Here is a 71,661-nt window from a genome sequence, read left to right as displayed (position 1 = left end):
ATGAGTGAGCACGCCCCTTGGAGAGAGAGCAGGGAAGCTCCAAAGACGGGCTTCTCTTTGCAGGTGCGGGAGCTGGAAGGGGAGGTTGATGCTGAGCAGAAGCGCAGCGCTGAAGCCGTGAAGGGTGTGCGCAAGTACGAGAGGAGGATGAAGGAGCTGACCTACAAAGTAAGGCAGGAGGCCTCCTTGGGCTGACACACCCTCATCCCAGGAAACCAAAGCTTTTTCACATGAGCTCCAGCGGAAATATAATTTTGTGATGTGGGGAAAACCTTGCTTGAAAACCAGCAACCAGATTTTGTGCACACCATCCTCAAGAGGAATTGTTAACCTCACATGGTGGGAAGCCAATAATTCCCTCTCATTCCTGCTTACCAACCACTCTAATCTGAGGAAGACCGGAAGAATATTCTGAGGCTGCAGGATCTGGTGGGCAAGCTGCAAATGAAGGTGAAATCCTACAAGAGGCATTCTGAAGAGGCTGTAAGTATCACTCTGAGTGCTGGTAAAGACACTTTCAAAGGGAGAAACTTGGGCATTGAGGAAGTGATTTTGAGCATTTACGAATTGTTTTTTTTCTTTTTATCATGATATGTTTCATGTTTGATAATGTATCCTTGGGACTGATTAGGAGTTCACAGAATAGTAAGCAAATAATTGTATTTGAAAATATGAGGACTGTATCAGTTTATAAATTAACTTATTTTTGAAAGTAAATAATCCTCAATTCTTCTTCACAAGAACACAGCAATTAAGTAATTTTATACAAGCTATCTTATTAATATTATATTATGAAGTTGTTTAATTTATTTGGTTGATCATCTCAGCACTTCAGAGTTCTCAGTCAAAACAGAGCTCCTGAGGAAAAATGGATTTGTCTCACTGGAATGCACAGTTTTTCTTCCTGAGGACTGGGCTGAGACGTTCTGGTCCAGGTGATGAATTGCGAAGTGACGGAGCCGCAGGAGGAGGTGAGCAGGATATGTTGTTTCTGGAATGCCAAACAGGAGATCAACAGGTCCTCAGAGAGACCCTGGAGGTGCAAGAGCTCAAACCTTGCATTACATGGAAGGACAGATTGCCTGAGGCTACACTTGATGGAGACTTTCAAGAAGCTGGAAGCTTTGGACATCTGTCATCAGGAGAAGGCACGTTCACCACCTACAGATATACACTTACAGACTAGATACAGGGTCTGGTGACAAGTGAGATACGCTTCTTCAGAGGGGTCATCTGGGCCAGGTTAGCCTGACCCATGCTTTCACGAAGGGGTGGTGAAAGTGGTTGGACACTCCTTTCTACATAGGGTGGAGGAACTCATCTGCCAGTCAGATCCGCTTTCTCAGGAAGTTTGCTACTTGCGAAGGACTACAATCTAGGATGTTGTGGAGAGACTGACAAATCTTGGCTAGTCATCAGATTATTAACCATTTTTTGCCCTAGGCATGGGGGTCCTGCTTTGAGAAGGAAGCAGGACTAGGTAATCTGCTGAGATCCTTTTCATCATGAGTTAATCATTGTTTCTGATACTCAGTGATACTGCCCAGAGATTACAGAGCTCTGGGGACTGTAGTGAAGGGCATGGGAGCTCAAGTGTTGTCGTCCCTGATTCTGCTGATCAAGGGGACTGCTTAGGTACGAAAAGATGCATTCTTCAGGTCAACAGCTGGTTATGTGGCTGGTGTCACAGGCAGGGCTTTGGCTTTTATTCCTTTTTGTGAGGAACAAGAACTTCTGCAGAGTGGTGGATTTATCTGAACAGATAAGGTAAGAGCATATTTGCCAGCATGCTTGCTACTTCAATGAGGGCTTTAAACTAGGTTATTGGGGGATGGTAACAAAATTTCCCAAATAAAAAGACAAATGGGTGCAGGAAGGAAGTATCTGGGGGACAGCATGATGGGAAAGGTTCTCATACCTCCCCTGAGAAAGCAGCATGACAGGAAAACTATCTCATGTGTCTGTAGACAAACTCATACAGCATGGGGAACATGCAGGAAGAATTAGAAGCCTGTGTACAGCCACTGCAGAGCTAAGACCTCCCTGAGATCACAGACACATTGTACTAGGTCTTATGACTGGAGTGCTGTGTTTTTAAGGACCACCTCTACAGAGCACAGGAAAGTGGAGGAAGTCAAGCAGTTTTGGCAGAAGGCCATATATTGTTAATACAGAATTCCTGACTAAGCTCAAATACAAAAAGGAGATATATGGAAAGTGGAAGTAGGGATGAGTGTCTTGTGAGAAGTATAAGGACATTGCCTGAACATACAAGGATGGAGCTAGGAAAGCCAAACTGTAGAGGAAGATTGAGCTAGGAACCACTTCAGCAAACTGGACATACATGCGTCCAATAGACTAGATGGATGCATCTGACTGTGCTAGGGAAGCTGGCTGATGCCATTGCAATTTCTCTATTAACTTTGAAAGGTTATTTCAAGTGGTGGAAGTCTCTGATGCCTGGAAAAGCACTCATCTTAAAAAAGGGCAAGATAGAGGATTTAAGAAGCCACAGCAAGTCAGCCTTACTTCAGGCACTGGGAAGATCATGTTCCAGATCCTCCCAGAAGTAATGTCAAGGCACATGAAGGAGAAGAAGGTAATTGGAAAATACCAGCATGGATTTATCAAGGACAGTTTTTTTGGTGTCTTTAATGGTCAAATGTGGTGTTGTTGAAGAGGAGACAAACTTGTCTTGGAGGTGCACATTCAAAGCATGAGTGCCCAAAGGGCTCAAGTTGCATCAGCAAAATTCTGACTGACATTAAGATAAATATTTTCACCATGGAAGTGCTTAAGTGCTGAAACAGGACCCCAGAGAGGCTGTGGAATCTTCATTCTTGTGGATGCTCAAAACTCAACAAGTCCCTGAGCAACCAGATCTAACACTGGTGCTAGTCTTGTATGAGTGGGAGATTGAACCGGATGGTGGCCTAAGGCTCCTGCCAACATAGAAGTTCAAAGTCCCAGTCCTTGGATTGAATTACAGTTGTTCATCGTTGTCTGAGTATTTCGTTCAGAGGTAACATGTACCTGTTCTAGAAATACATGCCAATCAACAAGAGGTAGATGGTCATTGAAGGTAGGTGGAAAGAGGGAAAAGGGGGGTTTAATAACTGCTTGGATTAGGAAGTGAATGGTGTTTACTCTTGTCTCTTTTCTTTGAGACAGACACTTACTTTCTGTATGTATATATTCACAGCTAGATACTTATTTTTTGTGAATGCCTTGCCAGAATTCAACAGGCCTAGAGCATCAAACAGAATGCTACTTCTACAGGCCATCAAGTCTGGGTCATCAGAAACAGGATTCCAAATTCAACACAATTGTATTTGAAGATATTTAAGTGACCAGCAATGGGTTTTTTTTAGTTCAGTTCTGAAATCCAGATATACATGGATGTGCTGAATTCCTGATCTGACAAGTTCTTGTAAGATTCAACATAACATGTCCTCAGTCTCCTTACTGCTATATGCATTTGGTTAAAAAATACAGTTTTAGTATTATTGTGTACATAAAAAGGAGTTCCATCAAGCCTTTAGTGAATTTTCTAAATAAGAAACCAGAAAGACAGGGAAAATCTGTATTAAGAGCCCAGGTAAGAGCTGGAAAGTGGGAACAGAGGCTATCGAACTTCTCCTTCCTTCAGGAATTCCAAAGCTATAGGTAGAGGAAAATGGAAATGTCAGCCTTTCCTTTTTCACAGCTCTGTCTCCACCCACAGGAGGAGCTGTCCAATGTCAATGTCATCAATTTCCACAAGATCCGTCATGACCTGGAGGAAGCCGAGGAGCGGGCTGACATTGCAGAGTCACAGGTCAACAAGCTCCGAGTGAAGAGCCATGAGATTTATAGGAAAAATGAAGGAGAATGAGGATCTAGAAAGTTGTAAAGTGACTACAGAATGCACAGAATGTGAAGCTCCCTCACTTTTTTCTGAAATTGTAGTTTGTTCCTTTAGAAGTTTATAGAAAATAAAGATTGTAGAGATCTTGACATAGTAAGCGTTTCAAATGACTTTTCTTTTTTATTCTGCAATCTCATTTATCTTTTCTAAATCCTTAAGTATCTCTGTTGTCTGTTTTATACCTGCATTATGATGTATCCTTATATATAATAATGGAAAATTATTAAATATATAAGTACATATGCATATGTTTATATATATTTCATTATATATACATGTTTTTATATATGTATTCCATATGCTGCAATACATGACTGACAATGGAAAGTAGGGTTAATGAAGCATCAAGTGGGGAAATTACTGTTTGACACTGCGTGATTGTGAAAGTGCCTTATCCTAAGCAGGTTTTCTGTGGTGTGGTTTTCATGCTATCCTCAATTTCTCCATTCCTTTCAGGGCCATATCAAGTAATGTTATACTGAGATCTTTTTCTTTTAGGAGTTTTAAGATTCCAGGGGGACAACTGTTTGTGGGATGAAGATTTCAATTCTGTTGGAGATTTCCTCAGTGGGAGGAAGGTGGGGTTTTATTAGACTATTTTTATTTCATTATATTTATATCAAGCTAAGCAGTGCAGATTAAAGAAGTTTCCTGTTCTGGTACTTAGCATATTACACTCTGACGTATCAGGTGATCCTTTTCAGCCATTCTCAGTGGTCCTCCTCGTCTGTCACATCCTTTCTGAGATGAAATCACCAAACCTGCCTTTAGTAGTCATGATGTGAACATGCCATGGATATACATTGTGGGATACTAATGGCCTGTGCTATGTGACATGTGAAGACACGAGCAAGATGAACTCCTGCCAGCAGCCATGGCTTGGGGCACAACTACCTAAACCCTTTTCATAATGAGCCACCACAAAACTCCGAAAGACTTCTAAACTAAAAAGTCAGGCTTAGCAGCATATCACCTGGTTGCTCATATGTTATTAAACAGAAAAACAGACTAGAAAACACACAGAAACAAACAAAAGCTTAACAACTGGCCACTTGTACAGATAGTCCTTGCAGGCAGGTCCTTGCATCCAAATTGGCTTTCATTAATTCTTATATGTCTCTTCAGAACAGCAAGGTCCACCCAATCCCACCAGGGTCCAGGAGGTTGCTCTTTCCTGCACTCCTGCATCAGGCTCGCTGCTGTTCCTGGCTGTTGCAGTACCCAGTGAGCTGCAGGCTTCTGGCACCATGCTGTGCCTCCATTACCTTCTACATCCTGACCAGGCATGGTGCTGCTTGAGAACAGTGGCATCTCACTCCTCCAAGCCTGTTGCTGTGCTTAAAGAAACATAACATATATACTAAGTACAACTGAATTAAACATAATCTAACGAAGGATGTTTTATAGAGATAGTAACAGCCTTTTCTGATATCAGCTGACACATCTGGGAAATGTGAATAGCATATACTGAACAGGCTTGCTTCAGTCTTTCTTCAGGATCCTGAAGAAAGCTTTGTGTAATCTACATTGGAGCTCAGCTTTAAAACGAGTTTAATGCATGCAGATAGTGTAAGGAAAGTTCATCAGCTCAAATTAAGGGTAAAGACCTTTGTTTTAATGCATTGGGGATCTTCAGAGTAAAGGTTAGTGCACACCTGTTTGCTACGGAGAAAATCATTCTTTATCAGAAAGCAATTCACACACAGTTGGCATTCAGTTAAGGCAGGATAAGTTGGGAAAAGCATACTTGAAATATCTGAGACAAAGGAGTAGGCAGCTATATCAATTTTGGCAGAAAAACTTCTCCAACCTGGCAGCAATGGTATGTCTATCTTTATAGTAAGTGTTTTCCTACAGATGTGTGATATATTAATTAACTGTATTCTAGACCTACTGAGATTGGTTTACAATATGACTAGATATGGGATAATAATAATAAATGTGATTTACAACAGGCCATGGCTTTGATCAAAGCAAGCGGACACGTAAATTACACTGTGTGTGTTTATATGTGGTTAAAGGAGGTATGTTGTCTACAAGGTATAATTTATACAGTTATGATTTGGACTTCCATTGGGATGATCTGCTCACATATCTCTTTGAGTAGATAAGACGTATCAGGTGTACTTCTAAGTCAGGAGACAAAATTAATGTTGCTACCTTAGTTACTTACAGTTGTAGATTAAACGAGCTGAGAACTAGATCTTGTGGGACTCTGAGCAGGATCTGGTAGTAGATGTGTTGTTTGCCTTTTCTGCATTTCCCCTCTGGAACTCTGAAGATTGCTTTAGATCATGCCTGTGCCAGCCCCCTTAAGCAGAACAGCAGTGTCATGTTTGGCAACGCTGACACTGTGGAGGAGTATGCATCCAACTACTGGCAGCAGGGCACCATCCATCAGTGCCACTAAAGAGCTGTTTTCATTCCACCAGACAGACCGTGCTGGTTTTAGAACAATGATCTTGGTTCAAATAGCTTTTGGCTGGCCTTTTCTGCCTTCTCCAAGAGTCAGAAGTGGGAAGTTTGATACTAAATAGCCGTTGGCTAGAAGCAGTATTTCCTGTGTGGATCTGAAGTTGCCTCCTATGGAAATACTGGAGTATTCTCTCCTCATATGATTAGGTTTTTTTGTTAACTCCTAAGAAAAAAAGTAAAATATTGCTCAGAAGATGGGATGCCAGGGGTGGAGGACTTTAATTTTAAGATGTCAAATGAGACAGTCAAAGTAGAGCAAGGTAGAATAACAATTCAACAATCATTTCTTCTTAGATCCGTTACTTTATTAGATAATGCCTATTAGCCCTGGGAGGTGAAACTAAATATGAAATGTCAAACTCCGATGATGATATACTGTAAATATAATCTTTGAACCAATGTACTGGAATCTGAGCTTTCTCCCTCATTTCCCTTGTGAGTTGGTTTGAACAGTCCATGGAGAAAGCTCAACTGTAGAGAATAATTTCCACTAATACCTGATTTACTGGTGCTGTAATGACTGAGAAAACAATTCCCGTGAGGTGTCCTCTGTTCATGCCTGTTCTCTGAGAGCTATGACCCCCATTGTCACCCAGCAGCAGGTCCTTTGGCTTTTCTCCACACTCAGATTCCTTCCTGCTCTTTCACAGGAGAGTTTTACAGGACCACAGGGTTTGTCTCTCTGCTCAACTCTACATTCAGACTCTTCATGATCACCCTCAGTCCTTTTTGTTTTGTCTTCCCTCTAGTTTTCTTTGCATGCCCTTCATAAATCAGTGTCCATGCTAAGTAAGAATCTGGTGATGGCAGAGAATCATCTCTCCTCAATAATTATGTCATGTGGTGCCCAAAATCTTCTGGTGCCCAGTGGTGTCTTGACTGGATGTGTCCCTCTGTCTCAGAACACATTACATAGGTTTATGCCTCACTTCTGTGTTCAAGACTGAAATGAAATGTCAGGTTAGGGTGGCTTCGGTGCCTTGCCAGCTAATTTATCTGAGCTGGTTATGTTCATGATCCCACTCTGAAACTATTAGTATGCCTAATTGTTTAACTATAGAGGTAAAATTTGTTAAAAGAAACCTGTTAAAGGAGAATTAAGCTACCGGCCAATCTGAAAAATACTCAACTTTGTTTTGCTTGTTGTGAAATGAAATTGGACACTCCTGAATATTTGCCAAAGTCCAGAGACATTAGTGTTATGCACCTGTTCCTCTTTCACTGTCAAATATGGTGTTGAATTTCTTCAGTGAGTTACTAACATGTCATGTCAAATGGACTACTGCTGATCCAGCATGAACTCTTGCTATGGAGCATGAACTGTGCTAATAAGAACCAGTGTTTATAGGAAGTCCTTCTCCAGTGGACTCTTTTACACACACTTTAAATGTATCAGATTGTCTGACTCCTTCTCTCCAGTGTCTTATTTTGTTCTGGCATTTCTTAACTATTTGATCCAGATGGATCATTTTAACCTTTGTAATATCTTGTGATTATACAAAGAATTGAGAAAATGCTTAGGACCATATAGCTACATCGTTTAATACAGCTAACATCCCACCAGCATTGTGTGTGCAGGGGAAATGGCTGGGATGCTCAACTGTGGCAGAGAATCTCAGAGCCAGAGGAAGATTTCTGGACAGCGAAACATGGCAGGGACTTGATGTTTTCCTGTGGACTGTTGCTGAGAGTTACAGCAATTTCCATTGTCACAGAATAGACAAAGGTTTGTTCTGTGAATATACATTGATGTGGGACCTTGCACAGGGATAAGGACTGCTATGCCAGGAAATCAGCGGTGTTTACGGTGTATTAATCATTACAGAATTAGAACAGCATAATTTTTACAGCATAAATTTTCCATCAACAAAAAAAGAAATCCTGAAACAATATTTCTGTTACAGCATTCAAATGATCTGACTCCATGGAACTTTGAAGACCAGTATAAGTACTTAATCAAGCAGACAAAGAATGAAAGCCGGTGATTTATTTATTATATATAATTTATTTATTATATATTTATTTGTTTATTATATATTATTTATTAATTATATATATTTATCAATGATCTGGGTGAGGGGATGGAGTGCTCCCTCAGTAAGTTTGCAAACAACACCAAGTTGGGCGGGAGTGTTGATCTGCTGGAGGGTAGGAAGGCTCTGCAGAGAGATCTGGACAGGCTGGATCGATGGGCCCAGGCCAATTGTATGAGGTTCAATAAGGCCAAGTGCCGGGTCCTGCACTTGGGTCACAACAACCCCAGACAACACTACAGGCTTGGGGACGAGTGGCTGGAAAGCTGCCCAGCAGAAAAGGACCTGGGGTGTTAGTCGGCAACTGGCTGAATATGAGCCAGCAGTATGCCCAGGTGGCCAAGAAGGCCAAAGGCATCCTGGCCTGTATCAGAAATAGTGTAGCCAGCAGGAGCAGGGAGGTGATTGTGCCCCTGTACTCGGCTCTGGTGAGGCCGCACCTCAAATCCTGTGTTCAGTTTTGGGCCCCTCACTACCAGAAGGACACTGAGGTGCTGGAGTGTGTCCAGAGAAGGGCAACAAAGCTGGTGAGGGGTCTAGAGCAGAACAAGTCTTATGTGGAGCGGCTGAGGGAGCTGGGGTTGTTCAGTCTGGAGAAGAGGAGGCTGAGGGGAGACCTTATTGTGCTCTACAATTATATGAAAGGGGGTTGTGGTGAGGTAAGTGTTGGTCTCTTTTCCCATGTAACTATAGAGATAGAACAAGAGGAAATGGCCTCAAGTTGCACCAGGGGAGGTTTAGACTGGATATTAGGCAAAATTTCTTTCCTGCGAGAGTGGCCAAACATTGGAACAAGCTGCCCAGGGAGGTGGTGGAGTCACCATCACTGGAGGTGTTCAAGGAACCTGTGGACGTGGCACTGCGGGACCTGGTTTAGTGGGCATGGTGGTGTTGGGTTGATGGTTGGACTTGATGATCTTACAGGTCTTTTCCAGCCTTAATGATTCTGTGATTCTGTGATTTGTATGCTAGTCTGTTGGATGCTTCCATTGGCCACCTATCCTGAACTGCAGTGCTATTCTTGAATATCTTGGCAGTCATGACAGCCAGCAGATTATAACTGCAGCTAAAAGATATTGTTGTGCTGCTCTTCAGAGGGAGCTTGACAAGCTGGAGGAACAGGATGATGTAAGTTCAGCAAATGGAAATGAAAGGTACTGTACCTGAGGAGGAATAACCCCATGTACCAACACAGGTTTGGGGATGACTGGCCAGAAAGCAGAAAAGGACCTGGTAGACAGCAAGTTGAACATCATCCGGCAATGTGCTTTTGTGGCAAAGAAGGCCAACAGCATCCTGGGCTTCATTATGAAAGGCGTTTCCAGCAGGTTGAGAGCGGTGATATTCCCCTGCTACTCAGCTCTGGTGAGACAATATCTGGAGTGCTGTGTCCAGGTCTAGGCTCCCCAGTGCAAGAAAGGGATGGACATCCTTGAGCAATTCCAATGAAGGATCACAAGGATGTTTAAGGAATTTGGGCATCTGACTATTGAGAGAGGCTGAGTGAGCTGGGATTGTTGAGCTTCAAAAAAAGAAACCTCAAGAAGATGAGTCAATGTGTGTAAATATCTGACTAGGGGGGAGTAAAGAAGTAAAGCCAGACTCTTCTCAATGCTGTGCAATGACAGGACAAGAGGTAATGGGCACAAACTGAAATGTAGGAAATTCCACTTAAACAGAAGAAAAAAGGCTTTATACTGTGAGAGTGCTCAAAAACTGCAACAAGTTACCTAGAGTGACTGAGTAGTGTCTATCCTTGGAGATATTCAAAACCCAGATGAGCATATTGTTCTAGTTGACCTTGCTTTGAGCAGGAAGATTGGACTAGACAATCCCCTGAGACCCCTTACAATCTCATAATTCTATGACTCTGTGATATTATATGATTTTGTTTCACCTAAGGTTATAGAGGACAACAAGTTCAACTCTGTAAAGGGTTATTGGGCACAAATGGTAACATTTGGTATCTGGATACCCGTAACACCAAAGGGACTGAAAGTGCTTGGAGCCATCCCACAGTCTTCCATAACACAGAGGAAAAGAAAGGAGAGAATGTGAAGCTTTTAGTTTACATATTGCTCTTGTGAATCCATAAAAAAGTTTGTATTTGAAGTGTAGAGAAGATTGAGTTCTATGTCTATTTGCTGAAGGGCAAATATTTTAATCATACTTTGGGGAATTTGTAATTAGCTATAATCCATTCTGTTTACTTTGGATGATGTTATAAAGAATATGGAATGGATTATATGTATTTATTTTAAAGCAATCACAAAATATTTTTAAACAAAGATTTTTATTTATTTATTAATAAGTTATTGCCTTACAGTATTTTGCACAAACTATTGATATTGTGGATTTTTTTGTATAGGAAAACTCTGCAAATTTTTAAAAATAAAAATGTCAGTTGGGTTTTTTGTTACAAATGGTATATTCAGGACACACAAAATTCTCACACATTGCACTGTGCAGAACTCCGCTAGACACCCTATAAAGTACAGAGGATTATCGGGATCAAAATGGAATATTAATAGAGGTGGAATGGAAAATTAATTTCTCCTCACTTTGTGATTTGCTGCCATACGTGGACGACAGGAGTCACTTTGCACTGACACACTATTTCTGGACTCAGGCTGCCTGTCAGCTGGTAAGTGCTGATGCAAAGGTAACTGATCTTGGGAAAAACATGGATCCATAATAGGCATAAATGAACATCTCTGAGAGAAAGTTTAAAATAGAGGCATCTGATACTTTGTTTGTATTGCATTGACTTTCAAGTCCATCATAATCTTGATGTGAAAGAGTGATGTGTGTTTCTTAGCATATATGAGTTCCATTCCCTTTCCTATCAACAGAGTTAGACAAACACATCTCAGTTCCACAGAAAGTATTTTTTCTTGAGGGACTTCTGGTCTGTAAGACTAACTAGTGAAACTGCTTTAGCCATAGTAATCTGATGCCCAGGAAGAAACTGTATCTGACTCCTGAGATGTAATTTAAGGCTTTATAATGGCAGTTTTTTTCACAGCGGGGAATGTTCACCATTTGCACATGCTGCTAGGCTCTTTCAAAATAAAGACGGTACTAGTACGAATAAATATTATTTAAGCAGTGATGAGTGGACGTTTGCAATCTTTAAAGGCAAATGTATAATTTCAGAAGAAAGAATGGAGGTGAATCTCTGGGAAATGTCTGAAAAAAAGATCTACTAGCCTTGGCCATATTCCATGTTTTTCCACCCATTTCATGCCCATTGCCTTAGTACCTCCATGCCTGTCTCACTGGGTACTGAAAGAGTGTCTTGGGAAACAAATCCATTTGCCAAATCTCTCCTTTGTCCTGGCACTGCAGGAGGGGCAGGCAAGCAGTCTGTGCCTCCTCACACCCCAAGTCCTTGTGAGTGATGGTGCCAAAAGACATGTCTGAAAACAACAAAGGAAGGGAAAGCAGAGGTACCGGTGGGGACCACGAGGACAGAAAGTGCTCAGGACACTCCTGGGAGAGCTGAAAGAGTGTGTGCACACTGGGCACTGCACGAGAAGCTATTTTACAAGCAGGTAACTCTTTGATCTCAAAGATAGTCTGAGTCTGACCTTCATGCAAACAGCTATGAAACAAACAGTGCTAGCCTGACCACTGAAGGAGTGCATCCTGTCCAGAAACAGTTTTGGGAGTCTTTGGCGGCAGGGAAAACACTGTCAGTCAGTGAACCCTCTCTGAACAAGGAGAGTATTAGAGTTACTGCTGAGCAGCAAAGGCTTTCTCACAGTGCTTGAACTCAGTTTTCCTTTTACTCACCTCCGTATTGCTTTTTGGCTTCTGCTGCCTCCTTGTCCCTACTGCACATCTCTGTCTCTCCTGTTCCACCCCATTCATCTGCTCTTTTACTGAAGCCTGGTAGTGACTCCAGTTTGCAATGGAGAGCACTGTCAGAGTAACACTTCCGTCACAGCATGCACTGCTGAGATGTCTTTCTCTCTTTGCTGTGAAGGTAGGATTGCTCTGACTGAACATGAAGCTCTAACACACTGCCTCTTGGCACTACACAATCAACTGTCCATTTTGAGACACAATGTGTGCAGTGGGACCCTTGAAGAGCCATCTGACAGGGAATGCCCAGCCCTTGCTGCAGCAGCATTTCTGCTTCTCTCTGTGCAAAATGAGACCTAACCAGTTGCTCTTCATCTTCTGCAATTTATTGTTTATTCATAATTTGAATAGCTTGTACTTGTCTTTATAGAGTTACATCTCTTGTCTGAAGGGACTGCTTCAGTTTATTTTTCCAGTGTCACTTTTTCAGCACTGCCTTCTGGTATGTTTGCAACCTCTTAACTTCTGGGACCACCTGAAAATTCACTGTGAAAACTCTGTAATCTACCATCCATATATTAATGGCAATGCTCATCTTGACTCATTGCTGCACAATGCAGTACATTCTTCCATTTTGTCTCCGACCGTGTGATTACTACTCTTTCAGCAGAGAGAATTTCTTCAGTATTTTGTTGTCAATCTTTACGTCCCTAGTATGTCTCTGTGTGTTTTAAGGAAATATCAGGACTTCTCAGAAGTTTTGCTAAAGTTACTTACTATATTTCTTCTACCCTGAGAGCCTCTCAAAATGTCACAGAACATTTAGGCATGGTTTATTTTTGACAAATCAGTGTAGGCTACTATTCAATAGGCAAATGGACAAACATTGTCACCAGACTTATGAATTACTAGAGAATAATATTATTATTAGACCTGGAGCCCAGAACTAACGGGATCCTGTAATTTCACAAATGCAGAAAGGCCCAGGAATAAAGCTTTCAATATCAGCAAAGAGCTGATGAAAACACAAGAAGAACAAGACATTCTGCAGACTGAATGATGATGCAGCAAAATGGCAAAGTCTGAGATTTCCATACATATTAAAATATAAGCTTATGCTATGAAAGCATCTCTTTAGGGTTCTTGCAAAGAGGAGCATGATACTTGAGCTGGGCATAATGACTGATTCAGACTTAGACCTGTGCTAACAAGTATGCAAGGAATCCTTCCCAGGGGGCAGTGCGGAAATGGGGGCCTTAAGAAGATCTGCCTTGATCCCCGTGACAGGAACCGTGGCTTTAGCAGAGTCAGAAAAATGTTGTCACTGCTGCAATAATCCTGTTACAAGCTTTCCTGAAAAAAATGCATGAGATGTCTGATAAAGCTGCTTTGGCCAGTAAAAAGCCATAAGACTGAATAAAAACCAAAAAAACCCTAGTGTCTCTTCCTCTCCAAAGGGTGGTAAAGAAGCATGTGGAACAACAGATGCAAGGACAGCTATAGAAAAAAGTTGAAAAGGGATTGCAAGTCAGAACTTTAACTTCTGAAACAATGTTAAGGGATAAAAAATATCTGAGGATACATAGCTGAGATGACCTTCAGAATGCCTTTCAATGTTAAAACCTGTGTTACATATTTGTTTCATGTTTTTCCATAATTGTATACATGAAGTGTATGCATATTTGAAAGAACAGTAACTAAAACCTAGTCCCTCTTCTCAAGTTTGAGTGTCTCTGGCTCCTTCTTATCTGGCCTGTGACTTCTGCCTTCCTGCTGTGTCTGGCTCCATCTGGAAGACAGCAACTTCTATGAGTATGTCAGTTCTGCTGCCTGTGCTGGGACACAGACACCTACCTGCAAAGTAGGAAATGTGGCTGTGATCCTTTCCAGCCTGAGAGACTATTTATGACATTTTGTGGTCATGTGAATCTATCAAACCGGGGGTCAACTATAGCAAAAAAAAAAAAAGAAGAATGTAATAGCTGTACTGAAGAATGGGGAAAATGCGTTCATCATAAAGCATCATCTCAATAATGCAGGTATTGATGAAACAGTTGAGAAAGATTCACTTAACTGGAACAAGTGCAGCTCAGAATTATTAAAATGGTCATAAGAATGGATAAACTAGTTTATGATGAGTGACTTGAAAAGATTGGCTTGTTTATTCTAGGGAGATGAAGCTGATACAAGGTGAATTTATTTGTATAGCTATTGAGGAGAAAAAAATGAGGAAAAAAACCTCTTGAGGCTGAAGGAAAATTTTAGGAGTAAAATGAATAAATGTAAAGAGACTGTATGCTAATTTTCTGAGAATTAGAGGTACATTTCTGGTCCTCAAACACCTGTATGCTAGATCCACCTTTTGAGAATTTTAGAGGTAAACAAATAAATTTTATAGAAACTGAGAACTGGAAAGATGCCATCAAATTCTGGTCACTGCAGTAGTGAGCACCTTATAATAAATTTTTCTCCATCCATGTATTGTTCTTCGTTATAACTGGTAGTAATTTGGGACCTGATGAGATTACAGAATTGATTGTAAGACATGTCGTTTGATACAGACAGACTGGGAAGTTGTCTAGTTCTGTGTTCCTATCCTTCATTTTTCCAAGTGACAGCACTCTTGCTTTTAATTTAAAGCTCAACCTTCTTTTTGGTCCCAGCTGGACTGTCAGGAGTACAATGTCCTTCTGCTTGAAAAATTTTGGCAGTATCATGGATAACGAATGACAGGGATATTTGTTAAGTTTCTCTGCCTGGACAGATTTGTAGAAGACAAAATATATTATTATTATTATTATTCTGTAGACAAATTAATATACCAAAGTGCCCATGCAGCAATAGCAATCTGTAAATCACAAAAATAATTTAATAAAAACCTTCATGACATGCCAAACATTTCTCACCCTTAGGGAAAGAGTTGCTAGGGCAGACACATGTGCCTTCTAAATACTGAGTTTATAACGAAGGGTGGGAACAGTGCACTGACTGTCAGTAGCTTTTCATCTGTTTTTCTAAAATGACTGATTCAATTGCCTCTTTCCAGAATTACAGTGGCACATCATTACTTTATCTTTTTTTTTATACTTTGCTTCTCTTTGTTTTTGTTACTAGCAGGAGATTCCTGCTCACTGTACTCTCTGGCACCCACTTGCTTTCTCTTCTGGATGAGCTGCTCGCTGGAGGTTATACAATACCATGCTATGGAAAGGGTTCATTCATGCCATATTGTACTCACTGATTGTGACACTAAAAGTGGAATCACATTCTGCCTGCACATGCCTAACACTTTGTTGGCCTGCATCAGAAGATCCCTGAATGCTCTGCATAAAGCAGAAGCCAAACTTCCTTGTTATGCAGATAATCCACTGCTTATTAGAGCCATGCCATAGACTGTTCCCAAACAATCCAAGTAGCCATTGCATGTGTGGATTGTTTCCTGGGCATGTTAACAAGCTCTTTGCCACAGGACTGCCTCTGGCAGGACCGCCATATGGGCATCTCAGCTGATGACATGAAGGAACTGCTGCTCTGTCAAGAGCGAACTGATGGAAGCCCAGCACCTTACTGTGAGCTAAATGCAAGGCACCATCGACAGCCCTGTTTCCCTACAGCTATGGGGAGACCCACAACAGGGTTGTCCTGTCATGGCAGGGACCAGAATTTTTCTCTGGGGGGGGAAAGACTGTCACATTGACACAGGGTTAAGTGATGCTTTCATACTCTGGAGAGGGTGTGTTAGATCAGCAGCAAAGCAGCTCTAAGACTCCTCTCTTGCCCAGGTTTTGATTCCTTCCACCCCTGCCCCCTTAGGAGAAGCATGTCGGTGCTGTTCTGCCCCAGGGCTGACTGTGGCCGTCTGCAGCAGTGAGCTCCCAGGCTTTCCCACTCCTCCATGTTCAGTGGGTCTAGGGTGACAGCAGAAGAGGGCGCAGGAGTTCAGCCCCACAATGTGCAAAGGCTCGTTCTTTCCTTCACGCTGCTGTAGGGATGGCTTTCCCAAACCACACCCCCACTCACTGTCTCCTTTTCCCAAAAGCTCTGGGAACTGCTTGGTAACACTGCAGTGGAGGGAGGGCAGGACACAACTAAGCGTGGAGCACATTGCTGTGTGAAATCTTCCATGGTAAAATTCAGGAAACTCCCTGACAACTTTGCTGAGTTAGTGCTTGTTACAATCTTTGATACTGAAGACTGGGGGGCAGAGAAGCTCCTGCAGACATTTCTCAGTGGTACCTGTGATGTGCCCAACATATGATGATCCTAGTTCCCTAAGGAACTCTGATGCCACATAGGATACCTCTCTCCAGGTGAATTCCATGGAGACCAGACAAGGAGGACATTCTTACCTCCTCACTCCTGCTGCCAAAGAAGAAAATGAGTCCATCCCCCTCCATGGAAAACCAGAAGTCGAGAAACCTCTCTTCCAGGAAGTCTTTCATCACATCAGCCTAGGAAGGTTTTCACCCCCTGATACAAAGGAACCTATTTTCTTACCAAAAAAAGTTGTGAGTATTTGGATGAATTTACTTGGCAATAAGTAAAGTGAGGACTGGGAAGATGAAACAGGGTGGAATCATGGAATTTGTGTTCAGAAACATTCGTGGCTCTCTCAGGAAAAAGTCACCATTCTGTCCATTCACGCAGAGATTTTTTCCCAGGAAGAGTCCAAGCTCTGCACAGCCATCACAGGACCAACACAGAAGGAGAATGTTATAGTACCATAAACAGTGTGTGGGCAAACTTGGGTGTACGTTCATTTTTCCATGTGTGTATTTCCTGAATGCAGAAAAAAATAATTATTTTAGATGAACTTATGATGTCTTGAATTGTATAAATCCTTGTGTTCTTATTATAGGCACATATCATATCTTCTGTGCAGCTGACAGAATCAAACGCTACACTCACTCCCTAGAGAGTTCTAACCTTCCCCTCAAATTTTAAGACGTCAGTGAAGAACAAGCTCCATGTTGCTGAAACCCAACCCCAAGGAGCAATGATATTAAAGTCCACAAAAATAACTGTCTGGTCTGGGTTCCTTAGGGATGTATGGCTGACAGAATTGTTTGGGCCAAGATAGTGCAGATGTCCATATAAAATTAGATGTCATTTGGTCCTTCCAAAACATCAACATAAATTTGAAAAAGTTGCTTGCACAGTTCATGTGTGGTGGAATAGGAACAGCTCTCGCTCTTTTCAGCCTGCTACAGGGTCAAAAACCCCAAATGCTCCGGAGAGGATGTTCACGGCCCCAGAAGGTGCATCCACCATCCTTTGGAAGCTGTTTAGTGTCACATATCCTTCAAAACATTCATAATTAATCTGCACAGTTCTTCACCACCAATGGAGTGGCTACTGAATCTTTCCATTCATTCAAAAAGCTGCCACACAAATCCATGGGAAGACAACCAGCTGCAGACTCCTGACCCCACACACAACAAACGTATTGAGATCAGGATGTGCCTGAGCCAGGAGCACCTGGGGATGGGGCAGTGCTCAGGGAAAGCACCAGCTCATCTCTCTGTTCTCATAATTCCCATACCTTGCCAGCCTCAGACACCAGCAAGGGTCTCAGCCACTGCCAGGGAGATGCTGCTCTGGGCTGCCCTTTGGGTTGACCCAGAGCAACTGCCATGTCACCACCAGCCAACACGCAGCAGCAAGGCAGGTAGGCCCCCCTTGGGGTCAGCACCTAGCAAAGAGGCCATGCCATGGAGAACCTGGAGCCCAGGTTCTGCTGCTCTGGAGCCAGGGCAGGCTCTGGTCCCTGGGAGGGAGGACACACCTCTGTTTGCACGGGTGGGCAGCATGAGCACAGGCAGCATCAGATGCAGATGCTGCGTGTGGCTTTGGGCAGAGCATGCACATGGGAGGCGAAACACTCCATGCAACCATCCCATGGTTTTTGAGCCACAGCCTGGGATGCTCACTGGGTTCAGATGCTGAGGTGTGACTGCAGCACAGCTGGGCCTGTTCACAGCTGAACAAATCCCTCTCACGGGGTCCTACAGAGAGTGGGGACACACCAGCAGGGCTTTCAACAAAGCTGCTGAAGCCAGGGCTAGCTGGGACCCTCTTCTTGTCTGGGCAAGGTAGCTTGTGCCGTGCTGGTTCCAGGCTGCTGTTGGTTTTGAATTTGGCAAGTCATCAATGTGACGTGCATGAGACAGAGAGCCCAGGGAGGCAACACCCCATAGGATTGCTTTGTAAGGATCTGTCCCATCTGAAAGCAAGTGATTGGCTTGTCAGTGCCTCTTGGGCACTGGCCAAGGCCCAGAAGTGAGGAGCAGCTCCAGAGAAGGGAAGCTATGGTGGCACATCATGGAGCGAGGAGGAGCTGAATGACTGGGGCTGATGGCAGGCCTGAGGTATGTTCAACTGCCTTTGGGGGTGTTGAGGGGCCAGCAAAGTGCCATATCAGACAGAGGCAGGAGCAAGTGTGGTGGCATAAATGTGTGGCAGCTGGGCAGACATGGTCACCCTGCAGCACGTTGCCCTGGGTCTGGAGCTGAGCGGGGGTTTGGTGAGCAGCTCCTATATGGGGTCAGTTGCAGCTCAAGGATTTCTTATCTCCTTTCAAGACAGGTCACAGATCCCTGGGCCCTGCAATCACATATTACAAAGGAGTTATTTGTTATTTAGGCATAGGGTAGTCACCACAGTCCTCTCCCAGTTGTGTCAATAAGCTTATGCCTGCCCTTTCAGAAAGGAAAAGTTAGGTGGTTTACATTCTCCTACTTACCTCTCCTGGCATGCAGCTCTTGTTTGCTTGAGCATTGGCATCATCATTTGCAAGTGTGGGAACTCACTCATAGCTTCAGTTTCCCTGAGTGGGAACCCAGCAGTGATCTCCAGGAGCAGACGCAAGCTTTGCTGCCCCAGACAAGAGCTGTCAGGGGAGTTATGCATATTTATGCACAGTGTTTATTCCCACCTCAGCCTTTGCCGTGCAGTAGTAAGACTTAGATAAGTTGAACTCTTCCAGGCTCCTGCCTCAAGGGAGTCTCTCTGTTCCCCTGTGGTCTCACACATTCTCTCTGCACCCCACACAGCTTGCGTCAGTATTTTCTGAATGTGTATGGCTGGGACAGTACAGAATATTTCAGAGCAGGTGTCACCAGAGCTTTATACAGAGCCATCAGTGCTCCCCTAACCATTTCCAAAGTACCACAGCTGGTGCACTCAACATCACTGTGCCTGTTTGGGAAACCCACAGCACACATGATTTCTGCTGATGCTCTGACCTCTTAGTTTCAGTCACTTTGCTGCTGTGCTCTCATATTACCCCTGAACTGATGGAGGAGCGTTGTATTTACCACAGCGTCACACAGCACATGTGAATCCAATATTAAGTTACCATCCAGTTGTCAAAGGAGCAACAAACTCAATCCAAATTTTCATGTTATGGTGCAGATTACTTAGAAATCACAGCTGTTTTGGTACATCTGTGACTGTCTTTAGATGCAAGGGATTAATGGGTAGTAGAGGCTTCTCCCACAAGGCTGGTAGGCATTCTCCATGTCCCAGAAGTGTTATTGTGAGAACTCTGTCAATTTAAAACTGACATCATACCTCTTGTTGCTTCCTCATGAAGCAGCACACAAAACCCAGTTATTTTCCGAAAAAGACTTTGATGGTTTGACTGTCCCAGGGCAACAGGGAAACTGGTGACACTCTGTTCTGGTGAGCTGGTACTGTTCAAGATGGAAGAGATAAAAGCCAAGTTCTTTCATGCTGGGATTTCCTACCAGTTTCTTTAATTAACACATTTGTATTTGCTGACTTTCAGCAACACCTGTGGAACGCTGGTGCCCAAGATATGTTTTAAGGCTGAAGGACTGACAAGTTGCCCTGACAGTCCAGTAAAAGCACAGGAATTATGCCCCATTCTCCTTTTGCATTACCTTTTTCATCCTCCTGTATTGCAGATCAGGAAAGATATCTTGACCTGAAATTTTCTCAGCAAGGCAGGACTATACCTACTACAAGCCTTCACCACTTATATTCCAGACAACCACAGCATAACTGAGCAAGCAATGGGCAGCAGTAGGGCTGCCCACACAAGCATCCCTGGCACCACAAGTCAGGACTCACACCCACGTATTTGGGAGTTCCTCAGGGGCCTCTCTATCTACCAGCAGCCAGTTTGCAAATACAGAGCCAAGAAGCCTCTTGCACACTGCCTATTCTCCAACATCCCATCACTCAAGACAGCAGCAGCTGGCTAAAGCCAGGACCCTAATAATTCTATTATGGAACGACTGTGCATGTGGGTGTGAAGGGAAGGCCTGCTCATGACATGGGGAAAAAGATATTTCTTTCTGGATCCTGGCATCCCTGCTGACTTTTCCCTGCCATCCCCATGAGATAAGTTTGTGGGCTGTAGCTCTGGCCTGCTGTTCACCTGCCCTGCTGACGGCTTCAGCAAAAACTTTATCTCTTTGTGTGTGATCTTCTTTTCCTTAAGGTAACTAGCAGCCGGCAGCTGACAGGAAAGGCTCTAGCAGGTAGCCCAGTGCCCTCATTTTCCCACCAAAATGCAGCTACTTACTTAGTTTTCTAATATCCTTTGGATGATGGAGGTTCATCATTCACCTATGCTGAGACCACCTCCCCTAAACACTCACATAATATCTGCTATCCCAATATCTTGTGGGGATACAGGAGTCCAGCTGAGAGATTTCTTCCCTGTGACACACATGCTTTGATCCTGTAGCTCTCTTTAAAGGCTTCATTTTATTGCTACAGATAGGAAATACTGCAAGATGTAAAGGCCGGCCATTGCCTTCTACTTGTTGGGAGCTTGAATTCCCAGCTGAGAAAGGCTTTGGGTATATTTGCCATGATGAATCAGTTCTACCTTGTCTAGCTGGGACTACAGTAGCTCAAGCACAGCTCTGGGCATGGTGGTAGCCCTTGTTATCATTGGAGTCTGTTTTCTCATCACCTAGATCCAGTTTGCATTAGATGGTTAGGAAGACCTCTGGCGTATTTTGACTCTTTGTGTTCACTGTGGCACAGCTATGAACAGAAGAAATCTGGATGCAAGTGCAACAAAAAGCAAATCTGATGGAGCTGGGAATTATATGTCCCTGGATGTATGCAAAAGACCTGTATGTATTTGCAAGGACTGGAGGGCAGTCTGAATGCATTTTGAATCTACAAAACTGGCTTTAGGAAGGAGAATAACTCAGTTAACTGCAATAGTTTTTACCTCACAAGCCCCATTCTTTGGAATTTGCAGCTAATGTTTTACAATTTCATAAATGAGTGCGTAACTGTGGCACAGGAGTAAAGGAGACCCCCAAGACTTTAGTCTGTACACTATATAATCTTCAGAGAATGTAGATGTAGTCCCATAAGAAAGATGTGTGAGACGTATTTGCTCTGTAGAAAGCTCTTGGGGTCCAGCCTCTTAGAAATGGAACCACAGAGGAACATTTATGTAAGAAAATACTATGCAGAAAGTCAGTGGAGAAAAGATTTTACAGAGACACAGTCTGAGTTTTGAGGCCAGATCATCATTTCCCTGAACAATTTTTTTTATTTTTGTGCCACTAAGTCAGGTGCCAGCACAAGCCCTTACCAGCTGGGATTGCACTGCCAAGGAACATTTGTGTGCAACTGTAGCATTCTGGCAATTCTCACATGAAAGGGGATGAGAACTTATCACCAGTCCCAACTTTCAACTCCAAAGGACATACCCAAAGGTTTAGCTTGCTGCTGCATCCTCATACACAGGCAGTACAGGTCAGTGAGTTCAGGCTTGTCTCCTTGTGCAACTGAAACAGGTTGGCACCAACCTGACTCTCCTACTTAAACACCCAACTGCCATTCTGTGTACTTGTAATAAAGCTGCATCTTGCTCTGAAGGCAGGAGTGTCTGCCTGCTGTCTTTAGTAGGTTTTCGATTTTGAGGCTTTTTTTTTTTTTTCAGGGTGGGAAGAAATCTGGTACCAGGACCTTCCCATAACCTAGAAGAGAATGGTTTCAATTGTTCTGCTGACTAGAGCTGGAATCAAGTTAATGTGCAGAGATATCACCTCTGGAGCTCTTCTATAGAGGAAGGGCAAGAGGCTGGGCTCACACAGACTGAAGACACACTAGGAGAAGCTTTCTGTTGGAGCTTATTGGGTATCTGGGGGGACTTTAGTGCCATTTGATAGAAGAAACCTTGTCAGAAAGAGGTGCAATAGGAAACTTGGGTGAAAGAAGGAGACAGACAGCAGGATCCTCAAAGAGGTGAGACAACTTCAGCTCACCTGCTACATTAAGTAAAGCTAACTCTTGCCCATTAGTTTGAACAAGGAAAAACCACCAAGTCTCATAGCTGTTGGGAACAACTGACAACATGATCCTCAGACATCAGGTTTGAATATAGTCAATTCAGCTGGTGGGACTGACAGTGGTACCTGCTGAGCCTGAAAAAGTTATCAGTGTTTTCACAGGTGGCATCTTCTTTTCTGCACCAAAAGTTACTGACCGTGTGTACTGGTTTTAGCTGGGATAGAGCTAAATGTCTTCATAGTAGCTTGTCTGGGGCTCTGTTTTGGATTTGGGATGAAAACAGTGTGGTAACACAGGGACGATTAAGTTATTGCTGAACAGTGCTTATACAGTGCCAAGACCTTGTCTGCTTCTCACACCACCCCACCAGCAGACAGGCTGGGGGTACACAAGAAGTTGGGAGGGGACACAGCAGGGACAGCTGACCCCAACTGACCAAAGGGATATTCCATACCATATGATGTTGTATTCAGCAATAAAAGCTGGGGGAAGAAGGAGGGATTGAGGGACATTTGGAGTTATGGTGTTTATCTTCCCAAGTCACTGTTACACGTGATGGAGCCTGCTTTCCTGGAAATGCCTAAACTTCTGCCTGCCAAAGGGAAGTAGTGAATGAATTCCTTATTTTGTTTTGCTTGTGCACGTGGCTTTTGCTTTACCTATTAAACTTTCTTTATCTCAGCCCACACATCTTTGCACTTTTATCTTCTATCTATCCCACATCCCACTGGAACAGAGTGAGCGAGCAGCTGTGTGGAGCTTAGCTGCCTACCGGGGTTAAACCATGACACTGCCTTACAGTAAAGCCTTTAACAGTGTGTTTTGGCTCAAAGAAGGTGTAGAGACTTTAGTCACTGAATACAATGACAGTTTTCTTCAGTCACTCTCACAAAGAAGAAACCGTGGAGTTGCAGACTCACCTCTGACACCATGCTTCTTTTCCACTTTTGTGGGGGGACACATTCTGACAAAAGGAGCAGAGAGCTCGAGGGAAATGCAGATAGGAAATAGTGGAAGATGTAAAGGCAGGTCATTGCCCTCTACTTGTTGGGAGCTTGTATCCCAGGTAATGTGCTCTAGGTCTCTCGCCATTTTGGTAGCCTTTCACTGGACCCTCTCCAGTTTTTCCACATCCCTCTTGAACTGCAGAGCCCAAAATGCAATACTGTATTCCAGGTGTGACTGTATCAGCCCCAAGTATAGGAGGGAAAGTAACTTCTTTCAGTCTGTTGGACACACTGTTCCTAATGCAGCCCACTATGAGATTTGCTTTCCTCACAGTGAGAAAGCACTACTGGCTTACATTCAAACTAGCATCTTCCAAAACGCCCAAATCCTTTCCAGCAGGGCTAATGCTAAGACCCTTGACTGTCCATATGGTATTATTCTGCCCCAGGTGGAAAACTCTGCACTACTTCTTACCGAGCTTCATGAAGTTTCTGTTGGCTTCACCCTCAGGTTTATCGAGGTCCCACTGGATTGAATCTCTGCCATTTGTGATGTTCAGCCACTCCTCCTAGATTAGTGCATTCTATGTAATGATTCAGGGTATTCATGAAGTTTTTTAAAGATAAGGGCCTCATTGTGAACCACAGGGGTACTGTTCTCATTAACAGCTGCCAGCCAGCTACTAATTAGCTGCTGATTGCTATCCCTTGAACAGTCCAGACAATTTTCAAATGTCACAACAACCCATTTATCCAGCCCATACATCCTCAGCTTCCAAATGAGACACCTGCAAGATATACTATGAAAATCCTTACACCTTTACACAGAGCCATAAGTTGTTTAGCATGGTATTTCACAAGGTCTGCCTCCTCATCCACACACTTATTTCAGCTAAAGTAAAGTTTCCGGTTCATGAGATGAATGGCACCAAGAAAAAAACATGGGTGAGGGGTGCGGGGTGGGGTGTCCTAACAGGATACAGACTAGCAGGCTTGAGATGCCTCCACTTTCACACTTGACCTGTGCTGCTTTGCTAAGATGTGATTTCTTGCTCCTGGTCTCGCAGACAGTCACAGAACATGGGAGAGGGGAAACCACGTCTTAAGGGGTGGCAGAGAGTGAGGCAGCTGCCTGGTCTCCATCTGAAGAAGGATCTATTTTCAGCATGCCCAAATCCTCCCTCTTCTATTGGAATGTCAGCACTGCAGAGCCTCACCCACACCGCATTGCTGTGCAGGACAGCCTGTATCCAAGGTCTACTCCCATTGTACCTCTTCTCTTTTGACTCTGCTGTGCTTTGCATTCAGCTGCAATAGAGTCCAGCCCTGCAGAGATGGAAACATTGGCAGAAAGTTAACAGAGGCAAAATCCATTTCCTTTCCCTTTTTCCATCAAGGTACTGTTGCTTCTTCCAGCAGTTCTGTCCTTTCCCAGGGACAGGTACCTTTGTGGCTGCTCCATACCTTTTTACAGGAGAACTACAGCTACACTAGTAAATTAAACATGTCCAGGAACTTAGGACAACTGGCATAAGACATGCGTATAGGAGTAAACAATTTCTGTATCAAGAACGGTGAGACTGGAGGCAGACTGTATTGGGAATGATCCCAGAAAATGCCAGCTGTCCAGTTATGCCTTTGAATCTGCTTAGGAGATTGGTAGCTGGCACAGGTCAAAAGCTTGACAGGGCATCCGCTAATATTTTATCAGTATAAGTGATTGGATTCCCATATCTGCAAATGTTGCCTAACATAGTGCAGTATACTAGCAAAGAGATAGCATGAGACGGAGTTTTCTCCAGTGTAATTCACCAATGTCTGTGAACTCAGAGCAGACAAGAAATAGAATTGAGAATTTTGGATTATAGACTTCTTTGCAAGAAGCTTACAGGCCAACATGTCAGGAAATATAAATTAATCATTGGTGGGAGAAAGATCAGCTTTGTGAAAGAAAATTAAGCTGCCACAAAGGATGGCACAAATCCTTTCAGGTTATGCTCATGTAAGTAGCCAAGTGACTGAACATGAGTCTGCAATTTTTGCTTCTTACAGAAGAATGCTCCAGAATAGGCTGCCTACAAACTTTCTTTGATTTCACCATGCCATTTTAACTGCAGGAAATTAAAGAAGTGCTATCTGTATTGACAGTTTCAGTGACACAGAAGCCCTGGATATCCAGTGTTTTTCCACTATGTTCATCTAATGCTCATCTCCATCTTTGACCTCTATAAGCATAGTCCAGATCACTTTTCCCTGCCCACTTTGCCTTGAAAACTTGAATCTAATGTTTAGACTATTTTCCTTGGTAGTAATTGTTGAGATTAATTCCAGAAATCCTCAGCCTGTCACCAAGGACCAGAGATGGGAAAAAAAAAATCAGGGAAATATTTTGCCTTTTGGTTGAAAGCCGCAGAAAGAAAAAAAGAAAAACAACACTGGTATTTTCACAAAGATTACCTAAGAATGTTTCAGGCTATTTTTTCCATATGTTTTAGTTCAATTTTTCCAGCTAAATTACTCTTCAATATTTCTTTTCTGTGATTCTATTGCCTTTGTGTGTTCTCCCAGTTCAAAACACTAATGAAAATACTGATGAAGTCCCTGCTAAGTAAGTTTTTGTTGTGGACACCAAGTGCTTTTACTCGGGATTGTAAATAGCCAGCCAGTCTCTGTGGAGAGGCTGCTAATACATAAATCTGCTCTTGGAAGACTTATGCAGTGCTCTGCTAATATCATGGGTTGTAAGTTCTGGCAAAGTTCTTACATACATCCAAGTTATTCATGAAACCATGCTCTTCTGGAATGATTTTACCAATACACTTTCAAGTAAGATGTAAATAAGCTACATTTTTCATCTTGATTCCCTTCCTTTATATTTTTTACTTTGTTTAGTAAAAATGTCAATTGTTTGTAACATTTTTCAATGGTCTATAGCTCTTTTTTTCAATGAACAAGGTGTTTTACAGCTGACTGCTAAAATATCAAGTAAAGAATTATCCCTTTTTATATATGCTTATTCAGATGAAGGTAGAAGACAACCGGTAAACTAAACAATAAAAATGTTAAAATGTTTCTTTTTATTTTCTCAGTGTGTCAAATTTAATGTCAGCAAGGGGATTCCTCTAGAATGGGAAATGAACTGTGAGATGTCACTGAGACGGTGCTGTCAGCTGTGATCTGTGAGACCAAATGGCCACATCTGCAAGGACTAATGAAGATCCCCCTAAACAACTCTGGCATTCAAATGTCTTTTTATATTGAAAGTTTTTCTGGTAGCTTGGGATGTAATTATATGGTAGTCAAAAATACTCACAGTAATGAGATTTTCCTCTATTATGCTTAAAGTGAATGGATATATATGCTGCCTGCCCACACCTTTTCAGTCTTCCTGGTCTGTTGGAGCTTATAGGGAACTGATGATGGCTGAGCTTCTGACTTTGGCATCTGTGTCAACCAGACAACACTGAATAAGGTAAATCTGGATCAGTGAATTTAGCTTTGTGTTCCAGCTATTTAATTATGCAGTTTCTTTGTTCTTACTTTGAAACCATCATTATTTAAATCTCATTCCATAAGGAAGTACTCATAGCGTAAGAGGGAGGTGGAGTTTAATCGGTTCTTGAGTTCTTCAGATAGTTGAAAGTTTCCTCCAAGACCTGAGGCTGATTTCCTGTCAAGCTCTTAGCTAAGCTGTCTCTAAATTATCACCTGATTTTGGAAGAAACAGAGCTTCCCATTCTTGCCAAGATGCTAGATGCATTGCAGGAGCATGTTTACAGCATTGCCTACTGAGATGGTGCAGTTTCCTTCATATGATACATCTTTGGGAACTATGTCTTTCCTTGCTACTCAGGTGGACAGAGGATGCTGTTACCAGAACATCATTAAGATACTTTTAATTACACCGAATTTTCTCTTTGAATTATAGCACAGACATAATTCATTCAAATGTAAGACCACGTTCTTCAATACACATAGTACTGCCTCAGCTGTACCTGTTTGAGTGAACAAAAATTAGCTGTTGAGTAGGACCAGCATTAGGCCAAAAATAAATATACTGGAGAATTTCAGTTTTATTAATGTATCCTTCTGTGGCCATCTCCATTACCTTGGATCCTGGATCTTGTGAAGCACAGACTGCTGCACTACAAACTTTTGCCATGCTAGTTCAACACAGTGTTATTTCCCTCAGAAACTATGCTTGTACATAGAAGGAGACTTGAGAGGGACAAGGAAAAGAGTTCAGTTGTATGTCACCCTGGGAATGGGGGCAAAGAGCAGGCGACATTAATATCAGAGGACACATAGAGGAATTAATTTCTCCAGCCATCCCCTGCTGAGTTTCCATTAAGTCCTGACAGGAGTGGGAATCAGCTACTTCTTTTCTCAGCTGTTGTTGTAACCTGAAAAGGGCCCTGAAAGGCTCACTTCAAGGTCATATTGAGAAGGTAGGTCAGTGTTGCAGTAGACCCTGTGGCTTCTGCAAAAGGCAGCGAGACTGTTTTATGAGAAGACTTCATATTTTAGATGAGCTCAGTACATAGGCATTTTCCTCAACTTTCCTGGCAGACCACAGATAATTACATTCTTCTCTCTGCAGTTTGAAAATCAATCAAATTTGACATTGTGTCAGAGCGCACATACACATCATCAAGTTTAAATTGTTATTACTCCCTCCAAATCCATTTCACTCAATGTCTAGAAATTGTGTGATGCTCCATAAGCTAACCAAAAGTTCTTCAGCATTTTGTACTTTGAATTTTTTGCATTGTCTTTGGACAATATAAGACAACCACAATGGGGAAAACCGTCTGTAGTTTGAATTTGATAACACAATTCAGTAAAAAGATAGTTCAGTAAAGTAGACTTTTAAGTACAGATGAAGACTGAAAAAAATTCCAGAGAATTTAGAGTGTTTTAAAAGACAGAAAAAGCACTGTAACTCTATTTGTAACAATACAGGTTGTCACCTGAGTTTAAGACTGTGAAATATATTGGCAAACAGCGTGTTGCTCCTCTACAGATAAGTTGTAAAGCAATGTAACAGTTAAGACCTGAATATCCATATATACTTACATATGGATATTGTAGGACTATGGCACACAACACTTAAGGATAAAATATTTTCACTATTTTTTCAGAATTTTTATGAATATTGTTTCAATTATCTTCCCTGATATTCATAATATACTACAAAAAAATGTACCCAAACCTGTAATTTTTCCTTAAGTAAAATTGGGAATTGGGCAAATCTTTCATGTACCTTTAATGCAATACCTTCATAAATGTACATACAGATATTTTGTGCTATATAGCTGTGGAATAGCACACAGGGTACAGTTATATCCTCCTGGGAACACTGACCAAACCAACTTGAACTTCCACTAAAAAAAATTTGAATTATTTGCAGCTAGAGGAAATGTCATCTGACTACTGAGAGGATGTTAGGGAGTGAGGAAAGAATTCTTTCCCACGGACTGCCTCACATGTGAGAAGCTACCCTTGGGCTGGGACCAATTCCACAGAAGGCTTTTGGTTTCTAAATTCTTTTGTGAACAGATCTGATGATACATCGAAGCTTGCCATCCTAAAAGCACTGCTGAGTGACTGTCAACACCTGAAGACACCTTGACTCATTGGCCACTTCCTTTTTAAACCAGACCTTCCCTCACCTGACTGCATGCCCGGAGCTGCCTGGCCATGCTCCTCACTCCTGCCTGTTGCACAGCTGGGTCCACATCCCACGCAACTCAACAGCAAAAACACAGAAGAGCTCTACTGAGAAGACTGGCTTTGTCGTTGACCACTGGGAAGTCAAAGATTTTCAGTGCCCAAAGTCACACTCAGCTAGACTCTCCATATAGTGCCTGGAGATCCAGGTACATCCTGAGGGCACTTTATCCCAACCTGACAGCACCGCATAAGACAGTCTTGCCACGTAACACTGAGAGCAGAACCTCAGAGAAAAGCAACAGCAGCTACTCAGAGAAGAACTCAGGGGTACTGGTGGATGAAAAATTGGATATGAGCCAGCAATGTGCGCCAGCAACCCAGAAAGCCAATCAGATCCTGGGCTGCATAAAAAGAAGCACGGACAGTAGGTCAAGGGAGGTGATTCTCCCCCTCTACTCAGCTCTTGTGAGACCCCACCTGGAGTATTCCCTTCAGCTTTGGGGTCCCCAGCACAAGAAAGATATGGTCCCATTACAGTGGGTCCAGAGGAGGGCCACAAAAATGATCCAAGAGCTGGAACACCTCTCCTATGAAGAAAGGCTGAGAGACTTGGGGTTGTTCAGGCTGGAGATGAGAAAGGTTTGAGGAGACCTTACTGCAGCCTTTCAATACTTAAAGGGGGCTTATAAGAAAGATGGAGAAAGACATTTTAACAGTAGCTGTAGTGACAGAACAAGAAGTGATGGTTTTAAACTGAAAGAGGGTAGATTTAGAGTAGATACAAGGAAGAAATATTTTACGATGAGGGTGGTGAGACACTGTAACAGGTTTCCCAGAGAAGTTACAGATGCCCCACCATTGGAAGTGTTCAAGGTCAGTTTGGACAGGGCTTTGAGCAACCTAATCTAGTGAAAGATGTCCCTGTCCATGGCAGGGGTTTTGGAATAGATGATCTTTGAAGGTCCCTTCTAATGCAAGCCATTGTATCATTCTACTTAATACTCAAGCTTTTGCTGCCAGAGGATGCTGCCTTTACAGTTCAGATGTTACAGCTTCCCTGGGAGTGGGAGACCAGAGCTCCCTCCCGAACCTGATGGAAGAAAACCCTCAGCTCTCACATCCTGGGAGAAGTCTCAACCATCCCTGCTGCTCCCATGGTCTTCTTAACCCCATGCTCTGATCTGCCAAGGCCCTCCTGTCCCCTCCTCAGCCAGGACCAGTAACCCACTGGGCTGTCGGACACCACGTGGCACCCCAGCACCTCAGTTTAGAACAGGTTTTGGTTCCAGGCTGGGGCCCAGTCACCCAAAATGTGGGTGCTGCAATGTCAGAGCCCTTCTTGGAGCAAGCTCTTTATGCATAGAGTAGTGCCTGATGCTGGATATTACCTTGGATCCCATGCATCATTTTTCAAACTTGCCCCTCTGCTCCTGACTTCTTTCAATAACCAAAATGCCAATGACCTGAAGAGTGTGTTTAGATCTGAGAGCATGTAAAGCAGCTGAAGTGACAGTGCCCTTTCCCCAAAACTAAATCAGTCACTCTCCAGGACTACCAGTAAATCCCCCTTTCTAAGAGTATTAGGACTGCCTACCACCTCCAGTGCTCTGATATAGGCAGCAACTTGTTGATAGCTTTTGTTGCAGCAACTGTATGAATGTGTAAATGTACAAGATGTTAGTTTCTGGGAGTTGTGGGTAGGGAAGGGCTGAAGGGATATTTACTTTTTTCCTGGTTGGTGAATTTGACAGTGGGAGCATGCATCTGTGTTGTGTATTGATGGATAAACGGAGGACTGCAAGTCTCTTTAACTAGGTTGTCTTCTGCATGTGTGAGCTGAGCTCTGGGGTGGTGGAAGGGCTCTGGAATTCTGCAGGAGCAGAAATTTCTGCAGGAATAAAAAAAAAACTTGGTTGATATATAGACTCGGTAATGACCTATAACCACTCCATGTTGAAAAGGGGTATGAACATTCAAGTGGCATAGATTTCTACAGGCCCAAATCTTTACCTCAGCAATTTGCTTTATTTATGGTACAGTTTGACAGGTCAGACTTGGAAAAAAGACATAAGAAAGAACTGAGGTCCTTTCCTGAATTGCCAGTATGGGTACTTTCTGATGAATTAAAACATCATCAAGAAAAGAAAGGAGCATCTGTTGTTCAGCTGCACTGACCCACATAGCAGAAATCACAGCATACCTTATGACATCTCCCTTAGCACGAATTCATGCACAGGCTTATAACAACACTTCCTGGAGAATCTCCCACTTTTTTGCAGCTTCAAGTGTACAGATGGGCACATGTGCATGAGTATATGTATGCTCTTCTTCATACATCAGAAGTGACCTCATCTCTCTCTGAGACTCCAACTCAGTAGTTCAGCTAGATCCCAGCCTCCTATTGCTGTGACCAAATCTTTGTCTCTTGGTCAGTCGTCGTGCCATGTTTCTGACTCTCAGGCACCAGCACTATCACACTGAAGTACCCAGATTACTTCTCTACTTTCAGAATTTTACCAACACAACCGCCAAATGCTTTTAGTAATACTTATTTCCCTCTTAGTGGCCTGCTTAATGTATTGCTCTTAGGCATTTCTTATAAGCTTCACACCATCACATGGGGAAGATAAATGTTGTCATCCCCATTGTACAGCTGGGATAGCTGCAGCACAGACATACCAAGCAATCCACCCTGGGTCATACAGTGAGTTGGTGGGTAAGCCAGCAATAGAATCCATAAGTCCTGCATCCAAGTTCTCTAAGTGCCTTGACTAGTCCAGATTCCCTCCTTAACACCCTTGTCAAATTATTTATAGGAGATGTATTCATATAGTCAGTAAGACATCAAAATTTTCTAATTATATCTAGTCATGTCAAATGACAATTATGCCCTTAGTTCAGTTTGCCAGACAATGCTTTGCCAAAGAAGGTTTGCCAAAAATTTTTTGACCGAAGAAAGAGTAGGCATTTGTAGCATCTGCAGGCTAGATCGTATAAAACGTCCCCATGACAAGTCTGCCCTGTCTCCACGGAAAGCTTCAAGGTAAGTGTATGGGGTCTGCAGGCTTGCAGGAAGGGGATGGTGCCCTTATGTGCCACAACATTCCTGCTTCCTCCGGTGCTCATTTCCAGGAGGGCACTCAATTTCTCAGCTCAGGTTTTAAATCTGCTTTCAAGGCACCTGCATGTTTTCACTCTGGATTTCTGTGCAGCAGCAAGTAGGGAGTTGCCATTTCTGTTTTACAGTACTGACCAGCTGCCAGCCTGCAAGCCACCTATCTGGTGTCACGAGAGGTAAGAACCTGATTTATTAATTCTTAGAGGGCAGAGAAAGTTCCTATTGGGTGGGATTTCCATACAGCTGACTGCATGGTCACTGCTTCACACTATATTTTCAAACCCAGTGTGGTCACAGTAAAAGGTGGTGGGGTGCTCAAGGCTGGTAAGGTTTTCAAGTGAATCATAGAATCATAGAACAGCCCAGGTTGGAAGGGACCTCGAAAGATCATCTGGTCCAATCTTTAAGTGGCTGTGTTTGAAGTCTCTGACCACTGATGGCAGACCAGAAAATCCAAATCCCCATGGGGACATTCTTCACTCCTGCTTAACTGACCTAACGGGGAGCAAGGCCTGCTGGCTTCCCATCTTTGCTGTTGCTGCAGTAGATGAGCACAGTAGGAAAAAAATAAATTTGAACATTTTGTATCAGAGCATGTGAATTAATATAGTGTTTTGTCTAAAATTTGCCATGAAGTCACTAAAGAAGTAAGGGAAGAAAGAGCTGCAGTATGAGCAGCCAAGCTCTGCTTGTCATCTCTGTAAAATGCAACACTGTCCTTTGTTCCCCTTACTGCTCTGCCTGTTCTCCACCTCACAAAAAATGGAAGCTGCAGCCCTCCTCCTCTGTAAGTCACCACCTGTTCCTGCAGGGACAAATAAAGAATTATCATGTTACTCTCTCATTTTAGTAAAAATATAATACAATATTGAAGGTTGTGTAAATATTAGGTACCTATCTCTATACAGGATAGAAATAAACAAATGTTTTCCTAAGCTGCCCACCGTTTTTTTCCTGGGGAAAAAAAAAAATGAAATAAGTGATTTTTCAGAGAAATTAATCCTTGCTTTAAAATTTGTTATGTTTTAAATTCCTGAGTTGAGCCTTGAATCTTTGTGTTTAACTTTGTTTTCCCCTAAAATTATAATAATTTTAAAAAAGCAAAAGAAAATAATAGAAAAGGACCTATGTCAGTATGTTCTGCAACAGCCTTAATCTTCTTTTGACAGGCATTGTAGCCATTTATGCCTGTATTCAAGAACTCACTAAAATTAGCAAATCATTGTATCATTAATACAATGATACAAATGTTTTAGAGACTGAAACTGAGCCATTAAGATGCTCAAGTTGTCTGTATGTCACTCAAGACAGTGGTGTACAAGCCTTCTGAGCTTTCTGAATTACACTTGGGAAGAAACTGCATTGTAATAAATTCAAGTAAATTTTAAAAGAGTGCCTAAGCAGTTGAAAGGGATTTTGAGGTTCTTAACTCCACAGTACAGTGTCTAAATACTTGACTATGGAATATTTCAAATGTGATTTCAGTACAGTGAAAGCCAAATGATCTCCCAAAATATAATTTTCACTTTTTCCATAAATGTTGAATCACACCAATGCAAAAATATACAATTACTTCTAAAAAAGCTATGAATAGTATTAACACAGTGTCTTTCTTTTCCCATCTCTTCTTCTACTAACAAGCACTTACTTTTTGACACATTTGAGCAACATGTCTGCTTTTCCATAGTGTTCTTTGCTGACAAGCCCCTCCATAAAGTGCAGCCATGTCGTCAGACTCTGAGATGGCCGTCTTTGGGGAGGCGGCTCCTTACCTCCGAAAGTCAGAAAAGGAGAGAATCGAGGCACAGAACAAGCCTTTTGATGCCAAGACTTCAGTCTTCGTGGTGCATCCTAAGGAATCCTTTGTGAAAGGGACAATCCAGAGCAAAGAATCAGGGAAGGTCACCGTCAAGACTGAAGGTGGAGAGGTGAGTAAGAAACAAGGTTGAAGGACACTATTTGATTCTTACTTTCAGATCTTAGCTGACATGCATCTCCTTCTTCCTCTGACAGACCCTGACAGTGAAGGACGATCAAATCTTCTCCATGAACCCTCCCAAGTATGATAAAATTGAGGACATGGCCATGATGACCCACCTCCACGAACCCGCTGTGCTGTACAACCTCAAAGAGCGTTATGCAGCCTGGATGATCTACGTAAGTACCGGCAGCAGTCTCCCTCTGGGTAGCTAGGAGGAACTGCTCTGCCAGGCTAAGTGGAAGCCAACGTGCTGTCTCCCTTCCTCGCAGACCTACTCGGGTCTCTTCTGCGTCACTGTCAACCCCTACAAGTGGCTGCCGGTGTACAACCCAGAGGTGGTGTTGGCCTACCGAGGCAAGAAGCGCCAGGAGGCCCCTCCACACATCTTCTCCATCTCTGACAATGCCTATCAGTTCATGCTGACTGGTGAGTGGCTCTATCTGTCTCAGAGGGATTGTACCATGAAATAATCTGAAGGGATACTGTGTCTCAGTAGTATGAAGAGACTTTTTCAAAGCTTTCATGGTTCTGATGGATACATACTATTGTGTGTTTTATTATTTTCACACCATTGTTTCTACTATTTCAAATAAAGGCACCCCTGCACTCAGTGAGGTGTTGTAGAGGTTTGTTCGGTTGGTTGGTTGGTTTTTTTAAGTCAAGCTGACAGCATGGAGTTGAAAGCATGAAACTTACCTGACTATGTTTCATTCTTTCTGTGTTGTTCATTGAATTTTAAGTACTGTATTTCTGCTTCTTTCACAGATCGCGAGAACCAGTCTATCCTGATCACGTATGTACACTCCCTACTTGGGACTCTGTGGGGCTGCGCAGTGCCAGGGGACGTCCTGCCTGACCACAGGCTCTCTGCTTCTCTCTTTGCGTTGACAGTGGAGAATCCGGTGCAGGGAAGACTGTGAACACAAAGCGTGTCATCCAGTACTTTGCAACAATTGCAGCAAGCGGGGATAAGAAGAAAGAGGAGCAGTCAGGCAAAATGCAGGCAAATTAATAGATAGTGGCTGGAATCAATGCTTTCCTCTGTTCCTGACATGATTTTTGGAAAGGATAACCAGGAATAATTATCGTCCTGCAGGGAACGCTTGAGGATCAAATCATCAGCGCCAATCCACTGCTGGAGGCCTTTGGAAATGCCAAGACCGTGAGGAATGACAATTCCTCACGCTTTGTAAGTTGCTTAACCAAATGATTCCTGAAAAATAGGAAACAGGAGTGCATGGCAGTCATTCTTTTCTGTTGTTCAGCCATCATGTTTTCAAGAGTAAGACTGAATTTTCTTATAATGACTTTACCACTTTTTCTAAAGGTGAATTCTCCAGATTTCAAAAACAGTGATTCTATGACAATAATTAATTCTGCTTTCCACTGAGATGAAAATTAAAATAACAGATAATGTATTGCAGTGTTAAACCATATGTTCATTTATTTTTAATTATATTTCTGTTTGTTTGCTAAAAGACAGCCAGCCAGAATGCCAGTAAGAAAGGGAGGTAAGTTAGGAAAGATGGGAAAGAAAGAGAGAAAGGGAGAGACAGGAAGAAAAAGATCAATGAAAGAGAGAGAAAAAAGAAAGAGAGAAAGAATGAAAGAAAGAAAGAGAGAAAGAAACAGAGGGGGTGGGGAGAGAGACAGTTTCTACTTAAATAATGTTTGCTTTATGTAAAATTTAATTAATCAGAAGTGAAATGGCTTATTTGATAGCAAGACAGATTTAAACAGCTGAACTGGTTAAATGGTTTGTTCCATACCATTAAGATGACTGCTCTCTGTAGCAGGATATAGTTAGAAGAATTTGGCTAACAAAATCTACCCATTCCTTCCCATTTGTACATTCAGCATACATAAAAAATACAGCTGTGTCACTGTTAATTATTTTCATGGTCAAAAATGTAAAAGACAATTTTATGTCAATGGTGGAAATATAGCTGATTCTTAAGAAAATGTCTCTAAGTAAAAATCCTGTGCCCAGTAGCAAAACTCTTCATTTCAGATAAATTTTTATGATGTAAATCTTAAGACACTTCTATTCCTTTAAAGGGCAAATTCATCAGAATTCACTTTGGTGCCACAGGAAAACTAGCTTCTGCCGATATTGAAACGTGTAAGACACTTTCCTGAACTCTTCACAATCCATCCATTCACCCATCGCTCCATACAACACCTTTTCACTCAACCATCTGTCCTGCCTTCCCTGTTTTTCTTCCTATCTTCTCCCCACTTTCTTTTTTGCTGTTTCTTCTTGTTTTTAACTAAATTTTCCCTCCAGATCTGCTAGAGAAGTCCAGAGTCACTTTCCAACTCAAAGCAGAGAGGAGCTACCACATATTTTATCAGATCATGTCCAACAAGAAGCCAGAGCTAATAGGTAGGAAGAATGACTAACTTGGAGGAAGAGTGCTGAACAACAGCTCACACTATTACTTGCTTGACTAAACTAAGCCTGCATGTCCCCTCTTCTTACTTTCAGACATGCTTCTCATTACCACCAACCCGTATGACTATCACTTTGTGAGTCAAGGTGAGATCACTGTTGCCAGCATTAATGACCAGGAGGAGCTGATGGCTACAGACGTAAGTAACAATTTAAAAAGTTGTACCTATTGTCATCTCTCCCAGACAAAGCTTTTATTTTACTGTTCCTATTGCAGAGTGCCATTGACATCCTGGGCTTCACTGCTGATGAGAAGACAGCCATTTACAAGCTGACAGGGGCTGTTATGCACTATGGCAACCTGAAGTTCAAGCAGAAGCAGCGTGAGGAGCAGGCAGAGCCAGATGGCACAGAAGGTATTAGCAAAGCCTGTGGTTGACCTGTTAGAAACAGATGTAGCAATAATATTTCAGTATTTGGAAGATGGAGAAAGAGAACAGTGGAAATGTGTAAAAAAGTGTTTAGGTATTTAATACGTAATCTTTATTTGAAGTATAAATTATATATGTGTTCATGATTCTCTCCTGGGCTACCACAGTTCTGGATAGGACAGCCTGCTCATTATGCTTATATTAAAGACCCAGTGAGAAGAGAAAGATTGTTCAGAAAATATGTTTCTGGTTACTTTTTAAAGAAAACGGAGGCATTAAATTCAATGTTAGAACTTCTCCTTCATAAATCATCTGTTATTTAGCAATTTGTCCAGGTAAAAGTGAACTTCCCTTCAATTTCTTTCTTCTCCTTTGGAGATTCAAACCCATAACTGTCACTACATAGCAGTATTATTTGAACATCAGTCTAAGTGAAGCATAGGTACACCATGCTAGGGAAGAACTGATTTAGATTTCTACTTCTCAGCTGACTACTTAATCACTTAAATGTTATATAATGCATACATGGGTAAAAAACTGGCTGGACGGCCAAACCCAGAGAGTTGTGGTGAATGCAGTCAAATCCAGTTGGTGGCTGGTCACAAGTGGTGTTCCCTAGGGCTCAGTTTTGGGGCCGGTCTTGTTTAATATATTTATCGATGATCTGGATGAGGGGATTGAGTGCACCCTCAGCAAGTTTGCAGATGACACCAAGTTGGGCGGGAGTGTTGATCTGCTCGAGGGTCGGAAGGCTCTGCAGAGGCATCTGGACAGGCTGGATCGATGGGCTGAGGCCAATTGTATGAGGTTCAACAAGGCCAAGTGCCGGGTCCTGCACTTGGGTCACAACAACCCCATGCAACGCTACAGGCCTGGGGACGAGTGGCTGGAAAGCTGCCCAGTGGAAAATGACCTGGGGGTGCTGGTCGACAGCCGGCTGAAAATGAGCCAGCAGTGTGCCCAGGTGGCCAAGAAGGCCAAAGGCATCCTGGCCTGTATCAGAAATAGTGTGGCCAGCAGGAGTACGGAAATGGTCATGGCCCTGTACTTGGCACTCGTGAGGCCACACCTCGAATGCTGTGTTCAGTTTTGGGCCCCTCACTACGAGAAGGACATTGAGGTGCTGGAGCGTGTCCAGAGAAGGGCGACGAAGCTGGTGAGGGGTCTGAAGCACAAGTCTTAGGAGGAGCGGCTGAGGGAGCTGGGGTTGTTCAGTCTGGAGAAGAGGAGGCTGAGGGGAGACCTTATTGTGCTCTTCAATTACATGAAAGAGGGTTGTGGTGAGGTAAGTGTTGGTCTCTTCTCCCATGGAACTAGCGATAGAACAAGAGGAAATGGCCTCAAGTTGCGACAGGCTGGATACTAGGGAAAATTTCTTTCCTGCGAGGGTGGCCAAACACTGGAAGAGGCTGCCCAGGGAGGTGGTGGAGTCACCATCACTGGAGGTGTCCAAGGAACCTGTGGACGTGGCATTGGGGGACCTGGTTTAGTGGGCATGGTGGTGTTGGGTTGATGGTTGGACTTGATGATCTTACAGGTCTTTTCCAACCTTAATGATTCTGTGATACTGTGAAAATTGCTAAGCCCTGTCGACTTCCAAAGAATGCTCTCAGATGGCCAGTTTCAGGACTGAATTTTTAGGTTTTGACCCTGAATGGATGAATATGCCTGCCTTTGTGCTCTGAGTATAACAATAAGTCTCCATAAAGAGGCACTTCTTTATTGTTACCTCTATTTTTGGAATGCATTCACCTTTAGGGTTATAGCTGCTGCCAAAGAATACAGCTAGCCCAAGTACCTAAGTGTATGGTTTGGGTTACACTTAGGTGGCTAACCTGCTAACACTTTGATGTTTTGTTGCCTAGCTTATAGATACCAATTAGCTCTGGACTGAAGTGACAAACTTCAGCTTTCAGGATGAGTTTTTAAAAAATACATCGTTTCTAGATGCTTTTGTGAATATTTTTAAAGATAAAAATAACATTTAGGTGTACTGCTCTGAAAAGCTTTCAAAACAAAGATGATTTTTGTTTTAATGACTGTCGTGTTTTCTCTGAGATCCAGTAAACAGAATTTGATCACAAGGATATTCAATATTGGGGTTGCTTTGGAAAGAGTTCATCACTCAAAATGCTGCATGTCGTGTTAATCTTAATTGTTCTGTCTCCTTGCCCTTCTACTTAGTTGCTGATAAGGCTGCCTACTTGATGGGTCTGAACTCAGCTGACCTGCTCAAGGCACTGTGCTACCCCCGAGTCAAGGTGGGGAATGAATATGTGACCAAGGGTCAAACCGTGCAGCAGGTAAAAACCAGACGGTGACTGGGAACCTCTGGCTTGTATCACTTACTGTTTGCTCCAGATATTGTTTTTCTTCTGCTGCATTCTTCTTTATTTTAGGTGAACAATTCAGTGGGTGCGCTGGCAAAGGCTGTCTATGAGAAGATGTTCCTGTGGATGGTTGTTCGCATCAACCAACAGCTGGATACAAAGCAGCCCAGGCAGTACTTCATTGGTGTCCTGGACATTGCTGGCTTTGAGATCTTTGATGTAAGAATTCCAGGTTTGAGCACTCCTCTTGCAGATGGAGATGGCTGTATCAGAGGACTTCCAAGCAATATTCTTCTGAGGGTTTAACATGCTAGTCATTTGCAATTTTCTGGAAAAAAATCCTTCATTTTCTTTTGTAGCATAGGGCAAAATCCTCAGAAGCTTCATCAGTACAATAACAGAATTATGGTGTTTGTGTAGAAGTAGCAAATAGAATTTTATATGTTGTAATATTTTAACAGTTTGAGCTTAAAGTTAGTGATTAAAAAGAACCCAACATAATTACAGTTTTACATAAGAGCTTCTAGAGTAGAACTAGTATTTGGAAACACATTGACAAATATATAACAGGTTAAAGATGTGTAAATTGTTTAAAGGATGAAGGAATGAATAGATAAGTGTTTAATCAGAGGTATCAAGTGTTTAAAGATTGGAGACCAGGGCATACACTCATCTCTTTGGCTGAACAAAAAAATGCCAAAGTACTTTATGAAATTTAGGAGATTACTAGAAATATCTGCTCTGGAAAAATATCCATTTTCATTATACAGGTATTTTTTGGGGGAGCTGCTATGGTGTTATCCTAATAATACAGTTGTGTTTTAACTGAGGAGATTTATAAAGGGTTGAGAATGATCAAGAAACATGCATGTTGACAATGAGTGCTTGTTGGTTTTTTTTCCACTGGGAAGTTCAACAGCCTGGAGCAGCTGTGTATCAACTTCACCAATGAGAAACTGCAACAGTTCTTCAACCATCACATGTTCGTGCTGGAGCAGGAGGAGTATAAGAAGGAAGGAATTGAATGGACATTCATTGACTTTGGAATGGACCTGGCTGCCTGCATTGAGCTCATCGAGAAGGTAAATTTTTAATTAAAAATTTCTTGTATTTTCTGGAACTCATTATTTTAAATTGAAAATGGTTAAATGCTATTCAAAAAAAAGGTCTCTTTCATGTTTAATTTCATTCATTCAGTTTTAGTTTTTGAAATATCTTTTAATCTGTACTATTGCTTATTATGCATTAGAGATATTACAAAGTCCACAGATAACTATGGAAGTCATTCCTCACACACTTCTGTGTGAAAGGTATCTCTGCTTGCTTGATTAAAGGATATTTTTTTCAAAAACACAGAACAGCTCCCAAAGTAAAATAAAAATATTTTCTTAAGGTTCTGGAATAAAGTTATCTGGAGAATACTTTTTTTTCTGCATTGTTCATAGTAAAGTAAGGACAGGTCAATACAGTCAGTGCCTGACCTCTGAGTGCAAGAAATTGAAAGAGATTTCTTCTAGTTCCATATCATTTAGGGAGTTGATTAAAATCAAAATCTGAAGTAAATATGCAGTGGGCACATTTCTGAAGGTGAAAGATATAATCTTTCTCCTCCTTATTTTTTAACATGGTTTTGGGCATAAAAAACATTCCTGAATTACTGTGCCAAAATGGGAGTCAAGCAGGTGAATCCTTTGAACTCAGTTTTTAGAAAGAAATTTTTCTTCATGGCAAGGGTCTGGAGAAGAGGAGGCTCAAGGGAGACCTTATCACTCTCTACAATTAGCTGAAAGGGATTTGTGGAGAGGTGGGTGTTGGTCTATTCTCCCAAGTGAAAAGTGATAGGACAAGAGGAAATGGCCTCAAGTTGCGCCAGGGGAAGTTTAGGCTGGATATTAGGAGAAACTGGTCAAGCATTGGAACAAGCTGCCCAGGGAGGTGGTGGAGTCACCATCACTGGAGGTGTTCAAGGAACATGTGGACGTGGCACTTCAGGACCTGGTTTAGTGGGCATGGTGGTGTTGGGTTAATGGTTGGACTTGATGATCTTACAGGTCTTTTCCAACCTTAATGATTCTGTGATTCTGTGGTATTGGTTTGATTCTTAGCTTTTACTATATTCCCTTTAAGACCAAGCTGTGATCATACTATTCTACAGGCATTCTCTCTCCTTTATTGTACTATCTTCCAGCCCATGGGCATCTTCTCCATCCTGGAAGAGGAGTGCATGTTCCCCAAGGCAACCGACACCTCTTTCAAGAACAAGCTCTACGACCAGCATCTGGGCAAGTCCAGCAACTTCCAGAAGCCCAAGCCTGCCAAAGGCAAGGCTGAGGCCCACTTCTCCCTGGTGCACTATGCTGGCACGGTGGACTACAACATCACTGGCTGGCTGGAGAAGAACAAGGACCCCCTGAATGAAACTGTCATTGGGTTGTATCAGAAATCATCTGTGAAAACACTGGCCTTACTTTTTGCCTCCTATGGTGGAGCAGAAACTGGTTAGTTTTCTAAAATTGTTTTCCTCCAACATTTATGATATGTAAAGATGCAACAAAGAAGATAATATTAAAAAACCTCTTTCTTTCTGAAGAGGCTAGTGGTGGTGGCGCTGGTGGTGGAAAGAAGGGTGGCAAGAAGAAGGGTTCTTCTTTCCAGACTGTCTCGGCTCTTTTCCGGGTAAAGTATGAATTTAGTTATCTGTAAAATGACATGAACATAGTTTCAAATCTGAGCTATCTAAGTGCCTGTTCTCATGACCTTGGTTTTATGATGAAATAATAGTAAGTATGAAGTGAGAAGAAGTTATTCACTGCTATTTCCTAGTAATCATCTGTTCACATTAGGGATTTGCTTAAAGCAGTCTTCAGCTTACCCCCTGAATTTCTTTTAAAAGTTCACTTATGTTCTTTGTCAAAAATATTTTTCAGAAACTAGGATGTAATATAAAAATTAATCCTATAAAGGCTTGTGTTAAAATTTTTATACTGTAGTGTTTTATTTCCTACAGACTAAGGTGCAGAATTTTAAACTTTATTTTAATTAGAATACTAAAGTATATAGAAGGTTTGATTAAATCTAAATTTTGAATTTGAAAGCTTCTTCCTCCTAAGATTCATTGTATTAGTTCCATGGCATCTAGATACAGAGTATACAGAAGTAAATTTTTTTTATCTAAACTGATACACATGATCCCACAGGAGAACTTAAACAAGCTGATGACCAACCTACGGAGCACTCACCCCCATTTTGTCCGTTGCATCATCCCAAATGAAACAAAGACACCTGGTAAGAAGCTCAACCAGAAAGAGAACTTCCTCTGATACATCCACTCCCCTCTGCATGGGAAACTGGTATTCATTTATGCTCTGAACTGCTAGGTGCCATGGAGCATGAACTGGTACTTCACCAGCTGCGGTGTAATGGCGTGCTGGAAGGCATCAGAATTTGCAGGAAAGGTTTCCCCAGCAGAGTTCTCTATGCTGACTTCAAACAGAGGTAAGAGCGCTGCACTTCTCAGCATCATTAAAAGCAATGTTTGTTCATTCATACAGGTTCATTCAGGCTGGGCTCTGTTGCCAAAAATAACTGTATACGAGCTGGTGGGGTTCAGTAGCCAGTGTGTGTTTTTGTTGGCAAAAAATAGCCTTACCTTCCTCTTTCACTTTTCACAGATACAAGGTGCTTAATGCCAGTGCTATCCCAGAGGGACAGTTCATTGATAGCAAGAAGGCTTCTGAGAAGCTTCTGGGGTCAATCGATGTGGACCACACCCAGTACAAATTTGGCCACACCAAGGTACCAGCCCTCCTTGACTCACGCACTGTGTGCCTGTGCTTTGCTCTGCCTGACAGTAATGTGCTGCAACGTTCCCTTTCTCAAGGTGTTCTTCAAAGCTGGGCTGCTAGGTCTCCTGGAGGAGATGAGGGATGAGAAGCTGGCACAGCTCATCACTCGCACACAGGCCAGGTGCAGGGGCTTCCTGATGAGAGTGGAGTACCAGAGAATGGTGGAGAGGAGGTAGACATTCCTCATCTTCAGTTAAGGTCACTGGACTTGGGGGAAAGTGTCAGCACTTGTCATACTGAAAATATTCAATGTACTTTTTAATTATGCTTCAGGGAGTCCATCTTCTGCATCCAGTACAATATTCGTGCATTCATGAATGTCAAGCACTGGCCCTGGATGAAGCTGTTCTTCAAGATCAAGCCCTTGCTGAAGAGTGCAGAATCTGAGAAGGAGATGGCCAACATGAAGGAGGAGTTTGAGAAAACCAAGGAAGAGCTTGCAAAGTCTGAGGCAAAGAGGAAGGAGCTGGAGGAGAAAATGGTGAAACTGGTGCAGGAGAAAAATGACCTGCAGCTCCAAGTGCAGGCTGTGAGTAACATTATTTTTTTTTTTTTATAGGGGAAATGAGTAAATCAGATCTAACCCTTCTTTCATACTACAGAACTATCAAATTGCACACTAAACTGCCTTACAAAATGTTTTAAGCTGAATACTATATAACTAAAGGTAAAATTCAGACCACATTCTTTCCCCACTCAGTCTCACTATTACAAAGTGGAGTTTAAGGTAAAGAATGACTTTTTAGTCTTAATGCCTACGTGTACATGTCTCCATGTATGTTCATGACATAAAGCCTCATTATAGTCACTCTAGTGTATTTAGTGGAGTGGGGACAGTGATTCAATTGACCAACTACTCTGCCTTAATTCAGTTGTTGAAATGAAGAGCTTAGTGCTATTTCTAATAGCATATCGCACCTGAGCTCCTGTAGCTACTGCTCCCAGAAGACACAGATGCCCATTACATCCTACAACACAAGTGCCAGCCTTCTATGTTTTTCTCCAGTGCCATTTGGCTTCTTGGAATCTTAGGCAACATTTAGGCAATACCCTTGAGTTGAACTGTCCGTTTCAGGGAAAGAAGAATCTTGTTCTAGTGTCCACTGACTGTATTGGCTGAGTCTAAAGCTACTAATGGGATTTTCAAATATTATCTCAATGGTGGAATTATTTACATTAGTCAATACTTCTACACAAATTTGAATATGGTACTTTATAAAATACAATCACTTTCTAAAGGAGAAAAGGGAAACATCAATTAAATCCAAGTAACCAACTGACATACCTGAAATAAAAAAGGTGAAATATAATAAAGCTAGACACAGTAAACAATAATGAAAAAGGTCCAAAAAAAATTAAAATTGATTAAAAACTTAATATAAATTTGTGATTTGTAATGTAATTGTGCAGTAACATTTTCCCAAAAAGTAATCCCAAAGGTCTTACTGATGCACAACTGTTCCTTCAGCATTAAATAAACTTTACTGTATTTTCCCACCAGGAAGCTGACGCTTTAGCTGATGCTGAGGAAAGGTGTGACCAGCTCATCAAAACCAAAATCCAGCTAGAAGCCAAAGTAAAGGAGGTGACTGAAAGGGCTGAGGATGAGGAGGAAATTAATGCTGAACTGACAGCCAAGAAGAGAAAACTGGAGGATGAATGTTCAGAGCTGAAGAAAGATATTGATGACCTTGAGTTAACACTGGCCAAGGTGGAGAAAGAAAAACATGCCACCGAAAACAAGGTACACACATGGGGAGTTACAGAAAGGGTCAATACATCACTGGCTCTCAGATTAAAAGCCTGCTACCATAAGACATGTTGGCTTTCAAAAGTTTTGAGCTGGGCCTTGTCTGAGTATCTAAAAGATAAATGAAACACCTGGCAAAACACTGCAAAGTGAAAATGTCACTGACTGCAAAGTGAAAATTTCACTGCACCAGCAGACATGTTTTCATTTTGACACTTGTTCATACGTGTAGGTGAAAAATCTCACAGAGGAGATGGCAGCCTTGGACGAGACCATTGCCAAGCTGACAAAAGAGAAGAAAGCCCTCCAAGAGGCCCATCAGCAGACACTGGACGACCTGCAGGCAGAAGAGGACAAAGTCAATACTCTGACCAAAGCTAAGACCAAGCTGGAGCAGCAAGTGGACGATGTAAGCACACAGGCATACAGCAAAAACAGGGCAGGCACGGAGTTAGACCTGGTTGGCAGAGCACTGATGGTCTTGTTCTTTTTAGCTGGAAGGTTCCCTGGAGCAAGAGAAGAAACTGCGCATGGACCTTGAGAGAGCTAAGAGGAAACTCGAAGGAGACCTAAAGCTGGCCCATGACAGCATAATGGATTTGGAAAATGATAAGCAGCAGCTGGATGAGAAACTGAAGAAGTAAGTGTGGCTGTGGGGCAGTTGTGTGGTGGGCTGGTGCACTTGTCTTTTTTCTTTGAGCTCTAACCTGGTTTGCTTTGCCCAAAGGAAAGACTTTGAAATCAGCCAGATCCAGAGCAAAATCGAGGATGAGCAAGCCCTGGGCATGCAATCACAGAAGAAGATCAAGGAGCTGCAGGCAAGTCTCTGCTCCTTCCCCTCTCTCACCCAGACACAGGCCAGGTAGGAGGAGGGCAGAGGTGTGAAGGGTCCCTAATGTTCCCCAGGCTCGTATTGAGGAACTGGAGGAGGAAATTGAGGCAGAGCGAACCTCTCGGGCAAAAGCAGAGAAGCATCGGGCTGACCTCTCCAGGGAGCTAGAGGAGATCAGCGAGCGCCTGGAAGAAGCAGGAGGGGCTACTGCAGCTCAGATTGAGATGAACAAGAAGCGTGAGGCAGAGTTTCAGAAGATGCGCCGTGACCTCGAAGAGGCCACGCTGCAGCATGAAGCCACGGCTGCCACCCTGCGGAAGAAGCACGCAGACAGCACAGCTGAGCTTGGGGAGCAGATCGACAACCTGCAACGAGTGAAGCAGAAGCTGGAGAAGGAGAAGAGTGAGCTGAAGATGGAGATTGACGACTTGGCCAGTAACATGGAGTCTGTCTCCAAAGCCAAGGTACTGAAAAATATATTGAAAACATCTTGAAAATAAATAATGTTGAAACACATAATTTTAAAATATGGTCAGGTTACAATATAACGCTCAGTCCCTGTATGGAACTATATTTCATAAACTTCTAACACCAATGACCAGTATATAGCTGGCACATCAGTTCAAATTTTTCTGGCGAGACTCATGCTGTTCAGAATAAGGAGGAGTCCAGATACTAATCTTCTTTCATTCTTTGTGAACTCCACAGGCAAATCTGGAGAAGATGTGCCGCACTCTGGAAGACCAGCTGAGTGAGATTAAGACAAAGGAAGAAGAGCATCAGCGCATGATCAATGACCTCAGTGCTCAAAGAGCTCGTCTGCAGACAGAATCAGGTGACAGAGCCTCCGCTGAGCTCTGCAATGGGAAAGCATCCCACACCAGCTTTGGGTCCTGAATGACAATGAATACATTTCCTTTCTGTGGGCTTTCCTAGGTGAATATTCGCGCCAGGTGGAGGAGAAAGATGCTCTGATTTCTCAGCTGTCAAGAGGCAAGCAGGCTTTCACACAACAGATTGAGGAACTCAAGAGGCACTTAGAGGAAGAGATCAAGGTGATGACTTTTCCTACAGCTGGCCATTGAAAACACTCTTAACCTCACACTGCCTAGTGGGGACAGGGTCTGCTTAGCACAAGCCATACTGGGAGAAGATTTTAATTTCTGTGGGGAGTGCGATTAGTGGATTTTGTCCTCCAGGCTTACCTGTGTCCCTCATTGCAAACACCTGCACCCTCCCAGTGGTCATATTCACAGTGTTAAATTAATACATTGGAAGAGATTTCCCAGGATATTACCATTCCTGTCCCAATCCCGCTCTCTACCCAGGCCAAGAATGCCCTGGCCCATGCCTTACAGTCTGCTCGCCATGACTGTGACTTGCTCCGGGAACAATATGAGGAGGAGCAGGAAGCCAAGAGTGAACTGCAGCGTGCCCTGTCCAAGGCCAACAGCGAAGTGGCCCAGTGGAGAACCAAATATGAGACGGACGCTATTCAGCGCACGGAGGAGCTGGAGGAGGCCAAGTATGTTGAGAAAGTGGGAAAGGCAGAAAAAAGGGGGAGAATAAGAAAGTAAATTTTAAGACACAACTGCGATATTGCCATAAAAAGTTAAAGCTGTGCTTTGGAGCAGGGTAAGGGCTGAGGTAAAGTATATCCTCCATTGGGTGTGGTTTAGGAAATGTAAAGGAAAACATTCCCCTGACCCAGAGAACGGTACAGAAAACCTGTGGACAGGTGGCACAGTGGTTGTTCAAGCCTGGGAATGACCACTGGGAAAACAATGACTGGCTGGGAGACGACTTGCACTGTCTGTGCACAGGATACATAATGAAGTAGTAAAATTTTATATTGTGAAAAGCACATCAGCCACACACCACACCCACCCGTTTGTTCTCAAAGCATGAGCTGTGCTTATCTGGTCCCAGGAAGAAGCTGGCACAGCGCCTGCAGGATGCAGAGGAACATGTTGAAGCTGTGAATGCCAAATGTGCCTCCCTGGAAAAGACAAAGCAGAGGCTGCAGAATGAAGTGGAGGACCTGATGATTGACGTGGAGCGATCGAATGCTGCCTGTGCAGCTCTGGATAAGAAGCAGAAGAACTTTGACAAGGTCTTTTGGGCTCCCGGCCTGGGGCTCCTGGGCAGAGCATCCCCTCCTGATTGCCACATCCATACTCACGCCCCGTTTCTCTTCAGATCCTGGCAGAGTGGAAGCAGAAGTATGAGGAAACGCAGGCTGAGCTGGAAGCCTCCCAGAAGGAGTCTCGCTCTCTCAGCACGGAGCTGTTTAAGATGAAGAATGCCTATGAGGAGTCCTTGGATCACCTGGAAACGCTGAAGCGTGAGAACAAGAACTTGCAGCGTAAGTCCCTGGCCCTCTGCTCCTGGCAGGGATTTCTCACAAGCTTCTCTATCTGCCACACTAAACAAGTCTGGGCCCGCAGTGATAAGAAGATGCCTGTCACCTTGGTTCACCAGGGCCCTTCTCTCAGGCTCTGCGCCTGACCATGCCACTTTTCACCCTTCCTTGCAGAGGAGATTGCTGACCTGACGGAGCAGATTGCCGAGGGAGGAAAGGCGATTCATGAGCTGGAGAAAGTCAAGAAGCAGATTGAGCAGGAGAAATCTGAAATCCAGGCTGCTCTGGAGGAAGCTGAGGTACATGCCCATAATCAGTTGTGTCTGCACTAAAAATAGGAGCAATGGGGAAATATGGCTAAAAGCTGCTTGGTCCCCCTCTGTTCTAGCTGGGGAGTGCAGCCAGCTGCGACTTCCTGAAACATTCTGTCATTACCTAGAAAGCAAGCACTAGCTTTATCGATGTTACAAATGTTTGTGTCCACTTGTCCAGGCCTCCCTTGAACATGAAGAGGGGAAGATCCTGCGCCTCCAGCTTGAGCTCAACCAGGTGAAGTCTGAGATTGACAGGAAGATAGCAGAGAAAGACGAGGAGATCGACCAGCTGAAGAGAAACCACCTCAGAATTGTGGAGTCCATGCAGAGCACCCTGGACGCTGAGATCAGGAGCCGGAATGAAGCCCTGCGGCTGAAGAAGAAGATGGAGGGAGACCTGAATGAAATGGAGATCCAGCTGAGCCATGCCAACCGCGTGGCTGCGGAGGCACAGAAGAACCTGAGAAACACACAGGCAGTGCTCAAGGTATGTTAAGCTAAGGACGTGCACATAGGTGTCTAGCTTGTCTGAGATCACAGAATCATTTCATCATAGAATGGTTTGGGCTGAAAGGGGCCTTCAAAGATCATCTAGTCCAGCCCCTCTGCCGTGGGCAAGGACACCTTTTACTAGATCAGACTGCTCAAAACAATGTCCAACCTGACCTTGAACACTTTCAATGATGGGGCATCCACAATGTCCTGTCACTGGATACCAGGGAGAAGAGATCAGCACCTCCCTCTTCACTTCCCCTCCTCATGAAGCTGTAGAGACCAATGAGATCACCCCTCAGCGTCCTTCTCTCCAAACTAGACAAATCCCGTGTCCTCAGCCACTCCTCAGAGGACATGCCTTCCAGCCCTTTCACCAGCTTTGTTGCCCTCCTCTAGATGCATTCAAGTACCTTAACATCCTTTTTAAACTGTGGGGTCCAGAACTGCACACAATACTCAAGGTGGGGCCACACCAAAGCTTAATACAACAGGAATTCAGCTCCAGCTGTGCCTTAGCCTTCCTGATCCTATCCCTACACATCTGGGCAGCATCCCTGTATTCTTCCCAGGATATGTGCCTTTGGTTTTGCTGCCTATGCATTTCCTTCTTACCCTTTAGTTTGACCAGGAGGTCCTTATCACAGCCATGCTGTTCTCCTGCCTTCCTTGCCTGATTGCTTGCTCATGGGAATTGAGAGCTCTTGCACTCTGAGAAAAATGTTCCTTAAAGAATCAGAATCACAGAATCACTAAGGTTGGAAAAGACCTGTAAGATCATCAAGTCCAACCATCAACCCAACACCACCATGCCAACTCTTTTCTATTCCTTTTTCCCTGAGGGCAGTTTCCTGGGGGGTCCCACCCAGTAATTCAATAAACAACTGAAAGTCCACTCTCCTAAAATTCAGGGTCTTGACCTTACTCTTTATGTGGCCCATTTTCCTCAAGATTGTGAATACCACCGGGGCATGATCACTGCAGCCCAGGCTGCCACCAATCTTGACATGTCTAATTAGTTCATCGGTGTTGGTAAGCAACATGTCCAGTAACGCTTCTCCTCCGGTTGGGCTGCCTATCCCCTCAATGAAGATATTATCCTTGATTCACTCCAGGAGTCTCCTGGACTGCTTACAGCTTGCTGTGCTGCTTTTCCAGCAGATGTCAGGGTGATTGAAGTCCCCCGGCAGGATCAGAGCCTGCGAGTGTCATGCTTCCCATAGCTGAAGTAGTAACACCTCGTCAACAGGCTCCCCTTGGTCAGGTGGCCTCTAATAAACACCAGCCACGAGGTCTCCTTTGTTGGCTTGGCCTCTAATTTTTACTCGTTAGCTCTCGACGTGGCTCAGCACTGTTTTTCAAAGACAGCTCTGTGCACTCAATCCCTTTTTTACATAGAGGGCAACCTGCCCACCTCTCCTTCCTTGCCTGTCCCTTCTGAACAGTTTATAGCCACTGATTGCAGCACTCCAGTCATGTGATTCCTCCCACCAAGTTTCACTGACAGCGATTCAATCATAGCTTTTTAGCTGCACAGTGGCTTCCAACTCCTCCTGTTCATTACCCATGCTACCTGCATCGGTATAGAGACACTTCAGTTGGGCTATTGACCATATCACGTTTCAGAGGAACAAACCCTAAATCCTTTGGAGCATTTGACAGATGTTTCCCTGTTGCTTCCTAGTACATCAGCAGCCCCTGGCTCTTCTCTGTTACTCAAAACTCCATTCCCTTCCCCCGCTGAGTCTAGTTTAAACTCTGGCCAGCTTGTTGGCAAAGACCCTCTTGCCTGACTTGGTCAGGTGAATCCCAGCAGCTCCCAACAGACTGAGCTTCTCAAAGGTAGGTCCATGATCATAGAAGCCAAAAGCTTGAACATGGCACCAGCTAGACAGCCAGGCATTCACCTGTTCAATTTTTCTCCTCCTTCCTGAATGTCTTCCTCTGACTGGGAGGGTGGAGAAGAACACTACCTGGGTTCCAGATCCTTTTACCATTGCTCTTCTGATGGTTATAAGTTGACTTGTTGCAATATCATTAAAGCCTACATGGAATAGTAGGAGTGAATGATAATCTGAAGGGTTCACCAGGCTTGGTAGCCTCTCAGTGGCATCACAAATGCGAGCTCCTTGTAGGCAGCAAGCTTCTCTAGAGAAATTTTCTGGATGGTAAACGGGTGTTTTGGTGCCTCTCAGTGACGAATCTCCAGTTCCTAACACCTTATGTTCTTCTCTGGTGGCACTGCTTCTAATGGGAGTGGGTGGTTGGATCAACTTTACACAGCTGACTTTTCCTGGATCCTGTCAGTTACTCATGCGCTCTTCATTTTTCAACCCCAGAACATCGTGTCTGTTATGTAGGGGCACTTCAGCGGGTGGGCGAAGGTTCGTTCTTCTGCCCCAAGCAGGGACAAAGGTCCCAGTTTCCTTCATCTTCTAAGTTACTTGTGCCAGTCAGCTGGAGTTTGAATTCAGGCTTACCTTCCCCTTGCACAGCCTTAAATTTAGGTGGGGCTGTCACTCAGCCTGGGGCAGTGCGCAATACCATGTATCGCTCTCCTGCTCGCATTCTTAGATACTGTGCGTATGCTGCCATAATAATTCTGCATATCAATATATATTATATCTGTAAGTATACGTATATATTATACTGACATAATACTTACTAGACTGGTGGTAATTGCCATTGTGCAACAGTGCTGTGCTGCCTTATAATTTCTCTTTCCTCTCTTAAAGGATACCCAGATACACTTGGACGATGCTCTCAGGACACAGGAGGACCTGAAGGAGCAGGTGGCCATGGTGGAGCGCAGAGCCAACCTCTTGCAGGCTGAAATTGAGGAGCTACGGGCAGCCCTGGAGCAGACAGAACGGTCAAGGAAAGTGGCTGAGCAGGAACTGATGGATGCAAGTGAGAGAGTTCAGCTCCTCCACACTCAGGTTAGTGTCATGAGATTCAAAATCTCAAGAGCCTTTTTTGTTTTCCCAGATTTTTCATCTGGGTAAATTCTTAAATCATCTCTTGTAATAAAAAGCTTAACCTGAAGCAGAGTTATTGCCCTTCTACAAAGAACTGGATTATAGCTAAATGAGTCGGATTGCACTAACAGGAGTCAGAAGTGCTCCTCAAAATTTTAAGAACTCTCCGCTGTCTAGTAGTGTATGACCTGACAAATGCATCATTTGAAGGAGGATGCTAAAATTAGATACATAGACGATAACTTTAAATTTAAACAGTAGATTTCTAAAATAACTGTTCTGGTTTGGAACTATCTGGACAGTATTTTTTGTTGCTCAACAGAACACCAGCTTGATCAACACCAAGAAGAAGCTGGAAACAGACATTGCCCAAATTCAGGGTGAAATGGAGGATACGATCCAGGAAGCCCGCAATGCTGAAGAGAAGGCCAAGAAGGCCATCACAGATGTGAGTTGGGCGCTCCTTTCACTGCTGGTGGTGGATGTATTCTCTCCCAGACTGTCTCCAGCCCCAAAATGCCTTTCACCCTTTGCTCTCCTCAGGCAGCCATGATGGCAGAAGAGCTGAAGAAGGAGCAGGACACCAGCGCCCACCTGGAGAGGATGAAGAAGAACCTGGACCAGACGGTGAAGGACCTGCAGCACCGTCTCGATGAGGCTGAGCAGTTGGCGCTGAAGGGAGGCAAGAAGCAAATCCAGAAGCTGGAGGCCAGAGTGCGTAGGGCTGGTATTTGTGCATGAGTGAGCACGCCCCTTGGAGAGAGAGCAGGGAAGCTCCAAAGATGGGCTTCTCTTTGCAGGTGCGGGAGCTGGAAGGGGAGGTTGATGCTGAGCAGAAGCGCAGCGCTGAAGCCGTGAAGGGTGTGCGCAAGTACGAGAGGAGGGTGAAGGAGCTGACCTACCAGGTAAGGCAGGAGGCCTCCTTGGGCTGACACACCCTCATCCCAGGAAACCAAAGCTTTTCACATGAGCTCCAAGGGGAAATGTTATTTTGTGTTGTGGGGAAACCAGTAATTCCTTCTCTTTCCTCTTTGCCAATCATTCTAGTCTGAGGAAGACCGGAAGAACATTCTGAGGTTGCAGGATCTGGTGGACAAGCTGCAAACGAAGGTGAAGTCCTACAAGAGACAAGCTGAGGAGGCTGTAAGTATTGCTTGGAGAAGGGGCCAGCGTTGCTTTCGGTGGGTGTCCCACAGGTGCTGAGGAGATGAATATCAGAAATTTGGAAGACGCCAGTAATCAGTAATCCAGGGGTTTAGGGTGTCTTTGTCATCCAGATGAACCCCCCCTGATACCTGAGCACCAAACAAGTGGGAGAATAAGTACGCAAATGACAAGACCAAGTGACAAAATAGCTCCTGAAGTGTGACATAGTACTGGTGAAGCTTGTCACAGTGGGGTCCTGAATAAGGGAGGATGAGGAGGTCTGTGTGAGGCTTATGTGTAAGCAGCGGTGGGTGGGGGATGGAAGTTTGTGCCTTCCCTCAGGGAAGAGTTGCAGCCCCTCAAGGCCGAGGCGCAGGAGGAGTGAAACCCCTGCCCTGGGCTCCTCACCACGGACTCCCTCTCCCCACGCAGGAGGAGCTGTCCAATGTCAACCTCTCCAAGTTCCGCAAGATCCAGCACGAGCTGGAGGAAGCCGAGGAGCGGGCTGACATTGCAGAGTCGCAGGTCAACAAGCTCCGAGTGAAGAGCCGGGAGTTTCACAGCAAGAAGATAGGAGAGGAAGAGTGAACTTGTCATGAGGCAGCAAAGCAACCTGAGGGTGGCACAAAATGTGAACTCCTCTGTCGCTTTCTTCTGTAATTAGTCTTTGTAACCATGTCAATGTCTAGAGAATAAAGACTGTAGATTCCTTTGCATACACAGCAGAAGCAATGCTTTTAGTTGTTACAATTCAGTTCTGAAGTTGCATAAGTTTGGGGCATTTTCAGATGAAACATTTTATTTCACTGTAACCCTTGGATAGTAGATCTTTAATTATCCCACCTCCACTGTGTCCTATTACGTTACTGGGTAGGGAATAACTCTAATTTAATTCCCGTGCTTGTAAGAGGAGAGGATCAGGACAAAGGCAGGATGAGTACCATGTCTGTCCTGGCACAGCAAAAATATTTCTGCCTTGGGGAGTCCCCTTTCTAAATGGGTGCAGTACACGGAGGCTGTCCTTGCTGGTCCCATTCTCACTTTGGCAAGCTGGATTTAGAGGCGAGTTGCCCCATGTAAAAGCATCTGGAGCCCCAAAGGCATCTGGATGGCTCTGAGTCCTCATGGAAGAACTTAGGCAAGGGCTGAGGTGCTGCCTCTTTTGAACAAGGCAGGCGAAGGCCACAAACTCTGGAGAGTGGCTTTTTATTGAGCAAAATTAAAGATCAGGCAGAGCTTTTTTTTATGGAAGAAGCTATTAATAATCAGTTCTAAAGTAAAACAAATAATGTATTTGGGTAAGAAGACATTGCAGTTCCTTACTTTCTCTCTTAGACAGAATAGCCAATATTAAGGCAGAATGTTCCTGTTGTAAATGAAACGGAGATTGATGAACAGATTGGTAGAAGTAAGTGTGAACAAGAGGACTCGCTGTGGGATCAGCCTCTACCAGTGTAACATGTAGAGCCACTAGAACAAGCTAGGAACTGCTCCAGTGCTGTATAGTGTTTTCCGGTACTGAAATACTGATATTAAGACTATAATAAGCTTTGGTGCCAAGGAATAATGCGGAGTTTCGTGTAAATACAAAAAGCTAAAGGAACTAGTTTTGATCATGTAAGATAAGACTTCAAGTGGGAATAATTCTGGGAACACTGTAATACTTTAAAGAAATCACAACACCTAGCACTTTAGAGAGGTAAAAACCACAGACGCTAATGCCAAACTCTGCCCTACCTGTCTGACTCTTGCAGCAATGGATGAGTTGGAATGTAGATACTAACTGCATCCTGGCTGGACAGAGAAGAAACAAGTCACCCACACAATGTGTGCTGGTCTGACATTCTAAACACATGACAGCCTGTTTCCCGCAAGGCAAGAAGCAGTACTTAAAATATGGAGCAGCCGTTCTGGCAGCACTGGACCCTGGTGCATCGCGTAGCTGCTAAGGGCAGATTCTACAAGCAGGTGTCAGGAATGGTAAAGGACACTTGGCTCTCTTTCGCTACAGCAACACTTGTGGGTCCCTCGAGGTTCCTGGTTAGCTCCACACCCCTGCGATTCCAGGGAGTACTTCAAGAAGCTGTGAAGTTGCTGGGGAAGGGAGCTGGAGTTGTTGGAGGGGAGGTGGGGAGGAGACAGCACGAAGCAAGCCTTTTGCACTGACCACAGCGGTCAGTGTGTTTGCAGCAACAGCATTCAGGATTAGGAGGTCCTCCTTCTCCCAAGCACACTGAGGTTTACACCCAAGGAATCCTCCCATGTTATAACTAAATATGGAAGTACTTTGCTAGGCAGCAGCTAAATATATTTAAGGAAAAGATGACACCCTGTGTTGACTCCTGTGTCACTGTAAGTGATGCTCTTGAGAGACAGCATCTTTATGTGTGAAGCTGTGAAAGCTGCAGCAATGCCAGGGATAGCTGGGCACCGAAGAAGGGAAACCACCTCTCTCCTCTCTCCCTTCCCACAGTACGTTCCCAAGAAATAGGTGGGATTCTTTCTTTCCAGACAAAACCTTTGTTTCCACACCTTGAGAGGAAGCAAAAGGATTTTGTTTGTACTAAAGCACGTATTTCTTTAAACGAAGAAACAAAGAAACGATACCAAACGCAAAAGCTTGATTCTGAAGTCAGTGTATTGCAACTGTGGCTCAGTAAAAGCATGGATAAGTATTTCGAGCTCCACGGGTACCTTTTTTAACCTGCCGACTGGCTAACAAATACCGCAACAACTTCGGGGACCGTATTTTGATGCCTAAAATGCCTGTTCCCCTTGGACAATATTACAACAACCATCCAAAACGAACAACCTGGCCTGACTATGGAAGAATCGTGATACACTTGAAGCACTTGAAAATGTTAGGGCTCGTCTCTCACCTGTAAGAAATCATGGCTTGAGAATTTGTTCCTAAATGCTCAACTGATGAAAGGTAACGTTGCAGGTTCCTTAAATGACAACATCTTGGTTCGATTATCTACTTCGAACTGCATGGGTGGGAAATGGAGAGCAGTCCCACACATTGCACTGGGCTGACCTGGCCTTGCCACCAGCCATCCTGGAAAGCATGACTGGAAACTTGTTGGAATCAGAGTGGAATATTAATGGGAGGAGTAAGGAAAAGTAATTTCTCCTCACTTTGTGGTTGGCTGCCTTAGCTGGAGGACAGGAGTCATTTTGCATTGACACACTATTTCTGGAGTCAGACTGCTTGTGACCTGATAAGTGCTGATGCAAAGGTAACTGATCTTGGGGAAAACATGGGTCCATAATAGGCATAAAGGAACATCTCTAAGAGAAGGTTTAAAATAGATGCAGCTGATGAGCTCCACTAGAGCTGCGGCCACATGTGGACTATGGAGTTCTCTGACCTGAAACAGCTTTGGGCATGAAAGAGTGTGGTGTGTCTCCTGAGCACAAAAGCATCAGCCGTATAGGAGGCACATGGAGACAGTGTTTCTGACCCGCAGAAAGAAGTTCCTTACAGAGACTTCTTGCCAACAATGCCAGATTCATCTTTCCAGTTCTCTAAGTACTTACTGGCCATGTGCTCAGGCCACAGAAAAGTTGCCTTGGGCAAAAAGTGCATTCCTCCCCAGTGACAGAAAAGGAGAGGGACAGAGAGTGAAAGAGAGAAAGAAAGAAAAAGAGAGGGGGAGAGGAAGAGGGAGAAAGAGAAAAGGTGACGGAAAGAATGAGAGACAGAGAAAGAAAGATAGAAAGAGTGAAACATGGAAAAAGACAGAGAGAAAAGAGAGGACTAGAGGCAGACATTAAGAAAGATTAGGAAAGAAAGAAAGATTGAGAGAGAATGGTTGGGGGGGAAAGAGAAAGCTTGAGGAAGGGGAGGGGAGAAAGAGACAGAAACAAAAGGTGGAAGGAAGGAAGAAAGAAAGGAAGGAAGGACAGAAGGAGGAAAGAAAGCAAAAGACAGAGGAAGAAAGAAAGAGATCAACCAAATTAACATCTTCTAGCTGTTGGTACCTGACCCTGGACTTCAACTCTGGTTCTTTTGACCGTCTGTGAGAGCATTTGCTAGTTACAACATCAGCCCTCTTCAAGTAGTTGTGTCACGGTGCATGTAACTGCTGTTCCTAGGTGCAGAGCAGTGGCTTCAGGGGCCAGAGGTGTGATAAGAAGAACACAGAGATGCAGGAACTCACTTGGGAGTGACTGCCACAGCTGTACCTACACTCCAGAAGGGGGATCCCCACTGCTCTTGTGAACTCACTGTCCATCCACCCATTTCATGCCCATTGCCTTAGTACCTCAATGCCTGTCTTGCTGGGTGAAAGAGTGCCTCGGGAAACAGATCTGTTTTCTGAATCTCTGCTTTGTCCTGGCACTGCAGGAGGGGCAGGCTGTGTCTGGTGCCTCCTCACACCCCAAGTCCTTGTGAGCAATGGTGCCAAAAGAAATGGCTGAAAACACTGAAGGGAGGTGCACCTTGGGAAAGCAGAGGTCCTGGTGGGGACTGGGAGGGTGGCTATAGTACGGGACACTCCTGGGAGAGCTGAGAGAGTAAAGGCACACTAAGCACTGCAGGAGATGCTATTTTATAAGCAGATAACTCTTTGAGATACAGACAGTCTGAGAGTGACCTTCATGCAAACAACTATGAAGTATAGAGCAGTGAGGGCATTGGTCATTCTCCTCACAGCTCCAACCTCCACACAGCATTGGCATAAGTATATCCTGCAGGGCAACTACCCTATATTCGAGCTAACTGGAAGCCCTGTACGAGCTAACAAAGAATTGAAATTCACATTAAAATGTGAAGACAAATTCACTCCTGGGCTGCATCCTTAAGGGCATTACTAGCAGAGTCAGAGATGTGATCATCCCACTCTGCCCAGCACTTGTCAGGCCACACATGGAGTATTGTGTCCAGTTCTGATCTTCACATTTCAAGAAAAATGTGGACAGACTGGAAAGGGTCCAAAGGAGGACCACAAAGATGATCAAAGGACTAGAGAACCTGCCCTGTGAGGAAAGACTGAAGGAGTTAGGTCTTTTCTCCTTGGAGAAGAGATGGCTTGGGGGAACCTCATCACAGTTTTCCAGTACTTAAAGGGTGCTACAAAGAGGACAGAGGCTCTCTCCTCATAAGGAGCCATGTGGAGAAGACTAGGGGTAACGGGTGCAAGTTGCACTGGGAGAGGTTTCATCTTGATGTAAGAAAGAAATTCATACAGTGAGAATAATCATTCACTGGAATGACCTCCCCAGGGAAATGGGTGGAGTCCCCATCACTGGAGGTTTCCACGATGTGACTGGACAGTGTGCTAGATAATCTCATCTAGGCCCCCTTTCCCATGAAAGGCTGAGCCAGATGATTTGCTGAGGTCCCTTCCAACCTGGGTTGTTCTACAATTCTATGTTTTTAGAGATTTTTCATAAAGAAGGTCATGTCAAAAGAGATGCAATATCTGTATAACTTCCATTTATATCCTCAAAAGAGTCAGGCTTGAAAATGAAGCTGATATACTTCCATACAAAGATCTTTAAGTTTCCACTGTAGATGATTCATACCTCATAATCTTTTTTTTCTTCTCTCACTACAAGCTGGTTGTTTGCTGTTTCTAATATTGAACTCTGAACACTGATTTCTGTCATTACTGCTTCATTCTCCAACATCTCAGACATTTCCAGACACCCTCTTCTTCCCATTGACTTCTCAGTCTTTCCACTCTACTCATCTTCTGTGTACCTGGAGCTCCAGTGTGTGGTGGAAAAAGTATCCTCTATATCACCTTCGTCTTATTTAGAACACTGCTCAGATACCATCCTCTCAGGTTTGCTGTGATGGTAGGAGGATAATTAGCTAACTCTGATGCACTTTCAAGAACTGCTTGTCCTAACATCCCAGGTCATAGTTTTTACCTTCCTGTCCACTGCTCAGTGAGATGATACCTTCCCCTTAACTGCAGATTATCTTTCACTGTAGCTTTTCAGGGAACTGCTTGGAATCCATACTGAAAAGGATGGCATCATCTTTACAAAAATGCAACTTCCAATATTCCATACCGGGAGAAGTAACCACTTTGATTTCCATGAATTGAAGCAAAATCACGAGTATACCAAGCACTAAGAATAGAGGGACAGGACTTGGAGAGAGAAAAGCCAGCCATTCATCCAAAAAACCCCCTCCAAAACTCCCCCCAGCCTTCACCAGCAGCACTATCCTGGGACTTATGCTCTAGCTCTGTGGATTTTAGCTTGCATCTCTCATAGCCCATGCAATGAACAACCTGAACTGCTTTTCATCCTAAAGGATACGTTCAAGTCCCTCATTAATGATCATTAGCAACCTTCTTCCAGAGGTCAGTTCATGTTTCCCACTTTTTTTTTCTGCACCAGCCTGCAGTTCTCTATTAGGGATGCCAGAGCAGATCTCTAAAACACATTTCCTTGCCAGGCAACACATTGTACCAGCCACAGTATGGCATACAAACAGCTTGCAAGAAATACAAAAAGATTCCCTCACTTGAATTCAGTCTGACCTAATTCTTACTGATTGTTATATGCAAAGTATGTCCTTACCATTGCCATGGTCCAGTACTCAGCTGCATCTTAGCAGAAGGGTAGGGATGAGAAGTTTTGCTCTAGTAGATTAGAGCATCGGCATTTCTTTTTGGCTTGTGCTAACATTCCTGGGAGCTCTCGTTTTACACAGAGGGCAGCAGAAATGCTGCTGCAGCAGAGGCTGGGTATTCCCTGTCAGACAGTTAATCAGGGTCCACTAGGCACACTGATGACTCCAGCACGCCCTGCTCGTACTGAGAGCATGGACGACAACAGCAGTTGCAAGCTGCAAATCACATAGGGAATATTTTTGAATAAAATAATCTAGCGTATCAGATAATCCAAAGAAGTACAAAACTCAGTTTTACTGGAAATGTTGGTATGTTTGTCTGTGTAATCTGTGAGCTTTTTAATGTAGCTTGTTACATAGCAGATATGTCTCTGCACGTCTGAGTGTTTCAGACAGCTTCAATATTTAACCTTGAAAGTGACAAAAACTATCATTGAAGAGTGATCCCATTAACTGCATCATTGGGACTAATCTATTCCAATGTGAGAAAATGTTCTAAAAGATGATCCAAATGGTCTCATCTCAAGCATCAATATATGTCTATTATAAGCATTTTATGAGCAGCAGGCCTGAGTGAAAGAATGCATAAGAAACAATAACAATTGAAGTATAAAAAGAGCATGAAAGGAAAACAAGCAGAAAAGCTAAACAATTTGTGCTGGTTTTTACTTCAGAAGAGAGGAAGTTTTCAGGAAGAACATCTATTAATAGAGAAAAATGTGAGGAATCCTGTTAACTTAAGGTCTCCATTGGATACTTCAGGTTGTAAGAAAACATAATATATTGAACAGTAACACATCTGTTGCATCAAGTTTTATATACCCAGGAATATTTAAAAAAAAAAAATGAAAACAAACAGATAGACTTGTTGTAGAAGTAATCTGTTGTGTAAACCATGCTTAGTGCCAAGGAAATAAAATGTTCTACCTGTGATATTAGACTTTTTAAATTTTCCTGATTGGGGGGAAGTCGATCTGTCAGTCTGACATCTGCATGAGACAAACTGGTAGAAAACACAGTAAGAACAGAATTTGAAGGTGAAAGCTGTGTCTCACAATACATTTGACTTCAAGAGAATCAACAGGGACATGGATAAGAATGATCTAGTTAATACAGTAGGACGAGCTTTTGAAAAGTATACGCATGTTCCCCCACATGACATGGGCAAAAGTTGCTTTGACTGGAAAGAAATATTTATCTTGTGAATGAAAAGACTGGACACGAAACTTGGAAATAAATGCTTAGCTGAGGCAGGAAGCCACCAGCAGAATCCCACAGAGATGTGAGTTAAGACCTGTGCACTTCAACATATATGTAAATGGCCTGGAAAAGAAGGACTTAAAAAAATGACAAAATCATAGTAAGATCTGCTTGTGACACTAAAATTGCATGGAATGTCATGACACAGAACAATTGCATGATTGTCTAACAGGTCAGTTGAAATTTAGGTTAGTGGTATTTAACATTTATAAACTAATAATTTCTCTACATCCCAAAAAATTGTTTATTCATGAAAAAGATCTTGGTAAATTTATGATGGTTCTCTGAATTGTCAGCCCAAAAGCAGATTGACAACACAGATGGAAAAATAGGAGTTTTTATGGAAGACACTGATGACAGATCAGAGTATATAATTATGTCATGGTATAAATCCTTCATGTGCCCAAAGCTTGAATATTGAATTTAATTTTGGTAACCAAATCCCAAATAGGTGCAGAGAAGGGTCTCAAGTAATATCAGAGACAGCGAACTGCTCCCATACAAGGACATCTTCAGATGGAAGAAGAGATGATAGAGGCAGGATGTGATAGACATCTATAAAATCAACAGTTGTGTGGAGAATGTGAAGATAAATAGATTGTGTCATGCATAGGTATGAAGCAACCAGCAGCAAGTAAACTTAATGCCTTTTGGCATTTCTTTGTCAGCTGCTACATGAGGGAACAGCACATAAATTTTGCTGTACCATCTGGCATACATAAACCAGCACCTCACGTGACAGTTCACAGTGCTAAACTGCAGCATCTCTGGGAGACACAACAGGATGTATCCTGACAGCCTACGGCCTAGCCATGCACCTAGGACACTATCCTTCAAGCATACTGCTTCCTCAGAGTGGTTACTCAACAGAAACATCTACATTGTCTTTGTACCCAAGAGAGCACATCTTGGGCATAGGAGGATGTGGTGCAGCCTTGGTAACACCACTACTGTGGCTCTTGAGCAGTGGCCTCTGGGCATGGTATACTGTCTTCCTTCTGTGCATGAGCTGCAGATCACTGGGGTGTGACAACTGTTCCATAGCTCTCTGGATTTCCACAGCCTTGATCTTTATTGCACACAGTGTGCACATGACTTTTCTGCCACTTAACTCATGAGTACACCAGTATTCACTGTAAAAGGGTCTATTTCCTAAACAAATCCTAGCTTCTGCTTAGCACTTCTTGCATCACCTTGCTGCCTACTTATCTACTGCTTTCCATAGAGAGCCAATGAGGTTGAGGATTTGATCTGAGGCCACCGTCATGCAGTGGCCTAAGGGAGGCCAGCAGTGGCCTTAATGGCCTGGTTGCCAGCAGAAACACAAGTCAGACCTCTGTTATTAAGGAAAAGTACCAAGCAGTGAGACTACAGACCTACTATGAGCAACACAAGGTAGTCTCCACGGAAATGTGAGTTCTCCTCTGGAGCCTAGGAATGTCTCACTCACAACAACCTGTGTTGAGCTAACTGGATGAGCAAGTTCACCATAAGCCTGCTGGTGGCTGACATCTTGCAGACCACACTTTTTCCTGTGGTCTGTATGAGTTTGTCAGGAGCTTCACTTAGAAAGGATTCCCCCACTGTGGGATATACTGCATTTGCAGCACTGTTGTTCTGTTCTTGTAAATAAATGAAAGGCCTTTTGTTATCTTATTTTATATGGCCTTTGTCCATTACAGAAAATTCACGGATGATGCAATGAGTTAGAACAGCTAAGTTTATGATAATGATGCTTCGTGTTGTCTGATCAACTTCTTCCAGAGATAGGTCAACATTACCTTCCTCTGAGAACGTCTGCAGCCCCTGTAATTGCCAAGTGCCACTGTGTGGTGGTGATAGCACACATCCCCTCTTTCCCTGAAGCATATGGAGTTACCAAAACAGGCATTGCCCCTTCAACAAGGCATGACAGGCCAAGGTTGCCCATACCTTTTCTGTTCTAGCCACAAGGTCCTAGAGAGTTCTTATCACCCCTGGTGGCTCGTGGCACTTGTATCATTAGGTGAGGTATTGAAGAAAGAGGTGTAAACAGTGGGATAAGACCCTCCAGAATACCTGTTTGCCACTTCCTACCCCTTCTACCAATGGCCTTGGTTCCAAGGATGGGAGACGAGTGATAATGCAGCGTATGCGGCTCAGGCAAGAACAAACCTTACACTACAAAGAACAGTGCACTGGAGATGTGCTATGGAGAAGTGCTTACCCTGCCCAAGGTATCCTTAAACACTCTTCTTCTTCCTTCAGAACACAGTCCCTTTTGCATGCACACTAAACACAAACAACTTAATCCCTCCTCCACACAAGACATCAGCCCCTAACTTATGAACACATACATGGTTCCTCCCCTGGCAAGACATAGCATCTGCTTCCCATCAAAACAAATCATCACTGTTCACTAATCCTTGACAATCTTTAAAATTAATCACATTTTACCCCTTGGAGTTATCTCAGGGCTGGCAGTTAAATTTAGGAAGTCTAAGGCTCAGGCATATGTAGGGAAAGCCCCCGATGAAAAATATAAGTAAAATTGCATGATAACAAAGGCAGTTTCCTTTCTGCTGCCAAAACTCTCTGCCTGCCTGCAGGCAAAAAGACAGAAGTTTCCCTACAGCCCCTATTCTGGTCGAGCCCTATTCTGGTTCAAATTTACAACAAACTGCCTAAATGATCCAGAATGGCAAGGAATTCTCAGTGAGGTTGGAGAACATTCTCCCACCAGTCATGCCAGCCTTTCATGCCTCTGTGAATCTGTGATCTAAGTGCTGCCCATTGAAAACTCCTTTTGCTGGTGTGCCTGAAGTGCAGTGCTCCTGTTGGGACCTATTGTGGCCATTACAGTGGCCAGGCCAGAGTTCAACATTCTGTGGGGTCAGATGACAAGGTGGGGAGAACTTTTTTTCTAGTGGAACCATACCTTGAGGTGACACCTGCCCAGTGTGAAAGAATCCTCTTTAGAAAGTTACCATTGTTTACTAGGTATCGCATTTCACTTGATTTTCAATACTCCGTAAAATACCAAGGAGTGAAAAAGCATTTAACCGCATTTCCAACCTAATTTTAAAAAAATCTTCAGGAAGGATTTCCAGAGCTGCCTTCTTACACCATGCACACACCATGCATAGGTTGGAGCAAGGCCAAGGAATGACAAGGTCTGGGGAAGGAATGACTGTCCAGAGGGTTGAGGAATGTGCTCTGGCCTTCAGCAAGACCTAACGCTCTGCAACTGAGTCTGCACTATAAGGAAAAGTGGATGAAAGGCGGTTTGACAAAGGCACACCAAAACAGACTAACCTGTCATCTTCTCAGATAAGACGCCCAACTGTCCAGGCAAAGGACCTGTGACATTTCTGATCTAGCTGGACTAGAACAGCTAGGCTCTGGAACAAAGTCAGCAGCAAAACTGCTGTTAAGGTGGAAAACAGTCAGGTATTGAGCATTGTGAGGTAGGGAAAGGAGTGTTTCTGTACCAGCCAGCCAGCCTACCAGCTGACCCCCTTCAGCTGACAGGGCTGCAGGGGCTTTTGCTGCTCTAAATATTCTGGCAGTGTCTGAGATAACAAGTGAATGAAGAGCATATTTGGAAAGTTCCTGTGGCTGACCTGTCTGGGAAGGCACAAACCTCACTATTCCTTTTCTTTATTAGCCACATGTGCTACTTGCTCAGTGCTGACAAGGAGGAAGCCTGATGGAAAGCAAATCAATCAAAATAAAAAGGAGACAGAACCAACCAGAATGGCATGTTTGTGATCAGTGTCCAGCCCAACATGCTCTGAGAGAACTATTGGTACCTTTGGCATAGGGTAGCCAGACTTGTTCATTTGGGACATTTCCCAGGTCCACATGAAGAGAACAAGCACTCAGAGGGAAAATTACAGTAAAATGTAATTTCCAGAGACAAATTCAGATGCATTTGCACACAGAGTTCACCCTCAGGTGGCAGTGCAGGTAGCAGGAGATATAGGACGGCATTTGGTTCAAGGCAGTAAATGATGTAGAAGGTGTGTGCAGGCACTGCTACATATTGCCACACAGCCTCAGACACCAGCGAGGCTCTCGGCCACTGCCAGGGAGATGCTGCTCTGGGCTGCCCTTTGGGTTGACCCAGAGCAACTGCCATGTCACCACCAGCCAACACGCAGCAGCAAGGCAGGTAGGCCCCCCTTGGGGTCAGCACCTAGCAAAGAGGCCATGCCATGGAGAACCTGGAGCCCAGGTTCTGCTGCTCTGGAGCCAGGGCAGGCTCTGGTCCCTGGGAGGGAAGACACCCCTCTGTTTGCACGGGTGGGCAGGCTGAGCACAGGCAGCATCAGATGCAGATGCTGCGTGTGGCTTTGGGCAGAGCATGCACATGGGAGGCGAAACACTCCATGCAACCATCCCATGGTTGTTGAGCCACAGCCTGGGATGCTCACTGGGTTCAGATGCTGAGGTGTGACTGCAGCACAGCTGGGCCTGTTCACAGCTGAGCAAATCCCACTCACGGGGTCCTACAGAGAGTGGGGACACACCAGCAGGGCTTTCAACAAAGCTGCTGAAGCCAGGGCTAGCTGGGACCCTCTTCTTGTCTGGGCAAGGTAGCTTGTGCCGTGCTGGTTCCAGGCTGCTGTTGGTTTTGAATTTGGCAAGTCATCAATGTGACGTGCATGAGACAGAGAGCCCAGGGAGGCAACACCCCATAGGATTGCTTTGTAAGGATCTGTCCCATCTGAAAGCAAGTGATTGGCTTGTCAGTGCCTCTTGGGCACTGGCCAAGGCCCAGAAGTGAGGAGCAGCTCCAGAGAAGGGAAGCTATGGTGGCACATCATGGAGCGAGGAGGAGCTGAATGACTGGGGCTGATGGCAGGCCTGAGGTATGTTCAACTGCCTTTGGGGGTGTTGAGGGGCCAGCAAAGTGCCATATCAGACAGAGGCAGGAGCAAGTGTGGTGGCATAAATATGTGGCAACTGGGCAGACATGGTCACCCTGCAGCACGTTGCCCTGGGTCTGGAGCTGAGCGGGGGTTTGGTGAGCAGCTCCTATATGGGGTCAGTTGCAGCTCAAGGATGTCTTGTCCTTCCAATAGGTTTGGCCAAGATTGTACAGAGTATTTATGAGCAGGTGTCATCAGGGTTTTATACAATGACACTACTGCTACGCCAGCAGTTTCCAAACATCAGCTGATGCACTCAGCATCATCTTGCCTCTTTGTGAAGCCTACAGCACTCCTGTGACTTTCACTGATGCTCTGAACTCAGGCATTCTTGCTGACAAGCTCTCGTCCTACCTCAGAATTGATATAGGAGGGTAGTATTTACCCCAGTGTCACACAGCTTACATAGATCTCATATCAGGTTATCATTTCAGCTCTTGTTTTAGCCTTCAGTACACACACATTCCAGGAAAAACAGAATTTTTCTTCTAGGAAGCTATTTGTGCTTTATTTACACCAGCATACTCTTCAGACACGGTGATTGTCAATATCCCAGTTCCTGGGAAATAGGAAAAAATTACCTACTTTCTTATCCCAGAGATTACAGTCAGATTAATACCTTAATAAGAATCACACAATTTTTACATGTCCTTATTTCAAGCTAGATGTAATGTGCCCGTGTCTGGGATCCTGCATTTCTTGACATTAACTTGTTCTTATTTTTCGCAAATATAATCTCAGTGTTGACTTCGCTAAATCTGTAATGGCTATGTTTATGAACAATTCCATGCATTTTTGCCCTAAAATAATTACTATTTTTCATCTCATCTGTAACCTTATTCTTTATGTTCTCCTTTTGTCATTTGGAGCAGGAAGCTCAGTTATAGCTCCCCAACAGCAATACCTGCACTCCTTTTTTCTTCCTTCTTTTCTTTTTTATTTAAGACATGTCTGTAGGCCTCAGAGTTGCAGAAATAACTTTGTGAATTGGGTATAAGCAGGTGTAGTGACAATTCCATGATACGATTTCTGGGGCAAGAATTTTGCAAAATTACTTCACCTATGGATCCGATCAGACCTCCACTTCCAGGGTTGGCTGAAGACATTCCCCTGTGCACTGGCCCATCATCATACCTGTAGTGGCAGTCTTTTTTAGTGTCTACAACCACTGGGTCTTCTGGGAGTTTTAAAACAATAATGCTGCTAGATATAAGCCTATCTCTTCATCTCAGTCAAATCTCCAAGTTCTTTACCGTGCTGAAATTGTATAACTGTGATTTTCCTTTTTTTTTTTTTAACCAGGTCACAAAATAGAGAACTTTTGTTATGGAATATATTAGGTTTTGCACCAGAGTGACATACAACATGTCCCTCTGGTATACAACTACCCAACTCCAGGAAATGGATAAATTGATGTAATAAAAATTAGTTTTAGATGTAAAATACAAAGATACTATCACTGGCTCAGAAAGTCTCCAGGCAACAAATCAGAGGCACTGTGGGAGTATTCTCAGCAAGAGCACTACACACTTGCTATGTTCACATATTCTAACTGGGAATGTCCTCTTGGCAAGTGTCAGAGACAAGATCTTGGGCTAGGAAGATCTTGATACAGATGTTCTTATGTTCATTCCCGTAATATGAATGACCACTAGGACTCAAATATGACAGGGGGAGTTTCATGGGGTCAGAGACAGCCATTCTTGAGACATTTTCACTTATTTCCATTGTTCAAACTGCACTAAAATTTGGCCTCTCACTATCAGACTCTTTTCAATAATTACAGAACATGGGAGAAAACAGTTGTATCATGAAGTGTGGTAGAAAATGAGGCAGCTGCCTGATCTGGCTATAGGTGGCAACTAGCTCTAGGTGGCCCTGCTTGTACTGGGGTATTGGACCAGATGACCTCCAGAGGTTCCTTCCAACCTCATCCACTGTTGTCATTCAGTAATTCTGTGATCTTCTTCTCAAGAAGGATCTATTTCCAGCATGTCTGAATCCCCTGTCCTCCATGGGGAATATCAGCACTCCAGTGCTTTGCCCAAGCCGCATTGCTGTGCAGGACAGTCTGTATCCAGAGATGTCTTTCAATCTGCCTCTTCTCTTTCAGCTGTACTGTGTTTTGCTTCCAGCATTGGTGGAGTCCAGCCCTGCAGAGAGGGATGGAAACAAGAATGGCAGAAAAATAATGGTTGGCGGGAACTACTTCATTTTTCTTCTTGCTTCAAAGTTTGTTTCATTCATTAGATACTTTCCATAACAGAGGGCTGATGGACTGTTTGGTCACCCTTTACCTAGGTGCATTTTATAAACATAGTCCGTTAGTGTTTCCCCAGTACTATGCCACTGTACTCAATCGAATTATACAAGTGTGGAAACAGGAACAAGCAGTGGTAGTTACATTTCAGTGTAGTAACAGTGCAGACTCCTCTTAAACATTTAACAGAATTTAACTTCTCCATTTAACAGAAATGAAAGATGAAAGGAAACGTTGCTCAAATGAATGCATGAGTTTTAAGTGATAAATGTTTGATTTTTTTTTCTTTTTCAGTAGGTTATTAAAAAAGAACTAAATGCTTGCTCTTTCAGCGGGAGCTCTCACGAATGAACCTGACTTGGCCTTTCAACTTCACTTAGCTTCTTCAAGCTGACAATGACACAGATTTGTAAACACTGAAACTTTAGCTGAACCTAAAGAAGCAGCTCCTAAAGATGAGGTGATTTGAAATGGCAAACTGGGTCTGCATATGGTGGGAGATCCCAATTCTCCTCTCCAATTCCTCCCCTTCCAGGACTGAACAAAAATGAAGAGCAGGGGAAAGAACAGGGAGAGCAAAATCTCCTTTTTTCATCAGAAGTAAACTGTGCCAGTGGCTCAGTAGACCGTCATAATTATCTTAGCAATACCTGGGTTTATCCAATGGGGAGGTGAACAGATAGTGACAGATAGTGGCTATGGTAGCTCTATGCTGAATAACCTGATTGAATCTTCCCAGGAGGGAAGCCACAATCACTTTTTCCAGCATAAATAACAGAAGGCTGTAGTCCTTCACACAGGAGGCCTTAGGGATTTCTGGACTTTTGCAACAGACAGGAAAAAGAAAGGATCCTGCATTGACATAGCATGTAATACCAGGGAAGCACGAAACAAAAGACTAGATCACACCCTGTGAAGAGAAGACATGTGTTAACAATTAGCAGAGAATTCCTTGGGATTGAAATTGCAAGCCAAAGCAGAAAAATGTGGTATAGGGTTCACCTAACCAAAATGGTGACAACTATAACATCCTGAGGGGGAACAAGAGGTTGCAAGGTGGGAAACACCATAGCAATGGTAAATTTAACTATTCCTGTGTAGACTGGATAAACGTTATATCAGGGTGCGATACAAGGAGTGAATACTGATGGCAGCATATAGCATTGATAGCTGAAAGGGTGCATTTGCCACACAGCGGGAGACTTTCTAGTAAGGTGTATTACTCTGCTGGAAATGTTTGTACTTCTCTGGCTTTCAAGGGCATACCTGAAAGATTTCCCTTTGCTTGGGAAGAAGCAGTTCCAGGTAACTTGAACCTCAGAACACCAGTAATGGTAACCCGTCTTATCCATAGAATTTATTTCAGTTTGCATGACACTATCTGCCAAAACTGTTCAAGCACCAGTTCTGTCTGTCTTTCTGAAGCCTCCGGGCCTTCTGTGCAAAACATGAGGAGAATGAAGCTATTGCTCCCTACATCCCTCACTAACAAGAGGTAGCCTCTTATTCCCTATTTTCTGGCCCTGAAATGATGGCTGGATGTGGTGCCTAGATGCTGGGAGAGACATTCATATGTTGCTTTCTAACCATGTAGTTCATGCTGAGGAACAAAAATGGCATTGACTCCCTTAGGTTATGCAAGATGGTCACAGGCAACAAAGCCAGGCTGCTGCAAGAAGTGAAAAACATTGAAATCCCCATGCATTTAGATCAAATTGTGGGCCAAAGGGATCTGAAAAACTGCACTTATTCTTTGTAGTTCAGTTGAGTGATGTCTGGAGTAATGTTGGTGAACACCCGACAGACAATATCCGAGTATACAAAATGAGAAAAAGCTCCAACTGGTTCTTGCTGCCCCTGGTGGACTGGACAATCAGCATTCAAATGTCAGTAAGACCAGTCATGACTGTCTGAATGGCTTAGCAGTCAAGGCAACCACCACCAAGTATTGTTCCATGGAGAGGGGCCCTGCCTACTGTCAGAGGAATAAACAAATGAAATAGTAGAGCATGAAATCTAAGCAGCCCAGCTGCAGTGGTATGACCCCTTTTCCTCCATCAGGACACAGCTAAGGACACCAGTATTGGATGCACTGGAAAATGCATCAGATACTCATGAGTACAGCACGATCCACAGTCTCACTGAGGACACTTACGTCTGACACCTCTGTTCTTGGCCTGGCACCTCATTTCCCCAAACTGGGCAGTCTTGGAAGGCCACTGTAGGCCACTCCATTTAGCTACATGTCAAGCAAATCAACCATAATCTTTATTTATGGGTATCTTGAATGCTTCTGACATGAGCAAAATTTGCTATTTCACTATTTACCTAGCTATCATTTATAAATAAGTACATAATAACACATATTCCAGCACAGCTGACTATGGGATTCTACTGAAAATGTTCCTCCACTGTGAAAACCAGTTCTATCGGATTTTATAATTTTACTTATATCCGTTGTTCACTACATTTTACATGTCATAAATCCTGAGAATAACCTTTCCTCTTTTCCCATGGTGGCTTCTTTCTTTAAGTGATTATGATGAGGGACTTCATTGAAAATCTTTTGATTATCCAGCCTCACAATTTCAAATGGATTTTCTTCTCGATGTGCTTATGTATTCCTCAAAAAATCCAGTTTTATGAGGCATAGCTTTCTTCTGTACGGAAAATGCCCTTCTTTTTTATATCTATCCTTATTTCCATAAAATGAGCTTTTACAGATTTAATCAGCTTGTCAGGTGTGCAAACTCACTTTCCTAGAATCATTCACAGAATCACAGGATTACAGAATGCTTGAGATTGGAAGGGACCTCTGGAGGTCACCTGGTCCAACCCCCCTGCTCAAGCAGGGACACCTAGAAGCTGTCCAGGACCACGTCCAGATGACTTTTTAATATCTCTAAGGATGGACACTTCACAACCTCTCTGGGCAACCTGTTCCAGTGCTTGGTCATCCTCACAGTGGAAAAGTGTTTCCTAATGTTCTGATGGAGTCTCCTGTGTTTCAGTTTGTACCCATTGTCTCTTGTCCCTGTCACTAGGCACCACTGAAAAGAGCCTGGCTTCACCTTCTTTACACCCTGCCTCCAGGTATTTATATACTTTGATGAGATGCCCCTGAGCCTTCTCTTCTGCAGGCTCCCTTAGTCCCAGCTCTCTCAGCCTTTCCTCATAGGAGAGATGCTCCAGACCCTTAATCATCTTCACAGTCCTTTGTTGGACTCTTTCCATTATGTCCATGTCTCTCTTGTACTGTGGATCCCAGAACTGAACAAGTACTCCAGGTGTGGCTTTACCAGAGCTGAGCAGAGAGGAAGGATCACATCCCTCGGCCTGTTGGCAACAGTCCTCCTAATGCAGCCCAGGACACCGTTAGCTTCTTTGCAGCAAGGGCACACTGCTGGCTCATGTTCAGCTTGGTGTCCACCAGGACCCCCAGGTCCTTTTCTGCAAAGCTGCTTTCCAGCTGGGTCACCCCTGGAAAATATTGGTACCTGGGGTTGTTCCTCCTACCCAGGTGCAGGACTTTG

General features: G+C 43.6%; 1 protein-coding gene and 1 pseudogene across 5 annotated transcripts; both read left to right on the top strand.

Annotated features, from left to right (window-relative positions):
- Positions 1-3,874, top strand: part of LOC104260611 (myosin heavy chain, skeletal muscle, adult-like) — a 21,295-nt pseudogene extending 17,421 nt beyond the window's left edge.
- A 30,097-nt stretch (positions 3,875-33,971) lies between these two features.
- LOC104256650 (myosin heavy chain, skeletal muscle, adult-like) lies at positions 33,972-53,688 on the top strand. Of its 5 annotated transcripts, none has more exons than XM_059828008.1 (38): positions 33,972-34,175; positions 34,261-34,404; positions 34,498-34,654; positions 34,994-35,021; positions 35,120-35,231; positions 35,325-35,417; positions 36,287-36,350; positions 36,516-36,614; positions 36,717-36,820; positions 36,898-37,036; positions 39,236-39,354; positions 39,451-39,600; positions 40,293-40,463; positions 41,570-41,864; positions 41,972-42,057; positions 42,579-42,666; positions 42,759-42,876; positions 43,053-43,176; positions 43,262-43,398; positions 43,500-43,755; positions 44,728-44,970; positions 45,209-45,385; positions 45,471-45,616; positions 45,704-45,794; positions 45,883-46,272; positions 46,517-46,643; positions 46,745-46,863; positions 47,137-47,333; positions 47,738-47,921; positions 48,008-48,173; positions 48,345-48,469; positions 48,663-48,971; positions 51,712-51,915; positions 52,277-52,402; positions 52,498-52,668; positions 52,755-52,859; positions 53,002-53,097; positions 53,533-53,688. In XM_059828008.1, exons 1-38 carry the CDS (start codon positions 33,972-33,974, stop codon positions 53,686-53,688), a joined length of 5,820 nt encoding a protein of 1,939 aa, XP_059683991.1. The 5 variants fall into 5 exon arrangements, with proteins under 5 accessions (XP_059683991.1, XP_059683990.1, XP_059683992.1 ...); XM_059828007.1 differs by having other exon boundaries at positions 41,570-41,869; positions 41,974-42,057; XM_059828009.1 differs by having other exon boundaries at positions 41,570-41,874; positions 41,988-42,057.
- Positions 53,689-71,661: the final 17,973 nt, after the last annotated feature.

This window comes from Gavia stellata, chromosome 22, assembly GCF_030936135.1.
Source record: "Gavia stellata isolate bGavSte3 chromosome 22, bGavSte3.hap2, whole genome shotgun sequence".
NCBI classification, from domain to species: Eukaryota; Metazoa; Chordata; class Aves; order Gaviiformes; family Gaviidae; genus Gavia; species Gavia stellata.
Note: the sequence above shows the minus strand (reverse complement) of the source record. Positions and strands in the feature narration are given on the sequence as shown.

Bases quoted from the DNA above. Each gene is read 5' to 3' on its own strand.
- LOC104256650 (XM_059828005.1), top strand. From the start codon at position 33,972: ATGTCGTCAGACTCTGAGATGGCCGTCTTTGGGGAGGCGGCTCCTTAC. The intron at 47,922-48,007 runs GTCTTTTGGGCT...GTTTCTCTTCAG, and splicing joins AGCAGAAGAACTTTGACAAG to ATCCTGGCAGAGTGGAAGCA. The intron at 53,098-53,532 runs GTAAGTATTGCT...CTCCCCACGCAG, and splicing joins AGAGACAAGCTGAGGAGGCT to GAGGAGCTGTCCAATGTCAA.